Source organism: Ceratotherium simum, chromosome 33 (genome assembly GCF_057802395.1).
Source record: "Ceratotherium simum simum isolate JZ-2026a chromosome 33, ASM5780239v1, whole genome shotgun sequence".
Lineage (NCBI taxonomy): Eukaryota > Metazoa > Chordata > Mammalia > Perissodactyla > Rhinocerotidae > Ceratotherium > Ceratotherium simum.
In genome coordinates this window covers 9,244,754-9,305,701 of record NC_141932.1, presented here as the reverse complement: position 1 = coordinate 9,305,701, position 60,948 = coordinate 9,244,754, and the positions used below count along the sequence as shown (strand labels likewise).

At 39.5% G+C, this 60,948-nt stretch overlaps 3 protein-coding genes across 3 annotated transcripts; all 3 read right to left on the bottom strand.

The window, feature by feature from the left end:
- Positions 1 to 433: 433 nt before the first annotated feature.
- LOC101403257 (vomeronasal type-1 receptor 4-like) lies at positions 434 to 1,453 on the bottom strand. Its single transcript, XM_014794322.1, is given in 1 exon segment — positions 434 to 1,453. A coding segment is annotated over 1 exon segment (942 nt). The 5' UTR covers positions 1,376 to 1,453.
- A 19,858-nt stretch (positions 1,454 to 21,311) lies between these two features.
- LOC101402736 (vomeronasal type-1 receptor 4-like) lies at positions 21,312 to 22,331 on the bottom strand. Its single transcript, XM_014794314.2, has one exon. It carries the CDS (start codon positions 22,251 to 22,253, stop codon positions 21,312 to 21,314), a length of 942 nt encoding a protein of 313 aa, XP_014649800.2. The 5' UTR covers positions 22,254 to 22,331.
- Positions 22,332 to 43,910: 21,579 nt separating this feature from the next.
- On the bottom strand, positions 43,911 to 44,936 carry LOC101402997 (vomeronasal type-1 receptor 4-like). The gene has a single exon (XM_004439038.3). The coding sequence runs from the start codon at positions 44,934 to 44,936 to the stop codon at positions 43,911 to 43,913; it is 1,026 nt and encodes a 341-aa protein (XP_004439095.3).
- Positions 44,937 to 60,948: the final 16,012 nt, after the last annotated feature.

Sequence of the window (60,948 nt, the reverse complement as noted above, 5' to 3'; positions counted from 1 at the left end):
ACTGACTGAATTTCCCCTCCAGCCCTATTGTCCTCAGTTTCAGTGATGGCCTGCCACATGCTGTTCCATTTCCATGCACCTTTTCTAACAATGTTACACCTAGTTCAGGTCTGGAAATTTACTGTGATAGATTTAAGTTACACACTCGAAGACGTCTCCATAATATCCAGAACATTTCAGTATCTTGGTGTTTACTATTGTATGAATTCTGAACTTCTCAACTTTAAGGATTAGAAAAACTTCAATCACATAAGTATTTACAAGATAGTTATATAATATTACATTACAATTACTATTTTAACTTTTTGGCTACTCTCAAAAAGATGTTCTGCGTGTTCTGTTTACATTCTCTGAACAGCCATGCATAATGTTACTTAGAACTCTGAGGGAAATAAATGAATTACTAAATGAGCATTGTGTAAGTACATACAATTCACATATTCATGACAAGATTAGGGGATTTTTCATTCCTTATAAAGACAAAGCAGAGCCTGGATAAGCTGGAGTCACGGCTCATGAACAGAAAGGGATGGACAGTTGGGAAACACATACTGATTATTGCAGTGGTGTTCAAGAGAAACCAGTGAGGATTGTTAAAAAGAGCCACACACACGTGAACGATGGAGGAAAGGCTGTAAAAACAGACAAAGGTGCTCACCAGGAGAAGGATGGTTTTGGTAGCTCTGAACTCAAGGGACGACCTGGGGGAGATATTGGTCCTATGAATGTGTTGGACCCTCTGCTTATGCTGGTAAAGGATGAAAACCATGGAGACACTGGTCCAGATCATGAGCACCAAACAGAAAACATCAAGAAATGATAGCAATGCTGCATATAATGAGTCTCTGGTTTTGTCATACTGAACAGCAGAACAGTATCCAAAACGTTTTCTGCTTGTGATGTTTTTGTTGCTCCAATTGCTACTCATAAACATAGGATAAACGACATTCATCAGCATGTGCAGGATCCAGCACAGGAAAACTGAAGGGACAATGCACTTGAGAGCTTTCACTTTAAGCTCTGCCCACCTGCAGTTCCTGGGGCTGATCATGATGGCCTGGACCACACTCAAGAGGCAGGTGGTGTCAATGGACACCCCTCTGCCCACTCCATGAACATAAGGAAAAAATCTGCATCCAAAATCATTGAAGACCTGTTACCCCCCAAAACGTGACACCGTATCAGGGAATCGGCTAGAGAACAGGACCAAGGAGTTGGCTACACTCAGGTTCTTGACAATCAAATCTGTGGACCTTGTCCTACACCCAGTGAAATAAAGGAAGAGATAATGGTAAAGAAGAGAGAAATTCCCCAGGATTCCAAATATAGTCTGTAATAAGATGATCATTCCTACTGCCAAATCCTTGGTGGCCATCCCGTCAGTTCTCCATGACTGATATTTGTCTTCAGAGCTCGAGGATCCTGTCCGGGAATAGGAGGTGTGGGCCACATCTATTATGTCAACTAAAATCCAATACTCTCCACTTACCAACAGTTTCTACTTTGAAATAGCTAAAGTTTTTCTGTCTTTAGAGACTTTCAAAAGTTAAAAGTATAGCCATTAAAAAACACTTGCAACGTATGAATCACTGCTATAAAGTCCACACATGTGGTTACTTTATCCCTCACAAATTCGTGGGGCAGGCACTATTACATTCCTTATACAGATGATGACAAAACAAGGACGGAGAGGTTAAGTGTTTCCTCTACATTTACACACTGTTTAGGGGCAGAGTGGGGATTTGAACCTGGTGGGCCTGGTAACAAAGATGGTGCATTTAATCCTTAATACACTAAATGCCAGTTAGCTGTGTTCCTCAAGTACACTGGATCTAAATTTATTTTTGTTTTTACACCTTGTTATTTCAATTTAGATTGGTGGTATTTCATTTTAAAATTTTGGTAATAAGATTCTGCTTATTTATGAAGATTTATTCTATAGGCAAATATAAACTTTGAATAAAGCTTTAGAGATCTTAATATAGTGTTGATGCCTTGGTTGCAGTATAAAACTGCGAGATCCTGCCCCTGGATGAGTTGGTTTTAATGAATGCAAGAATGTCTCAACATTAGGATGGCAAGAAAAAGACTCATTTGCTTTTACCCCAGGAACAAATGTACAATGTCCTGAGTCACAGGAACTATGAGACAAAAACACTGATGCATGATAAAGTGTCTGAGAGAAACAAATTATGACTATTTTCACACCAAGTACATGTCTATTGATTAATACCTGAGTTAAATAAAATGATTAGCAGTCAGGCAAGATTTGAGAAAGATAATAAAATAGAAGACACACATGCAAGTTGCAATGTAAAGGCATAATCTTCTATATTATATTAATGACATACACTTTTTGGATTAATATAATATTTAAAAGCAGCAGAAATATCACAAGATTCGTTTGAGCCTAAAAACGTTGTCTGAAATTTACAAAGTTATATTTTTCTTAAATGCTGCTTCCCTAACTTTGAGTGGTAATAGTCTCTCTGTAATCAATAGAGACACAATTATTAAATCTCTCAAGCACTTCACACCCCCAGAGTTAGAGAAGACATTTCTCCTCCAGCAACTGCTACTAGACACACTGTTTCTGCACAGGATCAGAGGATTCCTGTAGGCTCATCCTATCCTCTTTATTACAAGCGTGGCGTTATTGTGAGTGAACCTCTAGAAACCTAAAAATTATGTCTACGATTCCTGTAAAGTAGGCAGAACAGCAGACTGACTCTGGAACTATAGTCCTTACGCACATTAACAATCAGATTTCATCATCACTTGGATTAAACCACAACACTCACTGTCAGTGAGGATTACATGACATCACACAAGGAGCCATCAGGGATTGGTGGAAGGTCGAGGACCTCATCTCTCTTTACTATCTCAGCTCATGCCTCAGGATTTATTCCACCCTCCTATGTGGCTTTGTAACTGGACCAGGTTCATAAGCAAAAGATTCCCTGTGTCCAATGTGCTCGCTCACCCAGACTCCTGATACATCTCCCTGTCTCACAGCTTCTGCCACTCAGGTGACTATAGAGAGAGCTCACCCACTTTTTCCTGCTGCCTGGATGGTGGGCTCAGTGTGAAGATCAAAGCAGTCAGTACATGTGTGAGAGGGTAGCTAGACCCAGAGATATGAGTTTGTGATTCTGTGACCTCACTTCCCCTCAGAACTGCAATTATCATTTCACCTGTAGCAGCATCGGCAGTAACAGGCTTGGGAGCTGAGAGTATTTTTGAAAACTTTGTTCCCAGTTGCTAATTGCCAAGAACAGCTACCAGTTTCTAGCTAGCAGGTCTTAAGAGACCATTGGAGTGTTTGTGAGAGACTTACTTTTCCATGATCCCTGGTGGCAGATACTGGCTCATATGGAGGAGAGAAGGAAATACTTAGGTCTGACATATGAGGGACTGTCACCTAGTGTGTGTGTCTCGCTAGATATTCTACGTCACCCAGAAGTTCTACCCAAAAGTGAGTTCTTTCCTCATTTTAGAAAACTGAGCTGCACCATCAAGTAAATTACGATCAAGAAAATGGAATAAGCCTAAATATCTCAGAAGGATTTAATAAGAGATAGAAGTGAAAAGAAGAACATGATGCCAATAATTTACATCAGATATCATTGCCTTCATTGGCACAACTAAATATCAATTAATATGTAAGTTTTTGGACACTATAGTTGATCATATTGAGTCTCACTAGTGTTGGGAAGCAGAAGCACACTAATATCAATAGGAAAAAAGAGAGAAAATTCTAGAATAGACCTTCACAAAGAAAGCACTAGGATCAGAGGGTTTAACAGGGAGATTCCACCATTCTTGTAAGTATCAGATAAGCCAGTGCTACCTGCTTAATTCAAGACAATCAAATGGTCAACACAGTCTTCCACACCTACTTTTTCAAAAACTTTTCAGGAAGGAAATAAGATTACTTTTTCAATCAAAAAATATTTTTCCTAGATCAGAATAAAATAAATATAAATTTCATGTTTAATTTAATTCTTTAGGTTTTCCTCTACTCAGATAAACCTTCACTATGTCATCGCACCCAATTTTCAGTTCAGTTGTTAGAGCCATAATTGTGGACAACATCCTACACACATGCAATTACTCATTTACACACAGATGCAAACAGTCATGTGCATGCACACTCACACACTCACGCAGATAGTCACACACATTCACATTCTTATACACAGACACAGTCACTGACGTGCTCACAAAATTTCTATTGCACACTCACAAACATTAATGTACACATTGAACACATGAAAATTTACATTCACATATGTAAATATTCATAAATACACACACTCACCCAAACTCACAATTACACTCTTTCATAAAATCACAGCCACCAATCATGTGTCCATTTCAATTACATGCTCTTACACAGAAGAATAGTTGTATCTCCAGACTTCTGGATAGCTAAAAATTGGGGCCTTCCTACATCTTCTAGTCCTCTTAAAACTGCAACAACCAAAACAGCAGTATTTCTTATAATTCACAACACTTCAAATGTGCTGTGAGCATTGCCATCTTATGTCAAGACACATGCTGGAAATCTTGGACTGTTTGAGGGAGGGACACTGTGGCTATGTGATAGAATGGAGTAAGAATAGGCCACAGGACAAAGGCAACATAGGATAATATGGGGGTGCAGAGAGCCTGGGAGCATGGGGTTATAGAGAGTACAGTGGAAGAGAGTGTTTAGAGAGAGAAAAGGCAAAGGGTTTTTAAAGTTGGTGAAGTATTAATGTAACATGACAGAGATGAAAATACATGTGGGGAAAGTGTGCAAGGAAGTGAAGATGGGGGGTGTTAGGATCTGGGATATAAAGGGGGAATAGAGTCAAGGGATCAAAAGTGCTAATGGGGATTGGAAGTTAATGGCAAAAGTGAGGAAAGGCCAGTGGTGGGTGCATTTAAACAACATGGTGTGGGGAGAAGGTGAATTCAGATGGGATAGGCCGATCTTGGAAGAAGATAATGATCCAAGTGGGATAGAGTGTGGGAAAAGGAGATGGCACTAGGGGAAACCATGGACATAGGCAGGAAAGTCAAACGGGCAGAGAACAGTGAGGCAGCTGGAGAGGACAGTAGCCTGAGTGAGTCAAAGGGCACAGGAGAATGTGTCAGGGATTGCATGCTTGGGCATAACGGGTGCAGTGTATGGTTTGGGTTCCTGGGGTCATTGATGACGCCTGAGAGTTAAGGGCTGGTAAAAATAAGAGTGAAGGGGCATAGAAATCACAGGTCATGGGATGAGATATTGGAATTGGGTGTAGATAGTAGGCAATAGGAAGGAGGGCATGGACAACAGGCTTTGCAGAGGTAGTGAAGGCTGAGGAGGGTTAGACTGAGGTCCCTAGAATACTGGTTGTAGAAGGTTGGAGGTCAAAAATGTCACAAGATGGGGATGGAGAGTACAATATTTGAAGTCAAAGGACTTGGAGGGAGGTGAGAGCATGTGGAGTTTTAGTGGATGTGTAAACATCACAGGTGGCCAGATGAAGATATAGAAGAGGGAATAGAGGTAGATTGAGAGGATGGATGGGTCTAGGGGTGATGGAGGTGGCAGAGGGCAGAATGGAGGCCACTGATTCATTCCATTATTCATCTATTCTCCCATTTATGATCAAATCACAACAGTCATATATGGGTTCCTTTTTTATTGAAATGTATTTGAGATATAACATTGTGTAAATTTGAAGTATACAACATGGTGATTTGATACATTTACATGTTGTAGTATGATTATTATGGTAACAATAGCACCTCTATCACATCACCTAATTGCCATTTCTTTATGTGGTTGGAATAATTCAGATCTAAACTCTTCGCAAATTTGATAACTAGAACGCAATGATGGTGTCTAAATTAACTATACTGTGCATTAGATCTCCAGGAGCTTTTTATCTACTAGTTGCAAGTTTGTTCCCTTGACCAACAACTCTCCTATTCTCCCAGCCCCCTGCCCTGGTAACCACAATTTTACTCTCTGTTTTTACGAGGTTGGCTTTTTTAGATTCCACATATAAGTGAGAACATACAGTATTTGTCTTTCTCTGTCTGACTTACCTCACTTAGCATAATGTCCTCAAGGTCCAACCACATTGTCACAAATGGCAGGATTTCTTTCTTTCTCATGACAGACTAATATTCCATTGTATATATGTACATATATATATATACACACATTGTATATATAATGTGATATTCCATTGTATACATATATACAATGTGTTGTATATATAACAACTTATGTATATAACCACGTTATATATTTATATATATATAACAACTTCTGTGTCCATTCATTGGTTGATGGACATTTAAGTTGTTTTCCATAACTTGACTATTGTAAACAATGTTGCAATGAAAGTTGATATCAGATATCTCTTCCATAACCTGTTTTCACATCATATGACTTCTAATTTTAGGTCAGGGGCAAAAATCTTACTCCTACAAGATGCCCCCGAATACCCTTAAATTGAATCTGCAGTAGACAAGAGCAGCTATAATCTGGGTGAACAACACTCAACAGTATTTTCTCTTTTCTTTTGTGGTATTGTGTACAGGATCAGACACAGCAGGTCTAGCAGGAGAGGCTATACACTAGTGTTCAGTGCTCAGTGTTGGAAAAAGGTGCCAGACCATCCCTTTGACAGGCCTGCTTATAGATTCAAAAACGTTAGTTCAACAAGAATTTTTATGTCCCAAGACTGACAGGATGAAAATATCTTTCTTTACTGTAGTATTTCTAAAATGTAACACTTTATTTTAACCTTTGTGTATTCTTACAAGGTTATATTTGTAAGTTTTACGAAAAAAAATAAAACATAGTAAGACAACCAAAGATTTTAAGGACATATTCCCCTTTGCTTCTTTTATATAAGAAACTATCACAGTGGATATACAGTGAAAATAGTTTCGTTGATATACTGATAGCTTAAAAATAATATTTTTATGGCAACAAAGTTCCTAATCTCCAGCCATGCATGTAATGTAACCCAAGTGGTTATGTTATGTTACATAGTAAAGGAATTTTGCACTTCAAATTAAGTTTATTAATCAGCTAGTCTAAAATAAGCAGAATGTTCCTGATTATCGGATGGACCAAACAGAATACAAGCACCCTAAAAGGAGAAAGAGAAGACAGAGTCATGGGGTACAAAAGGAGGTCAGAGATTTGAAACATGAGAGAGATTCATCATGCTGCTGCTGGCATTGAAGATGGGATCAAGGTGGGCTCATGAGGAAAATGTATGAAGGAAATGAATTCTGCCAAGAATTTAAGATCCTGGAAATGGATTCTTGCTCAGACTTTTGAGAATAAAACCTAGGCTGACTGATTAAGGCGTGTGACATCCTAATCAGAATACTCAACCAAATCTCCCAGATTTCCAATATAAAAAACCTAAGAAAATAAAACGAGTGTTGTGTTAGGCTGCTAAAGTTGTGGTAATTTCTTATGTTGGTAAAATTGAAGTTAAATGCATGGGAAAAAGTTTAATAGTAAAATATTTAAACAGCAAAATAAAGTCAAAGTCTTCTTCAGTTACCCATGACCAATACTATTTTGATCTCCAGATGTAACAATTTTCACCAATGAGCTGTATCCTACTTCTTATGCAGTTTGATAAGATCACTGAAATTGTACTATACACACACAAACATACACACATACAATCGACACATTCTGTTCTTGGCTCAATATCTCAAGATTGAAAAGGAAAGATATTCATGGCATTTCAGGAGCAAAAGATGACACAGCATATCACCTGGGACTCAACATTTGCCTGAGAAAGACATTTTCCCCTCTCCTCCTTTCTCTTTTCTTCTCTAGGTCTCTTTCACATTATCTGAAAAACCACATTTTGAGAATGCTTTTTTTATGGCATCAAAACACTCCTTTTTTTATGAATTGAATTGTGTCCCCTCAAAATATGTTGAAGTCTTCTTCAGAAGACTGCCACTGCCTCAGAATGTGTCCTTATTTGGAAATAGGGTCATTACAGATATAATTAGTTAAGATGACGTCCTACTGGAGTAGTGTGCACCCCTAATCCAAATTACGAGTGTCCTTAAAAAGAGTGGATATTTGGAGAGAGACATGCATACAGGGAGAATGTCATGTGAAGGTTGGAGTCACGTTGCCACAAGCACAGAAACCAGAACTGGGTGAGTGGCCTGGAATAGATTCTCTTTTAGGGATTTTAGGGGGAGCATGGCCCTGTTGACACCTTGATCTCAGACTTCCAGCCTCCAGAACTGTGAGACAATAAATTTCTGTTGTTTAAGCCTCTCAGTTCATGGTCCTTATTATGGCAGCCCTGGCAAACAAACACACCTTCCCTTACCACCTCCATACCCACAGGCAGAAGGACCATGAAATGCAGAGACGGCTGCCCTTCACTATGCTTTTCCACAGGAGGGATTCAAAGACAAACAGCTCTGCTCTGAAGGTCAGAAAGTGAGTTTCTTCTCCCTTGTCTTTGGGGACATTCCCTTCCTAGAAACATCCGAAATCCTGCCACAGTATTCGAGATGAGACTGACTGAAATTCCCCTACAAAACCCATGCAAAGTGAACCCCTGTTACCTAGCCATGGGCCAGAGCTTGGGCTCGACTCTCATAAATGCATCCTGAGGGCTTAACATGTGACATAACTGAAGTAGGGGAGATAGGATAGCACAGGTGTAGGTGTTTCTTGAAACTCTCCAAGTGGTCCTAAATGGGAAACCAACATCAAGGACCATTTAGTTACACATTATTTCTCAAATTGTAATGAGCATACCGATCATCTGAGGATCATGTTGAAGCAGATCCTTTGGAATATGCCAATCTAAGAAGTTAAGGTTCAGTACATCTGTGGTGGGGTCATGAATTTTCATTTTTAACATGGTCCATTTGGTGGGCTGGCAACTCTCCCCAAACTCGTCTTTCAGTAGAACTAATGAAGAAAAAGAAGCACAGAACAATTGAGCCCTGACACAGTACCATCACATCTCAACACAAATACTGTTGGTTCCGGGCATTTAGTAATATGGTCAGGAAGGGAGGGGACTCTGGATGTGTGATCTATGTGGGGAGGGATGGGGCTGCTATTAGTGAAAGCCTGAAGAACCCAGGGCACGATGCAGGTTTTGCAGTTAAAAGATTAGATCTGGGGAGAGGGGCATCTGCAGGCACCATCTCTGCAGGAACTAGCATAGGAGGGGGCCAGGTGGAGCAGGCAGGGTAGTATGGGGCTGACTCTGTTCACGTGTGTTCCTTCGGGTGCTGGAGAAGGTGCCTCTTGGTATTCTCAGCAGCATTTACCAGCTTAAGGATGCCCAGCAGGAATGAAATGCAAGTTTGGAGCTGTGGATTCTCCATCTAGGCAACTAATTTCGAGAGAATGATGATCTGTTAAGGCCTCTCGACACCAAAGAGATAGAGGACCATATACTGAATGCAGATTCTGGATGCAGCTCAGATCTATTAAGTTCAAGAGAAACAACAGGCCCCCAAATGGAGTCACTTGTGCTAAACCCAGGTTAATTTGAAATCTAACACCTAACCTTACTGCAGTTCCAAACTTTCTCAGGAATGGAATCTTGACCACTCAGTCTGGGATTTTCTGGTCAGCACCAAGGAGGTAATCTGCCACATAGACCCTTTCCATCCCCCAAAGAAAGATGAGATCTGTTCTTTCGTTGTCCTTCCCCCTTCTGCCTATAGAAGCCTTCCATTTTGTACAGCTCCTCAAAGCTCCTTTTTACTAGCTAGATGAGCTGCTGCTCAATTTATGCATCATTTCATAAAGCCAATGAAATCCTTGAAGTTTACTCAGGGAAATTTTTGGGATTTAACATATTTTGTGGCAGACATGAGATCTGAACCAAAGTTCTGATGGCATTTGGGAAGAACCAGAAACAGAGGCATGGTACTCTTAAACTGTTTTTGAGATCTCTGTCTTTTCCCCCATTTCTGGGGGCCATGTGTAAGTTCCTCTCAGTACGGAGCTCTGCTTTTTTTGCATCGAGCTCCCTATCTAATTGACTTTCCCGTCTGAAATTCCCATTTGTTTGGAAACCCAGTCCAGTCCTTAGTCCTTATTTTTGGAGCCTCCTAGCTTCAGTCATTTTCCCCAGTCCGCAGGTCCTGGTTGGGAATTGTGAGTGATACACCCAGGTACTTTTCTTGGCCAATTTGCAGTAACATCTTTTGGTTACTGATGGTGTGTTAAGGTTCTGAATGGCTGCAAGATTGCAAAATAGCTTCATTAAAAGATTTGTTACAAAATGAACAAAGTTATTGAGAAAATAAAGATACATAAAGCACCTAAAGCAAAAGACAGGTTAGATGTGACTCCCAATGCTCCCCTCTATCCTTCCTCACCTGAGCACTCATGTTTACTGATTCTCTCTCTGAATTGTCTTTCCACTCTGAAGAGACTATTAAGCAGTTATCTTTTAAAATAAAATTACCTGAGTTGCAGACAAACCTTTTCAGGTATCCTTCACCCCTTTGTCAAAGACCAGATTAAGGGCCACAGTTAAAACAATTCCTAAACCCAGGAAGGATCCCCAAAAGATTTTTTAAAAGAATTTGGAATCATTCATAGAGCCTATGACCCCGGGCGGCCAGATCTTTATCAGCTTGTGCACATGTTGGTAGGACCTGGCGAAGCCCAAAAGTGGAAGCAAGAAGCAAAATGGCAAAAACACGAGGATGATATTCAAGATCCTCGATCTTCACTCTGTTCCCCTGTGGGAGCAGAAGGGGCTCCAAAAAATAGCAACTTAACTTGTGCAAGCCATTCCACAAGTCTTCCCTGGCTGCACTCGTTGGTCTAATAGGCACACATGCGAACAAAAAAGAAGATGAATCTGTGGCAGACTTTAAAGCCCGTTTGGAAGACTTCTTCCTATGGCAACCCAGTTTTGTACAGTAAATAAGGTCACCCAACATGCTCTAGCTGCCTGCTTCTAAGTGGATTGTTACTTGAGATTATTAAATTGATAAAAAGGCAGAAAATAGGATGAGAAGCCATCAAACTGACTGAAATCATGACTCTATCTGAGCACTCTGAAAGGACCCTGGAGCAAGACCACAAACAAAAATGTGCCAAGCTGTTGACCTTACAGCTGCAACTGCTCCAAGGCTAGAGACCCACAACAACACATGGGCCTCTCCCATGGCAGCTTCTTAGGGGTCCAATATAAAAACACTGGACTAGAAGTCAATGTCTCCATTGCAGTCAACTGGGGCACTGGAAAAAAGCTTGCACTCAAAGATCCTATGCAAATTCTTCAATATCAAATTGAATACCCCCAAGGGAAAGCCCTCACATGGGCCCTGCCCAGAATTCACAGGACTCTCAGTGGTTCTCTGTTAAACTGCTACCAGGAATTCCCTTAAACAGCGAAGGGGAAGCTAAAACTACAATTAATGGGAAACGCTGCCAAATACTCATTGATACCAGAGTTATGCTTTTTCCATTAAATCCCACTGTCATAAGACAACAAATCCCTCAGAGTGAAAGAAAGGTTTCTATAGTAGAGAAATGTAATAAAGTTCAGAGATAATTTCTATTTCTACTGGTACAAATGACTCTGAAAATCTTCCTTTTTGTTAAGTGATACAGCTCCAGGCAAACTGTTAGGTAGAGATCTCCTTTCTAAATGAAAGTGGCTAATATGCTTTGCTTGCAATGGAGACCTCACCTTAGAGTCTTCTGACCAACCTGAACCTGATCTTTTATGCTCTTTATAATTTGCCTTCACTTGGAACAATCTACAATATACCTGGACAGCCAAGTACGAAGGATTCACTGAGGTCCCTTCTTATTTCTCCAAATTACTTCCTCCACCTAGTTTTAAGAACCAATCTGATCCCGGGGATATTAACCGTTTTAAAATATGTACGGTACTTCTTGCTGTGCTCAGTAATCAAAGAGGCATCCATAAAGTATTCCATTTATTTGCTGCCACAGTTAGCTGAAAAAGGACATAAAGTCTCTAAGGAAAAATTACAATTATCTCCAGACCCTGTTCATCACCTAGGTCATAATGGAAGTGCAGAAGGAATCCAGCTCTCTCCAAAAAAAATTAAGCTAATCAAAGAATTTCTTAGGCTTACAACTAAGTGACAGCTTAGTAGATTTCTAGGCTTGGCTGGTTATGGCAGACTACGGGTTCCTAATTTTTCTCTATTGGTTTCCTCACTTTACGAACTTACCAAATTTCAGCCCCTGAAACCCTTCCTTGGGAAAATAAATCCGAGCGGGCTTTTAGAAGACTAAAATAAATGCTGCAAGAACCACCCGCCTAGTGCTACCTAACTATTCCAATATTTTACTTCATTTGTGCAGGAAAGAGATAACCGGGCCCTGGGAATGCTCAGACAAGAAGATGGTAATAAACACAGGCCTGTTTTTTATTATGGCATACCACTTAATTCAGTTGCTCATGCCTATCCCTGCTGTCTTAAGGCCATACCTGCAGATGCAAAGTTAGTAGAAACCTCAGCATGTATAACCCTAAGAAATGACTCTTATTTACAAACACTACATATTGTCCAGTCTACTTAACTCTGAATTGACTCAACATTTCTGTGCAAGATGACTAACCTCCTATGAGATCCTTCTGCTTTCATCACGTAATCTACATCTTAAACCTTGCAAAGCCCTTACTCCTGCTAGATAACTATCTCTGTGGAAAGCAAGCCCCATGGCTCAGGTAATAATATCCCATTTTGTGACACTGTATCCCAACTTATGAGACACCTCTTAGGTAATAGTGATCTAACGTGCTTTGTTGATTGGTCATACGGTAGAAATGAAAAAGGGAATTTCCAAGATGGTTGTGCTATTACTACCCAATATGAACTACTTGAAAGGGGAAACCTCCCGCAAGCTAAATCAGCTGAACAAGCAGAGCTCCATGCCCTTACAGAACATGCCAGTTATTAGAAGGACGATCTGTTAATACTTATACTGACAGCTGGTGTGCCTTTCTGGTCATCCATGATTTGGGGATGTTATGGAAACAAAGGGACTTTCTTATGTCCTCTGAGACCCCAATCAATAATGGACAACAAGTAAACAATCTTCTCATGGCTATTCTCTTACCTTCTGAAATTGCTATAATCAAAACTGAGGCTCACACTAACAGGATTGAATCTGACTATCAGGAAAACTCCTGCCTGACTTGCATGCAAAGGCAGCAGCAACAGAATCTATACAGATTGTGACACATGTGGATGAAGTCCTTTTTGCTTCTGTGAAAAATAACTCCTGGTTTACAAACTTGCACCATCCTGATGGCCTTGAAACATGAAAATATTTTACTCCTGAATCAGAGAAATCAAGATGCACAAACAATGGTTATAAAGTAAATGAACATTCAGGCCTATGGGACCCAAATGCCTGCTTAGTTCTACCCTGCTCCCTGGCGTATCCATTTTTTAGTTTTTCATTCCTTCACCCAGCATGGTGCATTTAAGATGGCTCAAATTAGGCATAGACATTGGTAGGGAGACATCTATAAAATTGCAACAGCAATTTACCCCTAATATGTGACCTGTCAGGTTTGTAATCCTGGTCTAACTCTTTGTATCTGAGAAGGCTTCAGAGCTCCTCCTTCTGGACCATTTGAGCACCTGCAGCTGGATTTCACTCAACTGTCACCTGGTATGGCTTACCAATATGTTCTTGCTATCATATGCATGTCTTCAGGATGAGTTGAAACCTTCCCTTGCCACAAAGTTGATGCCTGCCCAGTGCAAAGAAGTTGTTTGAAAACTTGTTTCCAACTTGGAGTGTACCTTCCACAGTCTCCAGTGATTCAGGCACTCACTTCAGTGGACAAATCTTACAAGCCATAACAAAAACTTTGCAAAATTCTTGGAATTATCAATGCCACTATCACCCTGAATCATCAGAGAAAGCTGAAAGGCTCACACTAACAGGGGTCCCGAATGTTAAAATTACTAAACTTGCTGAAATCACTGGACTCCCTTGGCCTAAGGTATTGCTTTTGGTCTTGCTCTCTGTTCTCAGTACTCTCTTTGGGAAACAGAAGTTCACTCTACATGAGAGTGTCACTCGCAGACCAATCTCCATTTTTATACAACTTTCTGCTGATCCGTTGATATCTCATGCTAGCATGTCCAGCTACTGTAACTCTTTAATATCTTAGGCTAAACCCCATCATCAACAGGTTAAAGTAGAATTCTGGATCCCAGTTCAAAGGATCCTGTTGGAAATACCCTGAAGTCTGGTGACTGGGTATTCTGGACACATCATCAGAGGAACACAGCTCTCAAACCCTGTTGGAAGGGAACTTACCAAGTGCTCATGACCCTGACACTGCTGTGAAGTTAGAAGGCACTAAACCTGGTATAAACATCTCACAATTAAAGAAGGCTCCACCTGACATCTGGTCCTATACAGATCCTGGAGACCTCTGATCAAATTGACAAGGAAGGGAAGAAGCTGACATTGAGGTAGACTGCTTCCACCCAAGAAATCAGATCAATACTTCATACTTTTATTAAACATGTAATCCTTTCTTCTTTTCTTTATTTCTTTTACTTTCCCCTTGGCCTGGAAAGGTAATACACTCCTCTTATCTCCCATGCCATTGATAAGGGGGGTAAACTTTCAGAGGCTGGATAAAAGAGTAAATGCACCAATCCCTGCAAATGGATTCAATAACAATTAATGGGAATAGTTTGTTCCATGACAGGCTTTGTCTTTGCCTGTGGTTGTTCTCATTCTCCTTGGGCCTATGAATGCCAAGGCAGCTGGTGTATTGATGGATAATGCCTTTTAGGTTATCTAAATGTGACCCAAACTTTCCATAAAAAAAAAAAATAAGACACTTCACCAGCCAACTCCCCTGGATCTACATCACCAAGTTAGAATGGACCTTCCAGAAGGTGTTCATGACCCAGGATTCACTTCCTTCGGTCAGGCCACACTTCCCTGGTTAGGAGTAAATGTAAATGAGACTATGATCAGAAACCTCTCCTTAACTCTTGAGAATATACAGAATCTGCTGCTCAGATATAGGTGCCCAAAAGAGATCCTTAGACTTTCTGGTCAAAGTTGTTCTTGATAATAGATTGATTATTATTTATTATAATAAATAATTATTAATATATTGATTATTTTTGAGCTAAGCAAGGAGGTGTCTGTGCTGTGGCCAACATCACCTGCTGCACCTGGATTAACACATCTGGGGAAGTTGAAACTCAGAAATAAGATCACTGAGTAAGCTACTTGCTCAGAGGTGACTTTGTGAGTAGGTTCTTTCTTTGTCTTATTTGATTTTGATTTGTTTGAGTTGGGGACAGTGGCTCCAATGTGAACTCCACATATTGGAAACTATCCTGCTTATAGTAATCATAATAATCTCCATAGTGTATTGTATTCTCTCAAAAGAATGCATCGTTAAATGCATGTTTGTAGCTGCTAACCACCAAGCATATGATCTCCCTAAGAGTGGAACATTAGAAAAGGAACAAAGAGAAAGACCGACTCAAAGATTTTGAGCCTGAAGCCACGACCTGTGAAGATCACGGAGATTAAACAAAAATGTCATGACCTATCGACACCACACAAAGAATCAACAAAAGCTGTGAGTGGCAGTTGAGAGTGGTGCTGATACATTTAATTTTGATCACAACTGTCAGTAAATCGAAGAGTCTAAACAAAAGTGAAAAATTGTTAATAAGGAGAGACAGGCCCAAAATGGAGTCACTTGTACTAAGCTCCACATCAGCAAACCAAGACTTAATACCTAACCTCATTGCAGTTTCAACCTCTCTTGGAATGTGAACTTTGATCAGTCCAACTGGAACTATCTAGTCAATACTACTGAGGTAATCTGCTCCATAGACCACTTCACTCCCCTAAAAAGGGTCACCTTACTCAACACAAGGTGTTCTTTAGAAATAATTCCCTTTTCTCCACCCCCTCTCTGCCTTTAAAAGCTTTTGGTGTTCTGTAGCCCTTCAGAGCTCCTTTTCCTTTGCTAGGTGGGATGCAACCAGATTCATGAATCATTGAATGAAGCCAATCTGATCATTAAATTTACTTGATTTAATTTTTGTTATTTAACAAGCTGAAGAGTCACAAGGTTTCTAAAACTCAGGGTTCAGTTTGGAAGACAGCTCACTAGGAAGCTAATTACTGCTATCTAAAGAGAACACCTATTAATTGTGTCGGGTGGTCCTGAATTAATACGTCCTGCAGGTCTTCTAGATGGAGGCAGCCTGCCTTTGCCAGAGACTCTAAATGACAAGATCATCACTCACTGAGACTCATGCCATCTCCCATATGGCAGGAATCCAGTAAGGACTGGGCCTCCTTTTAGATGATGAGGAGCCAGAGAGACAACAGTTTTTCCATCCCCGCTGGAAGGGTTGAGGATTGTAACTCTACCCATAGACTCCCAATAAACACTCGTTGGAAAATCGACTCTGAAATTTGGTAAGGTTTTCTCAGCCACCTATCCTGACAGAGAGATGAGAATACGTTCTAACTTGGGCTATTTAGACGGAATCATCTAACTTACCAACAAAGAGAATATCATTTACTTCACAAAAGTTAGTACATCACAAGTTCGTGGCACTTGATCTTAATCCTTACCCAACCTCTTGGGGCAAGTGAAAGGGTGATTTGTCCCACTAACACTTATCTACTTGCAACTCCCCATGATTGGGATAAGTCCCTCTGACCCCTTTGGGGTTGGGGAATCAGAAGCATACAACAGAACAATTTCCATTACAGTCTAATGTAAAAACAAGAAGAGGATATTGAATTTTTTAAAGGGTCCTGCTATGGTGTAGTCGTGTCCCTCCACAACTTATATATAGAAATTTATTAGCCAAGATGAGGTACTAGGAAGTGGAGTCTTTGGGAGGTGAATAGGTCATGAGGACTGAGACCTCATAAATGGGACTTGTGCCCTTTAAAAGAGGCGTGAGATAGTTCTCTTGCATCCTTCTGCCTTGTGAAGATGCAAAAACAAGTCTGCAACCCAGAAGAGGGCCCACACCTGACCTTGCTGGCACCTTGATCCTAGCCTCCTAGCCTCCAGAACTGGGAGATAGAAATTGTTGTTAACAAGCGACCCAGTTTGCAGAATTTTGTTATAACTGCCCAAACACACTGAGTTAGGCCCCAACTACCTCATCAAGTTAGCTTCCTTTGATTCTGTGACAATGTACAAAGGCTATTGGTTGTACGGCTCACTCACTATCCCGTCCTCATTGTCAAGACTGCCAAGAAATGCAAAGTGTGTAAGATTTTACCCCACAGAGGACCAACAAGTGAGCCTGCCAGTTCCATGGATGCTAGCACAAGTCATGAGACTCCTGGAACTGAGACAAGACATTGTTATTTATTGCCCAACAGTCATCAAGAGCTTTGTATTCACATCTATTCCTGTTGCTCCCACAAGCTCAAAGGGGGCCATGCAAAGAGGTGCAGGAGGATGTGGCGCACATAGTAGGTTTGTGTCTCATCTGAAGAACATTAAGCTTAACAAATCCCAATCACTTAATGTGGGTTATAAGTATACAGGTCCAAGCTTTGCTTCTGAGGAAGGCATTATTTTTAATACGTTGGTCAGGTAATTAATCTGTCCTGGCCCCAAAGACAGACACTACTTCCATCTTCCAAAGCTATTACACAAAAACACTTGCAAGGTAATCCAGAATAGCATCTGATACAAGATGTGAAAAAAAATTGAGAAGCCTATTGAAAATTGTCTCCCAATATAGTGTGCTGTTCTCTAAAATTTGAACTTAAATGATTGAGTAAAAAGATCCATTGAAGATTTTTTTTTCCTTTTTTTTTTTTGTGAGGAAGATCAGCCCTGAGCTAACATCTGTGCTAATCCTCCTCTTTTTGCTGAGGAAGACCGGCTCTGAGCTAACATCTATTGCCAATCCTCCTCCTTTTTTTTTTCTCCCAAAGCCCCAGTAGATAGTTGTATGTCATAGTTGCACATCCTTCTAGTTGCTGTGTGTGGGGTGTGGCCTCATCATGGCCGGAGAAGCGGTGCATCTCTGCGCGCCCGGGATCCGAACCCAGGCCACCAGTAGCAGAGCGCGCGCACTTAACCGCTAAGTCACGGGGCTGGCCCCCATTGAAGATTTTTGATACCAAGACTGACCTTGGTTGTGTGGTGCTGTGGGGTTGTTAATGACTGAAGGAGGCAGGAAGAGGCACAGACTTACCGGCGGACTTCACAGGAGACGCAGATCCAAAGGGGTGTTGACGTTAAACTAGCTGAGCAATGAGAGGTGAGAGCAAATGAAGAGAAAGAATAATGTCACATATTCTTAATGAATTGAACTTTGTTAGCTTATCAGAAAAAAATATAATTTGCTATCCACACATATACAAGTCAGTTCTGGATGGATTGCTGATCTAAATTTTAAAGCTTGATAAAATGTCTAAAATAAAACAAAGGAGAACATCTCTGTAGTTTTAGAAGAGGAAAATATTTCTTAGAATAATAAACGTTATCCATGAAGGAGGAAATATCAAGTTATATGAAAACTAAGACTTTCTCTTCATCAAAAGGCGCACACACACACAGAAAGACAGATAGAGCATGAGAGAGAGAACCAAGAAAGGAAACATGCCCAGCAGATGTATAGAGCTACTAAAAATAAGTAAGAAAAAGATGACACGATAGAAAAAATGGACAAAAAAACCCTAACATATACTTCAAAAAGAGATTGTTCAATGTCTAATGAATATGCTCAACTTCCATGATAATCAAGGAAATGCAACTGCAATCATTGCTTGGTACCATCACATATCAACCAAAAGTCTAAAATAAAAGTGAAAAAAAAATTAAAATTGTTGACAAGGATGTGGACCAACCAAGAATCTTCTACATTGCTGGTGGGTGTGGAAATCAGTACAAATGTCTCCTAAACCTCTTTGGCACTGTCTCCTAAAGCAAAAGAAGTGGAAACCCATCACCCAACAATTCCACTACTACATATATAGACAACAGAAATTGGTGTGTCATCAAAACATGTCCTAAATCTAAATACCAACACCATGCCTAATAGTCTCAAACTGAAAACCACCCATATGCCTATTAACAGTAAAATGATTAAATTAATTCTTTTATATTCACACAATAGAAACCTACACAGCAATGGAAATGAATGATCACTAACAACATGCAGCAATAAATTCACAAACAACATAAGGAATGACAAAAGCCAAATACAAAAGAGTTAAGGTTCTATTATTTCTTCATAAAAATGGAAAACAAGCTAATGTGACTTTTGCTGTTACGTGTCAGAGCAGTGGTTCCCCTGAGGAGCAGCGACTGAGATGGAGCACAAGGGGCTCCTAGGGATCTGTTTGAGAATATTCTCTTAATTGATCTAGGTACCGAGTACAGAAATGTGTTCACTTTGTGAACTGCCACTGAGCTATGCACTTATAACCTGTGCATGTGTGTTTAAATTTTTAAAATACATATCACTGATCAGAAAGGTGGGATATGGTGACTAGATTAGGGTTGTAATGTCCTTATATTGTAAAGGAGGGGTTGAAGAGTATTAAATAAAGTGGCACTGTGATTAGCTTTTAAATATATGCTGAAACTTCTAAGCAAAAATTAACATATAACGAGTATACAACTTTCAAAGACAAGGGGTCAATTATAATGCAGAATTATAATGTAGACTCATATTTAAAAATTAATACAATAGAAGTTCACCTAGATAAAATCAGAAAATAAACTCTATTGACTCTGAAATATATCAATTATTATACAAAACAAATAGAACAATTACATGTTTTAACATCAAACAGTTTTTCTACTATATTCATTGGAATTTTTAAAGAGATATGGCCAAATAATAAAATTAGGGTAGGAAAGTGAAAAATTCATTCTATGGAATTTTAACAATTAAACAACTAGCATAGCAATATACACATCAAGTAACATACAGTTTAAGAATTGTCATTTGTAATTAGTACTATTTTAAAGATTTCTTAATGTACAGATTTCTAATGTATTCCATGATGGATAACAAAGAGAGTTGACTTTACATGTATATGAATATATACATGTATACACACATCACACTTATATACACACACAGACAGATATATGTATATAATCACCATTGTAGGTATGTGGATGTCTATATACATGCATTTTTTTTCCAATATTTGTTTTGTGGTGTAATTTGTGCTAAATATTTAAGTGTCTCATTTAAGCTAAAATATGCATTTCTCTTTGTGGCACAAGATTCGTTATATACTCTTGAGGTCAAAATATTTTTGTTTTTTCATTTAGTGAATTCTCAGTACTTTGCATCATCCTCAGAATGTAAATACAGAGAAAACTATATAAAAATCTCTCCTAAAATTAAAGAAATACTCATTTTGCTCCCTGAAATTCAAGGAGCCAAAAACTCCAGGTAAACAGAATGGATTCATGTCTTTCCCTTTCAAATGGCTCTCGCCACAATGCTCCAAATTTAATGGCCATCTATATACTTACTTCAGAGACAGGAGTGTGCACTTCCAAACCTCTTTGTTGCCAACATGCCCAAATCATCTTCACAAAAGAGGAAAATCTTCCTTCTATAGATCCCAATTCCATGCAATTCATGTCTTTTAAAATTGTCGCACTTACATGATGTTTAAAAATCAGCTAAAACATAATTTTATGCTCTCCTTAGCCCCTCTACAGATCAATCTGGCCAGTTCTACCTGAAAATGCTCAATGTTTAAACACACTTATCTCCCTCCCTAACATCATATTTCAAATGAGTGACTACAGCCTCTCTAAGGACGTAATGTACAAAACTCATAGCTCATTCTCAAAAGCTTACACATTGACTGAATTTCCCCTCCAGTACTATTGTCTTCAGTTTCCATTATGACCTGCAACATGCAGTTCTATGATTAGGTACATTTTTAAAAAGTTTTATGTCTAGTTCATGTCTGGGAAATTTACTGTGACAGTTTTAAGTGATGCACTCGAAGACTTTTCCATCATAACCGGATTATTTCAGGACCTGGTGTTTATTGTTGCATCAATTATGAAGTTCTCCACTGCCAGCATTAGTAACCAATCAATCACATGAGTGTATACATGAAAATTATATAGTATTACATTACAATTACTGTTATAACGTTTATTTTGAAGAAGATATTCAGCATGTCCTGTGAACATTCTCTAGTCAGCCAGACATAATTGCACTTAGGACACTAAAGGAGGATGAGTGAGATACCTAATGAACGTTGTAAATATACATACAATTTACACATTTCTCATTAGATTAGGGGATTTGGTATTTCTTATGCAGGCAAAGCACAGCCTGGATATACTGGATTCATGGTTCATGAGCAGAAAGGGACTGACACTTGGGAAAGACAGGGTGCTTACTGAGTTGGCGTTTAAGAGGAACCAGTTGGGATAGTTAAAAAGAGCCAAAACTGCCTCAAAAATGGAGGAAAGGGTGTTAAAAAAGACAAAGGTGCTCACCAGGAGAAGGATGGTTTTGGTAGCCCTGGACTCAGGGGAGGATCTGGAGGAGATGGTGGTACTAAGAATATGTTGGACCCTCTGCCTGTGCCTGTACAGGATGAAAACTATGCAGCCACTGGCAAAGATCATGAGCCCCAAACAGAAAACATCAGGCAATGACAGCAATGCTGCATATAATGAGTCTCTGGTTTTGTCATGACGAATGGCAGAACAGTATCCAAAACTTTTTCTGTTTGTGATGTTTTTGTGGTTCCCACTGCTAGTCAGAAACATTGGATAAATGACATTTATCAGCATTTGTAGGATCCAGCACAGGAAAATTGAAGGGACAATGCAGTTGAGAGCTTTCACTTTAAGCTCTGGCCACCTGGAGACTCTGGGGCTGATCATGATGGCCTGGACTACACTCAAGAGACAGGTGGTGCCAATGGACACACCCCTGCCCACTACACGAACATAGGGGAAAAATCTGCATCCAAAATCGTTATGGACATGATACCACCCAAAAGATGACATTGCCTCAGGGATTCCGCTGGAGAACAGGACCAATAAGTTGGCTACAATCAAGTTCTTGATAATCAAATCTGTGGACCTTAGCCTACACCCAGTGAAATAAAGGAAGAGATAATGGTAAAGAAGAAAGAAATTCCCCAGGGTTCCAAATAAAGTCTGTAATGAGAAGATCATTCCTACTGCCAAATCCCTGGTGGCCATCCTGTCAGTTATCCATGACTGATATTTGTCTTCTGAGCTAGAGGATCCTGCAGGGGAATAGGAGGTGTGGGCCACATGTATTATGTCGACAGAAATCTAATATTCTCAACTTACCAACAGCTCCTACTTTGAAATAATTACTTAAAGATGTTTTTTTCTGTCCTTTTTAGGCTTCCAAGCATTGAAAGTATAACATTTAAAGAATGCTTCAAATGTATGAATTATTGCCACGAAGGCCACAGATACAGTAATTTTTTTTTAATCACAAATTCATGAGGCAGTCACTATTACATTCCTTATAAAGGTGAGGACAACATAGCACAGAAGGTTAAGTGTTTCCTCTAAATTCACACACTGGTCAGGAGCACAGTGGGGATTTTAACCTGGTAACAAAGATGGTGCATTTAATCCATAATATACTAAAATACGCATTAGTCATGTTCTTCAAATAAACCAGATATAAATTCAGTTTTGTTTGTGCACCTTGTCATTTCAATTTAGATATTATTTAAAATTTGGTAATGATGAGTTGCCACTTACTCATGAAGACTTATTTTATAGGCAAATATAAACTTTGACTAAATCTTTACAGATCTTAATAAAATGTAGATGCCCTAGTTGCAGTTTAAAAATGCAAGATCCTGTCCCAGTACAAGTTGAGTTTACTGAATACAAAAATGTCTCAACATTAGGATGGCAACAGAAAGATTCATTTGCTTTTATCTCAGGAACAAAAGTACCATGGTCTGAGTCACAGGATGTATGAGACAGAAACACTGATGCCTGATGAACAGTGTATGGTAGAAAGAAATTATTACTACTTTCAGATCACATACATGCCCATTTAAGTCCTAAGTGAAATTAAATTATTAACAGTAATGCAAGATTTGAGGAAAATATTAAAATACAAGATACACATGTAACATGCAACGATGCAATGCTAACAAAAAACTTGTGTATTGTATAAATGCCTTATGTTTTTGTTGTTATAATATATAGTGTTCTAATATTCAAAAGCAGCAGAAATATCAAAAGATAGATTTGAGCCTAAAAATATTTTGTGAACTTATTAAGTTATATTTTTCTAAAATGCTGCTTCTCTAACTTTCAGTGGGAAAAGTCTCAGCATAATCAATAGAGACACAATTATTAAATCTATTAAGCACTTCATACACCCAGAGTTAGAGAAAACATTTCTACTCCAGCAACTGCTACTAGACACACTGTTTCTGCACAGGATCAGATGTTTCCTGTAGGTTCATCCTACTCTTTTTAGAAAAATGGAGGTACCATGGGTGCACCTCTAGAAACCTGAAAATTATGTCTGTGATTCTGTAAAGTAAGTTGAACAGCAGATTGACTCTGGAACTACAGTCCTTAAGTGCATTAAAAATCAGATTTTCTATTACTTAGATTAAACTACAATAATCACTGTCAGTGATTACTACATTACATTAGGAGCCATCCTGGATTGGGGAAGATCTAGGAACACATCTCTCTTTATATCTCAGCTCATGCCTCAGGATTTATTCCACCTTCGTATGTGACTTTGGCACCGGACCAGGTTCATACACAGACGATTTCCTTTGTCTAATGTATTCACTTTCCCAGACTCCTGATACATCTCCTTGTCTTACAGATTCTAAGTCTCAGATGAATATAGAGAACACTCACCCACTTTTTCCTGCTGCCTAGATGGTGGGCTCAGCATGAAGGTCAAAGCAGTCAGTACATGTGTGAGAGGGTAGCTAGACCCTGAGATATCAGTTCGTGATTCTGTGACCTCACCTCCCCTCAGAACTGCAATTATCATTTCACCTGTAGCAGCATTGGCAGTAACAGGCTTGAGAGCTGAGAATATTTTTTCAAAACTTTTTTCCCAGGTGCTAATTACCAAGAACAACTACAAGTTTGTAGCTAGCATCTCTTAAGAGACTATTGGAGTGTTTGTGGGAGACTCTTACTTTTCTATGAACCCTGGAGGCAGACAGTGTCTCACTTGGAGGAGAGAAAAAAATCCTTAGGTTTGACATGTGATTCACTGGAGGTGAGTATGTGAGTCTCAGTGGATATTCTATTTCACCCAGAAGTTCTACCTAAAAATTACTTCTTTCCTAATTTAACACAACTGAACTGCATCATCAAGTAAGCTATGATCAAAGAAAAGGAATAAGTCTAAATATCTCAGAAGGATTCAATAAGAGATAGAAGTGAAAAGAAGAACATGATGCTAATAATTTACATTAGATATCATTGCACTCATTTGCACAACTCAATATCAATGAATATGTAAACTGTTAGGGACTCTACTTTACCAATATTGACCCTCTCTAGTGATAGGAAGCAGAAGCAGACTAATATCCATAAAAGAATAAGAGATTTTAAAACAGTCCCTCAGAAGGAAAGAACGAGAATCAAATGGTTTAACAGGGAGATTCCACCATTCTTGTAACTATCAGATAAACCAATGCTACTTCCTTAATTCAAGACCATCAAATGGTCAATACAGTCCCCCATACTTTCTTTTTTCCCAACATTTTCAGTAAGGACCTATGACTGCTTTCTTAATTTAAGAAATACATTTTTGATGGGCCAGAAAAAGTATCATTATACATTACAAGTTGAATTTAATTATTTAGGTTTTCCTACACCCAGATCAACTCTTTGATGCAGGTTTACTATGCTCATCCCCACTTGTCAAGTCAGTTGTTAGAGCCATAATGGTGGACAACCCATCTTACACAAACACACAAACTCATCTACCCACAGAAGCAAAACACATGTGCATGCACATTTCCTCACACATTCAGACTTATAGTCACTCACATTCACTTTCTTATATACATACACAGTCACTCACATGCTCTCACATGTTTAATTGCACACTCACAAAAAATAATGCACACATTGAATGCCTATAAATGTACACACACATACGTAAGTACTTATAAATACATACACACACACATAAACTCATGATTACACTCTTTCGTATAACAACAGTCACCAAGCATGTGTGTATCTCAATTACATGATGTTATACAGAAGAAAAATTGCGTCTCCAGACTCCTGGATGTCTGCAAAGGGGGGCCCTGCTACCCTCTATAGTGTTTATTACCTCTGCAACAATCAGAAGGGCAATATTTGTTACAATGCACAGCACTTCAAATGTGCTGTGAGCATTGTCACCTTATGTAGAAACAAATGTTGGGAAACTTGGACTCTTTGGGGGAGTGACAGCATGTGGGTATATGACAGAGTGGAGTAAGAATAGGCCACAGGACAAAAGAGACATAAGGATTATATGAGGGTTCAGAGATCCTGGGGGCTTGAAGTTATCGAGAGTGTCAGGGAAGAGAAGGAACAGAAAAGATAAGGCAAATCACTTTTAATATGAAGTATGACAGTGCAATGCTGAGGATGAAAGTGCAAGTGGGCAAAATGTGCAAGGAAGCGAAGGTGGGGGGGATATTGGGATCTGAGGAGATATAGGGGGCATAGGATCAAGGGAACAGAAGTGCTAACGGGGATTGGAAGTTAATGGCAAAAGAGAGGAAAGGCCAGAGGTGGGTGCATTTAAACAACATGGTGTGGGGAGAAGGTGAATTCAGATGGGGAAGGCAGATCTTGGTAGATGATAGCCTAATTTGGGCAGAGTGTCGGAAAAGGAGCTGGCACTAGGGAAAACCATGGGTGTAGGGGTAAAGGCCAAATGGGCAGAGGACAATGAGACAGCTGGAAAGGACAGTGGGCATATGTGAGCTAAAGTGCCCAGTGGAAAGAGTCAGGAATCATAGGGTTAGATGTAATGGATGCAGGGTGTGTATTGGGTTCCTGGGGGACATTGATGATGCCTCTGAGTTCAGGGCTGGGATGAATGAGATTCAGGGGCATAGACAACCCAGGTAATAGGATGAGATCTTGGAATTGCGTGTAGACAGAAGGCAAGAGGAAGGACGGCACGGACAACAGGCTCTGCAGAGGTGATGAAGGCTGAGGAGAGTTTGACTGAGGTCCCTAGAACAGTAGTCACAGAAGGTTGGAAGTGAAAAAGATCACAGGATGGAGGTGGAGAGTGCAATATTTGAAGTCAAAGGGCTTGGAGGGAAGTGAGAGCACGTGGAGTTTTAGTGGATGTGTAAAGATTGCAGGTGGATAGATGAAGAATGTAGCAGAGACAATAGAGGTACAGTGAGAGGATGGATGGGTCTGGGGTGATGGAGGTGGCAGAGGGCAGAATTGAGGCCACTAATTGATTCCCCCCCATCCATTCTCTCATTTATGATCAAATCACTACAGTCGTGTATGGTTTCTTTTTTTACTGAAATATATTTGACATATAACATTGCATAAATTCAAATTGTACAACAAAACCCCCCCAAAAGTGTACAACATGGTGATTTGATACATTTATATGTTGTAATATCATTATTATTGTAGCAATAGCACCTCTACACATCACCTAACTATCATTTCTTTATATGGTTGGAATAATTAAGATCTAAACAATTAGCAAGTTTGATGACTATAATACAACTATGTTGTCTATGTTCGCTATACGGTGCCTTAGATCTCCAGGAACTTTTTGTGTGTTAGTTGCAAGTTGGTAGCCTTAAACAACTACTCCCCTATTCCCCCAGCCCCCTCCCACAGTAACCAGCACTTTACTCTTTGTTTTTATGAGTTTGGCTCTTTTAGATTCCACATATAAGTAAGATCCTAGAGTATTTGTCTTTCTCTGTCTGACTGACCTCACTTAGCGTAATGTTCTCAAGGTCCATCCACATTGTTGCAAATGGCAGGATTTCTTTCTTTCTCATGACTGAATAATATTCCATTTTGTATACATATATGTTGTGTGTATATATAACAATTCTTTTGTCCATTCATTGGTTGATGGGCACTTAGGCTGTTTCCATACCTTGGCTACTATAAAGAAAGCTGCAATGAATGTAGGATTACAGATATCTCTTTGGTAACGTGTTTTCACATCATATGATTTCTCATTTTAGCTCAAGAGCAAAATTCTTACTCATATAAGATGCCCTTGAATACTTCTTAAATTGAATCTACAGTAGAGAAGAGCAGCTATAATCATGGGTGAACAACACTCAACAGTATTTTCTCTTTTCTTTTGTGATACTGTGTACAGGATCAAACACAGCAGATCTAACAGGAAAGGCTGTTTACTAGTATCTGGTGTTCAGTGTTGAAAAAAGGTGCCAAATCATCCCTTCAAAAGGCCTGCTTACAGATTCAAACACTTTAGTGCCACAAGAATTTTTATGTCCCAAGACTGACATGATGAAAATATCTTTCTTTATTGTGGTATTTCTAAAATATAACACTTTATTTTAACCTTTATGTGCTCTTACAACCTTATATTTCTAAGCTTTACCATAAAAAACAACATACTAAGACAAATAAAATTTTTAAGGACAATATTCCCCTTTTCTTGTTTCATATAAGAAACCATGACAATGAGTAAATTGTGTAAATAGTTTTGTCCATATACTGAGAGTTTAAACATAATATTTTTATTGCAACAAATTTACTGGTCTCAATACGACAGGTAAATCTCCAACCATGAGTGTAATACAACCGAAAAGGTTATTTTACGGTACATGGTGAAGGAATTTTGAAGTTAAAAATGAGGTTATTAATAAGCTAAACTTAAGATACATAGATTATCCTCAATTGTCCGGTGGACCCAACAGAATACAAGAGCCCTTAAAGGAGAAAGAGAAGGCAGAGAGATAGAGTACAAGAGGAGGTCAGAGATTTGACATGAGAGTGATTTAACATGCTATGCTGGGCTGTGAAGATGGAGTGTAGCTGGGCATATGAAAAGACTGTAAGAAGGAAGTGGATTCTGCCAAGTTTTTAAAATCCTGGAAGTGGGTTTTTCCTCAGAGTTTTGAAAATAGAGCCCAGGCTGGCTGATTTAGGCTTGTGACACCCTAATCAGAATACTCAGCCAAATCTCACAGATTTCCAATTTAACATTTCATTCCAATTCAAACATAAGAAAACAAAGTGAGTGTTGTGTTAGTCTGCTAAAATTGTGGTAATTTGTTATGTTGGTAAAATTAAAATAATATACATGGGAACAAATTTAACAGTAAAATATTTCAACAACAATATGTAGTCAAAGTCTTCATGAATTTCCCATAACCAATACTATTTTGATCCGCAGATGTAACAATTTTCATCACTGAGCTGTATCTTACTTGTTACACGGTTTGAGAATATATCTGAAATTGTACCTGAATTTATACTAGACACACACAAACATATAGACACAAAACTAACACATTCTGTTCTTGGCTCACCATCTCAAAGATAGAAAAGAAAAGATTTTCATGGCATTTCAGGAGCAACAGAGGACACAGCATATGACCTGGGACTCGGTATTTGCCTGAGAAGGACAATTTCCCTTTTCTTCTCTTTTCTTCTCTAGGTCTTCTCATTATCTTGAAAAACCACATTTTGTGAATGCTTTCTTTATGGCACCAAAATACCACTTTTTATGAGTTGAATTATATTCCCTCAAAATTAATATGCTGAAGTCTTAACCCCTACTGCCTCAGAATGTGTCCTTATTTGGAAATGGGGTCATTGCAGATATAATTAGTTAAGATGAGGTCATACAGGGGTAGGGCGCACCCCTAATCCAAATTACAAGTGTGCTTATAAATAATGGATGTTGGGAGACAGACATGGACCCAGGGAGAACGCCATTTGAGGATTGGAGTTTTGTTGCCACAAGCACAGAAACTGGAAGCTGAGTGAGTGGCCTGGAACAGATTCTCCTTGAGGATTTTCGGAGGGAGCATGGCCCTGTTGACGCCTTGATCTCAGCCTTCTAGCCCCTAGAAGTGTGAGACGATATATTTCTGTTGTTTAAGCCTCTCAGTTCAAGGTCCTTGTTATGGCAGCCCTAGTAAATGAGTACACCTTACCTTGCCACTTCCATATCCATAGGCAGAAGGACCTTGAAATGCAGAAAAGACTGCCCTTCCCTTTCCTTCACCACAGGAGGGATTCAAAGACAAACAGCTCTGATCTGAAGGTCAGAAAGTGTGTTTCTTCTCCCCTGTCTTCAGGGACATTCCCCTCCTAGAAACATCCCAAATCCTGCTACAGCACTGGTGATGAGACTGGACTGAAATTCTCCTACAAACCCCACGCATGGTGGACCTGTGTTACCTGTCCATGGGGCAAAGCTTGGGCTCACATTCTCATAAATGCATCTTGAGGGCTTAACAACTGACAGAACCAAATTGTGGAGCTAGGAGAGCACAGGTGAAAGTGTTTCTTGAAACTCTCCAGGTGATCCTAAATGGGAAACCAACATCAAGGAACATTTAGTTAAACGTTACTTCCGGAATTGTAATAAGTTTATGGATCATCTGGGGATCCTGTTGAAGCAGATTCTTTGGAATATGCCCATCTAAGAAGTTTGGGTTCAGCAGGTTTGTGGTGGGGCCATGAATTTTCATTTTTAGCATCGTCCATTTGGTGGGCTGTCTACTCTCCACAGACCCATCTTTCAGTAGAACTAGTGAAGAGAAAGAAGTACAGCACAATTGAGCCACCACACATAGGCTTCACGTCTCAACACAAATATTGCTGGCTTCTGTCATTTAGCAAGGTCAGGAAGGGAAGGGAATCTGGATGTGTCATCTATGTGTGGAGGGAGAGGGCTAGTATTAGTGAAAGCCTGAGGACTCCATGACATGATGGAGGGTTTGCAGTTAAAAGGTTACGTTTTGGGAGAGAGGCATCGGCAAGCACATCTGTGCAGGAACTAGTGTGGGAGGGGCCAGGTGGAGCAGGCAGGGTAGGGCAGGGCTGACTCTGTTCACATGTGTTCCTTTGGGTGCTGGAGAAGGTGCCTCTGGGCATTCTCAGCAGCATTTAATAGTTTAAGGATGCCCAGCAGGAATGAAAGGCAGGGTGGAGCTGTGGATTCTCCATCTGGACAACTAATTTTGAGAGAATGATGATCTGTTAGGGCCTCCCAACCCCAAAGAGATAGAGAACCACGTACTGAATGCAGATTCTGGATGCAGCTCAAATTTGTGTGGTTGAAAAGAAACAGCAGCCCCAAAATAGAGTCATTTATGCTAAGCCCACATCAATTCAAAAATCTAATACCTCATGTCACTGCAGTTTCAACCTTTCTCAGGAATGGAATCTTATCCCCTCAGTCTGGAATTTTCTGGTTAGCACCAATGAGGTAATCTGCCACGTAGACCCTTTCCATCCCCCAAAGGAAAATGAGTTAATATGCTCTTTCTTTGTCCTTCCCCCTTCTGCCTATACAAGCCTTCCATTTTGTACAGCTCCTCAAAGCTTTTCCTACTAGCTAGATGAGCTGCTGCTCAATTCATGCATCATTTCATAAAGCCAATGAGATCTTTGAAGTTTACTCAGTGAAATTTTTATTTAACATATTTTGTGGCAGAGATGAGACATGAACCGAAGTTCTGAAGTCTTTTGGGAAGAACTAGAAACAGAGGCATAGTACCCACGAATTCTTTTTGAGATCTCTGTCTTTCTTGCCATTTCTGAGGGCCATGTGTAAGTTCCTCTCAGGACTGAGCTCTGCTTTCTTTGCATTGAGTTTCCTATCTAGTTGCCTTTCCAGTCTGCAATTCCCTTTTGTTTGGAAACCCAATCCAGTCTTTAGTCCTCATTTGTGGAGTCTGCTAGCTTCAGTCATTTTCCCCAGTCCCCACTTCCAGGATGGGAATTGTGAGTGATAAACCCAGTTACTTTTCTTGGCCAATTTGCAGTAACATCTTTTCTTTAATGATGGTGTGTTAAGGTTCATATGTTGGTTCATCTTGGTTTGTGAAAATAAAGGCTGGTGGAAACTTTTGGGGATCTCAGAATCCAAAAAGCCACAAAAATTGGGGTTCACTGGTCAAGCACTTAAACGCTGTTAGTGTGCTCACCACCTAAATCAAAGACTCCCATGTTAGGATAAGTTTGTCATGGAATGAGTTAGACTGACAGTAGGTTACCTGCCAAACTCAAGGAAATTTCTGTACAATGAAGTACATTGTAAAACACCACACAATCTCCAACCCTGCACCATGTCCCTTCTAGGTATTAATCTGGCTCCCAGAGACTCAAAGTCTACTTAAAAGAGATGGAGTCTGTAATTTCTAAAAGTCAAGTAGGCCCCCTTCTAGCACAACTGCTTATTTCATGTCTAAGAATTATAGTCCCAAAAGCTGTAGATGTCTAGCAAAATGAAAAATCTTACTAAAAACAACCTAGAATTACAATGGCCAGTACAGGGAATGTTCCAATTAGACAAGTTCATTTATTTAAGAAGTGCACTTGAAAACAAGGGTTTCTAAATTAAACAAACATAATTGGATATCTACTTTAATTGGAATGCAGAAGCTTCCAAATGGCTGCAAGGTTCCAAAATAGCTTCATTAAAAGACTTGTTACAAAATGAACAGATTTGTTTTTATTTTTTGTGAGGAAGATCAGGCATGAGCTAACATCTGATGCCAATCCTCTTCTTCTTCTTCTTCTTTTTTTTTTTGCTGAGGAAGATTGGCCCTGGGCTAACATCTGTGCCCATCTTCCTCTACTTTATATGGGACACTGCCACTGCATAGCTTGACAAGCAATGCGTCGGTGCGTGCCCGGGATCCGAACCTGCGTACCCTGGGCTGGTGAAGCAGAGCACACTCACTTAACCGCTGCACCCCTGGGCCAGCCCCAAATGAACAAATTTAGTGAGAAACTAGAGACACCAATAGCACCTAAAACCAAAGATGACAGCATGGATGTGACTCCCACTGCTCTCCTCTATCCTTCCTCACCTGAGCACTCATGTTTACTGATTCTCTGTCTGAATTGCCTTTCCACTCTGAAGAGACTATTAAGCAGATACCTTTTAAAATAAAACTGCCTAAGGTTGCAGACAAACCTTTTCAGGCATGTTTCACCCTTGGTCAAAGACCAAACTAAAAGCCACAGATAAAGAATTTCCTAAACCCAGGGAGGATCCCCAGAAGATTTTTTTAAGAATTTAGAGTCATTCCTAGAGCCTATGAGCCCGGGACACCAGATCTTTCTCAGCTTGTGCACATGTTGGTAGGGTCTGGTGAAGCTCAAAAGTGGAAGCAAGAAGCAGAATGGCAAGAACATGAGGATGCTATTCGAGATCCTTGATTTTCACTCTGTTTCCCTGTGGGAGCAGAAGGCGCTCCAAAAAACAGCAACTGAACTTTTGCAAGCTGTTCCAAGAGTTTTCCTTTCCTGCAATGTTCTGTCTAACATACAAACATGCAAACAAAAAAGAAGATGCATCTGTGGCAGACTTTAAAGCCCATCTGGAAGCCCTCTTCCTTTGGCATTCCAGTTGCCTACAATAAATAAGGCCCCCAACCTGCTCTAGCTGCCTGCTTCTAAGTGGATTAGCTCTTGAGATTATTAAATTGATAACAAGGCAGAAAATAGGATGAGAAGCCACCAAACTGACTGAAATTGTGACTATATCTGAGCATTTTGAAAGGACCCTGGAGCAAGATCACAAACAAAATGGTGCCAAGCTGTTGACCTTACAGCTACAACTCCTCCAAGGCCAGAGACCTAAAGCAACATGTGACCTCTTCCACTGCAGCCTCTTAGGGGTCAAATATAAAAACCCTGGCCTAGAAGTCAATGTCTCAGTTGTAGTCAACGGGGACACTGGAAAAAAGCTTGCCCTCAAAGATCCTATGCAAATTCTTTAACATCAAATCGAATACTCCCAAGGAAAGGCCCCCATATGGGCCCTTCTCAAAACTGACAGGACTCTGAGGGGTTCTCTGGTAAACTGCTACTAGGAATTCCCTTAAACAGCCAAGAGGAAACTAAAACTAAAATCGATGGGAAACCTTGCCAAATGCTAGTTGATACCAGAGCTATGTTTTCTCCATTAAATCTCATTCTCATAGGACAACAAATCCTTCAGAGTGAAAAAAAAGGTTTGTATTGTAGAGACATGTGATAAAGTTCAAAGATAGTTTCTATCTCAACCAGCACAAAAGACTCTGCAAAGATTCTTTTCTTGCTAAGTGATACAGTCAATCTATTAGGGAGAGCTCTCCTTTCCAAATTAAAATGGCTAATATATTTTGCTTCCAATGGAGAACTCACCTTAGAGTTTCCTGACAACCCAAACCTGATCTTTTATGCTCTTTATAATCTGTCCTTGACATAGAAGAGGGAGAATTCCAACAAAAGTTCTATAACATAACTGAGGTACTTGAACATCTGTGGGCAAATTTTAAAACTGACATTGGGAGATTAAGAAGTGCAGAGCCTATAAAGATCCAGATAGATATGACTAAACTTATTCTTAAATTGCCTCAATATCCATTAAAGCCTGAGCCATAAAAGGCCTCACACCCATAGTAGAAGACCTACTCACCCAGGGGTTGATCATTCCCTGTAAAACAGAGATCATGCCAGTTCAGAAATCAAATGAGAGAGGATGGTGAAGTGTCCAGGACTTTAGAGCTATTAACAAGATAGTTAATCCTTGCTTCCCAGTTGATCCAAACCTGAACACCCTGTTATCACAAGTTCCACCAAACTCAAAATGGATCACTGCTGTAGAACATTTTACAGCATCCCTGTAGACCTCAACAGCCAATATCTATTTTCCTTCACTTGGAACAATTGACAATATACCTGGAAAGTCAAGTATCAAGGGAGCCCTGAGGCGCCGCCTTCTCTCTCCAAATTATGTACTGCACAAAGTTTTAAGCACACTCCTGATCCCCAGGATATTGACCCTTTAATAACAGGTAGAGAACTTCTTGCTGTGCTCAGCAACCAAAGAGGTGTCCATAAAGGATTCCATTTATTTGCTGCCACAGTTAGCTGAAAAAGGACATAAAGTCTCTGAAGAGAAATTACAATTATCTCTAGACACTGTTCATTACCTAGGTCATAATCTGAGTGCTGAAGGAATCCAGCTGTCTCCAAAAAAAATTAAGCTAATCAAAGAATTTGTTAGGCTTACAACTAAGTGACAGCTTAGTAGATTTCTAGGCTTGGCTGGTCATGGCAGACTACTTTTTTCTCTATTGGCTTCCTCCCTTTATGAACTTATGATCCTAATTTTTCTCTATTGGCTTCTTCCCTTTATGAACTTACCAAATTTTAGTCTCTGAGTCCTTTTCTTGGGAAAATAAATATGAGCAGGCTTTTATAAGACAAAAGCAAGGGCTGCAAGAACCACCTGCCTTAGGGCTACCTAACTATTCCAATATTTTACTTCATTTGTGCAGGAAAGAGATAACCAGGCCCTGGGAAGGCTCAAACAAAAATATGGCAATAAACACAGGTCTGTTTTTTATTATGGCATACAACTTGATTCAGTTGTTCATGCCTATCCCTGCTGTCTTAAGGCTATAGCTGCAGGTACAAAGTTAGTAGAAATCTCAGCATATTTAACCCTAGGAAATGACTCTTATTTACAAACACTAGATGCTGTCCAAAGTCTTCTTAACTCTGAATTGACTCAACATGTCTCTACAGGAAGACTAACTTCCTATGAGATCCTTCTGCTTTCACCACATAATCTACATCTTGAACGTTGCAAAGTCCTTAACCCTGCTACATTAGTATCTCTGCCTATTGAAGGCAAGCCCCATGGCTCAGGTAATAACATCTCATTTTGTGACACTGTGTCCTGATTTATGAGACACCTCTTTACTAATCCTGATGTGTTCTGCTTTGTTGATTGGTCATACTGTAGAAACGAAAAAGGGAATTTCCAAGCTGGTTATGTTATTACTACCCAATACAAACTACTTGAAAGGGGAAACCTCCCACAAGCTAAATCAGCTGAACAAGCAGAGCTCCATGCCCTTACAGAACATGCCAGTTATTAGAAGGACAATCTGTTACTACTTATAATGATACCTGGCATGTGTTTGTGGTCATCTATGATTTGGGGATGTTATGGAAACAAAGGGGTTTTCTTATGTCCTCTGGGACCCCAATCAAAAATGGACAACAAGGAAATGTTCTTCTTACTGTTATCCTCTCACTTTCTGAAATTGCTATCATCAAAATTGAGGCTCACACGAAAAGGATTGAATCTGATCATCAGGAAAATCCCCTGTCCGACTTGCATGCCAAGTCAGCAGCAACAGAATCTTTAAAGATAGTGACACATGTGGATGAAGTCCATTCTGCTTCTGTGAAAATTAACTCCTGGTTGACAGACTGGCACCATCCTGAAGCCCTTGCAACATGGCAACCATTTGCTCCTGATTCAGAGAAATAAAGGTGGACAAACAATGGTTGTAAATTAAATGAACAATCAGGGCTATGGGAAACCCAAATGGTTGCATGGTTCTACCCTGCTGGCTGAAATACCCAATTTTAGTTTTTCATTCCTTCACCAAGCATGATGTATTCAACATGACTCAAATTAGGCATAGACATTGGTAGGGAGACATCTATAAAATTGCAACAGCAGTTACTCCTAATATCTGACCTGTCAGGTTTGTAATCCTGGAATAACTATTTTTATCCAGAAAGGCTTCCGTCTCCTCCCTCTGGACCCTTTGAGCACCTGCAGCTGGATTTCATTCAACTATCACCTTGTATGGCTTACCAATGTGTTCTTGTTGTTGTATGTATGTTTTCAGGATGAGTTGTACCCTTCTCTTGCCATGAAGTTGATGCCTGCATAGTAGCAAAGAAGTCGTTGGAAAACATGTTTCCCACTTGGATTATACCTTCCACAGTCTCCAGTGATTGAGGCACTCAAGTCGCTGGACAAATCATATGAGCCATAACAAAAACCTTGCAAACATCTTGGAATTATCAATGCCTCTATCACCCTCAATCATCACGCAAGGCTGAGAGAACTAATGGGATCCTGAAAGTTAAAATCTCTAAACTTGCTGAAATCACTGGACTCCCTTGGCCTAAGATATTGCCTTTTGTCTTGCTGACTGTTTGCAGTACTCTCTTTGGGAAACAGAAGTTCATCACACATATGATAGTGACTGGTAGAACAATGTCCCTTGGTATACAACTTTCTGCTGATCCATTGATATCACATGCTAGTATGTCCAGCTGCTATAACTGTTTAATGTCTTATGCTAAACTCCATCAGAAACATGCTAAAGTACCATTCCTGGATTCCAGTTCAAAGGATCCTGTTGGACATAGCCTGGAGTCTGGTGACTGGGTATTCTGGACACATCATCAGAGGAAGACAGCTCTCAAACCCTGTTGGAAGGGAATTTACCAAGTGTTCATGACCACTGGCACTGCTGTGAAATTAGAAGACATTAAGCCTGGGGTAGACATCTCACAGTTAAAGAAGGCTCCACCTGACATCTGGTCCTGTACAGATATTGGAGACATCTGATCAAATTGACAAGGAAGAGAAGAAGCTGACATTGAAGTAGACTGCTTCCACCCAAGGAATCAGATCAGCACTTCATACTTTTATTAAACATGAAACTCTTTCTTCTTGTCTGTCTTTCCTTTACTCTGGCATTGGCCTGGAAAGATAACAGACTCATCTGTATCTCCCATGAAATTGCCAAGGTGGGGTGACATTTCAGATGCTGGATTTGTCTTCAAAGATTCCAACCTATCCGTGATGGGGAGAGACCCAGTCTTTCCTATGATCAATTTTTTGTCTGTTCCCAATGTCAGAGTAAACACAATCAACCTCCCTTAGAAGTCACTTACTTAGTTCAACTTTTATGAGCAGAACATGATGTGCCTTGTTATTATCTTTCTCCAATTATTATTGTGCCAGTCCAATTAGACACAATTACCTAAATAAATCTTAGTACACATGCACCCTTACATTCCCATGATTATCTAGATCAGATCTGCCCCCACACTAAGAGACCTCACCAGCAGCACCTATCTTTGCAAGGTATATAGAACAACTCAATTTCAAACTAGGTTATTTTCTTTCTGCATGCAGAAAAACTAACTGACTCCTGGCTTGAACGAGTAAATGCACCAATCCCTGCAAATGGATTCAGTAACAACTAACAGGAATGGTTTGTGCCGTGACAGGCTTTGTCTTTTTCTGTGGTGGTTCTCATTTTCCTTGTGCCTATGAATGCCTAGGTAGCTGGTGTCTTGGTGATCAATGCCTCTTAGATTATCTAAATGTGCCCCAAACTTTTCACAAAAAAATAAGACACTTCATGTGTCAACTCCCCTGGATCTACATCATCAAGTTAGAAAGGACATACTAGAAGGAGTTCATGACCCAGGATTCACTTCCTTTGGCCAGGCCATACTTCCTTGTATAGGAGTAAATATAAATGAGAATATGATCAGAAACCTTTCCTTAACTCTTGAGAATTTACAGAATCTGTTCCTCAAACAATAGATGCCCAACAGAGATCCTTAGACTTTCTGGTCAAAGTTGTTCTTGATAACAGATTGATTATTAAGGATTGTAGTAATATAATCAATAATATATTGATTATCTTTGAGCTGAGCAAGGAGGTGTCTGTGCTGTGGGCAACACCACCTGCTACACCTGGATTAACACATCTGGGGAGGTTGAAACTCAGAAATAAGATCACTGAGTAAGCTACTTGCTCAGAGGTGACTTTGTCAGCAGGTTCTTTCTTTGACTTATTTGATTTTGCTTGTTGTGAGTTGGGGACAGTGGGTCCAATGTGAACTCCACACATTATCCTGTTTATAGTAATCATAATACTCTCCCTAGTGTGTTGTATTCTCTCAAAAGTTTTAAATGCATGTGTGTAGCTGCTAAAAACCAAGCATATGATCTCCCTAAGACTAGAACATCAGAAAAGGAACAAAGAGAATGACAGACCCAAAGATTTTGAGCCTGAAGCCATGACCTGTGAATATTACAGGGATTAAACAAAAATGTCGTGATCTATGGATACCACACAAAGAATCAACAAAAGCTGTGAGTGGTAGCTGAGAGTGGTGCTATTGCCTTTAATTTTGATCACATCTCTCAGTTAATCTAAGAGACTAAACAAAAGTGATAAATTGTTAAAAAGGAGACAGCAGCCAGGGCTGGCCTGGTGGCGCAAGCGGTTAGGTGTGCACGCTCCGCTGCGGCGGCCTGGGGTTCGCCAGTTTGGATCCCAGGCACGCACTGTCACACCCCATGGCAAGTCGTGCTGTGGTGGCGTCCCATGTAAAGTGGAGGAGGATGGGCACGGGACGTTGGCACAGGGCCAGTCTTCCTCAGCAAAAAAAAAAAAAAAAAAGGAGACAGCAGCCTCAAAATGGAGTCACTTGTGCTAAGCTCCACATCAGCAAACCAAGGTTAATACCTAACCTCATTGCAGGTTCAACCTCCCTTAGAATGTGCACTTTGACCAGTCAAACTGGAATTATCTGGTCAACACTAGTGAGGTAATCTGCCCCACAGACCCCTTCCATTCCACTAAAAAGGTTGACCTTACTCAAAGCAATGCATTCTCTAGAAATAATTCCCTTTTCTCTGCCCCCTCTCTGCCTTTAAAAACTTTCCTTTTCTGTAGCCCTTTGGAGCTCCCTTTTATTTGCTAGGTGGGATCCTCCCAGATTCATGAATCATTGAATAAAGCCAATTTGATCATTAAATTTACTTGGTTGAATTTTTGTTATTTAACAAGCTGAAGAGTCACAAGTTTTCTGAGACTCAGGCTTCAGTTTGGAAGATGGCTCACTAGGAGGCTAATTACTGCTATCTAAAGAGAATGCCTATTAATTGTGTCAGGGTGGCCCTGAGTTAATACATCAAGGGGGGCTTCTAGATGGAGGCTGCCTGCCTTTTCCAGAGACTCTAGATGACAAGATCATCACTCACTGAGACTCGTGCCATCTCCCATATGGCAGGAATCCAGTAACGGCTGGGCCTCCTTTTAGATGATGAGGAGCCAAAGAGACAACAGTTTTTCCTTCCCTGCTGGAAGGGTTGAGGACTGTAAGTCTGCCCATAGACTCCCAATAAACTTTCACTGGAAAATGGGACTCTGAATGTTGGTAAAGTTTTCTCAGCCACCTACACTGACAGAGAGATGATAATATGTTATAACTTGGGTTATTGAGACTGAATCCTCTAACTCGCCAAGAATGAGAATATCATTTACATAACAAAAGTTTGTATATCATATGTTAGTGGCACTTGATCTTAATCTTTACCCAACCTCTGGGGGCTAGTGAAAGGATAATTTGTTACATTAAAACTTATGTACCTTCAACTCCCCCTGATTGGGATAAGCCCTTCTGACACTTATGGGAAGTGGAATCTGAAGCATATAACAGAACAATTCCCATTACATTCTGATGGAAAAACAACAAGAAGATATTGAATTTTTTTAAAGAGTCCTGCTATTCTCTAGTCATGTCCCCTCAAAATTTATATGTTGAAATTTATTACCCAAGATGAGGTACTAGGAAGTGGAGTCTTGGGGAGGTGATTAGGTCACGAAGACTGAGCTCTCATAAATGGGATTGGTGCCCTTTAAAAGAGGCCTGAAAGAGCTCCCTTGCATCCTTCTGCCTTAGGAACATACAAAAACAAATCCGCAACCCAGAAGAGGGCCCTCACCTGACCATGCTGGCACTCTGATCCCTGACTTCCAGCCTCCAGAACTGGGAGATATAAATTGGTGTTTATAAGCCACCCACTTTGTGGAATTTTGTTATAACTGCCCAAACAGACTGAGATAGGCCCCAACTACTTCATCAAGTTAGCTTCCTTTGATTCTGTGACAATGCACAAAGGCTATTGGTTGCATGGCTCACTCACTATCCCATCCTCATCATCAAGCCTGCCAAGAAATGCAAAGTGTGTAAGATTTTACCCCATTTCAGACCAACAAGTTAGCCTGCCAGTTCCATGGATGCTGGCACAAGTCATGAGACTCCTGGGACTGAGACAAGACATTGTTATTTCTTGCCCAACAGGCATCAAAAACTTTGTGTTCACATCTGTTCCTGTTGCTCCCACAAGGTCAAAGGGGGCCATGCAAAGAGGTCCAAGAGGATGTTGCACACATAGTAGGTTTGTGTTACATCTGGAGAACACTAAGCTTAACAAACCACAATCATTTCACATGGGTTATAAGTACATCTGCCCAGTGTTTGCTTCTGAGGAAGGCATCATAATGTTATATTGGTCAGGCAATTAATCTGCCCTTGCCTCCAAAAAAGACACTATTGCCATCTTCCAAAGCTGTTACACAAAAACACTTGCAAGGTAGTCCTGAACAGCATCTGATACCAGATGTGAAAATAATTTGAGAGGCCCATGGAAAATTGTCTCCCAATAGAGTGCACCTTTCTCTTTAAAATTTGAGAATAATCAATTGAGTAAAAATATCCATCAAAGATTTTTGATACCAAGACTGACCTTGGTTGTGTGGTGCTATGGTGTTGTTAAAGACTGAAGGAGGCAGGAAGAGACACAGATTTACCAAGAGACTTCATGGGAAAGACAGATCCAAGGGAGAGGTGATGTTAACCTAGGTGAGCCATGAGAGGTGAGAGCAATGAAAAGAAACAATAATATCACATATTCTGAATGAATTTAAATTTGTTAGCTTAGAAAAAAATATAACTTGTTATCTACATGTACATCAAGTCAATTCTGAATGGATTGCCAATCTAAAATTTAAAGCTCTATAAAGTTTCTAAAATAAAAAACAGAGAATGACTCTGCAGTCTTAGAATAGGAAAATATTTCTTAAACAGAATAATAAAGATTACCTACAAAGGAGGAAATATCAAGTTATATTAAAATTAAGACATTTTCTTCATCCAGAGACACAAACACACAGAAAGACAGAGATCAAAAGAGCACGAGAGAGAGAGAGAGAGAATCAAGAAAGGAAACATGTCCGGCTGATGATGAGAGCCACTAAAAATCAATAAGAAAAAGACAACACAGTAGAAAAAATGGAAAAAAATAAACTAACACCTACTTCAAAAATAGGTTGCCCAATGGCCAATACATAAGTGAAAATATGCTCAACTTCCATAATAATCAAGAAAATGCTACTGAATTCACTGCTTGGTACCATCACACACGAACCAGAAGCCTAAAATGAAAATGAAGAAAATAAGAAAAGTCTTGATAAGGATATGGATAAACCAAGAATCTCCTACACGGCTGGTGGCTGTGGAAATCAGTATGAATGTCTCCCAAACCTCTTTGGCAGTATCCCCTAAAGTTGAAGAGAGGCAAACCCATCAACCAACAATTCCACTGTTACATATATGGCCAAGAGAAATTGGTATGAGTGTCATCAAAACATGTCTTAAATATACATACCAGTGCTATTCCTAATATTCTCAAACTGAAAACCACCCATATGCCTATTAACAGTAAAATGATTAAATTAATTCTTTTATATTCACACAATAGAAACCTACACAGCAATGCAAATGAATGATCACTATCAAGACGTGGTAATAAATTCACAAAGAACATAAGGAATGACAAAATCCAAACACAAAAGAGTTAAGGCTCTATTATTTTTTCGTATAAAATGCAAAACAGGCTAACGTGACCTGTGCCATTACATGTCAGAGCAGTGGTTCCCCTTAACAGTAATGACTGGGACAGAGCACAATGGGCTTCTGGGGATCTGTTTGACAATGTCTCTTGATTGATCTCAGTACTGAGTACAGAAACGTGTTCACTTTGTGAACTGTCATTGAGCTATGCACTTATGACCTGTGCATGTGTCTTTACATTTTTAAAATACATATCACCAATCAGAAAGGTGGGATATGGTGAATAGATTAGTGTTGTAATGTCCTATATTGTAAAGGTGGAATTTAATTGTATTGCATAAAGTGACACTGTGGTTAGCTTTTAAATGTAGGCTGAAACTTCTAGGCAAAAAAATAACAAAGAATGATAATTTGTTTTCCAAAGAAAAGAAATTTTCCAAAGAAAAGGGGTCAATTATAATGTAGAATTATAATGTGGACTCATATTTAAAAAGTAATACAATAGAAGTTAACATAGAGAAAATAACAAAATAAATGCTATTAAAACTGAAATGTATCAATTTTTATATAAAACTTCAATAGACCAATTACATACATTTTTTATGTATGTATGTATACAAAACATTTTTTACTATATTCATTGGAGTTTTTTAAAGAGATATGGCCTAATGATAAAATTAAAGTAGGAAAGTGAAAAATTCATTCTATGAAATTTTAACAATTAAACAACTAGATAGCAATATACATAACAAATAACACACAGTTTAAGATGTGTCGTTATTGTAATTGGTACTATTTTACATTTTTCTTAATGTACAAATTTCCGATATATTGAATGATGGATAACAAAGAGAGTCAACTTTACATGTTGTATTGTATATATATATACACACATATCACACATATACATACACACAAACAGATCACACACAGCCATATATATATATATATATATATATATATATATATATATATATATATATACACATATATAAAACCGTAATCACTGTTGTAGGTATGTGTGTGTCTCTATACATGCATTTAATCTAATATTTGTTTTGTGATATAATTTGTGCTAAATAATTGAGTGTCTGATGTGAGCTAAAAATATGGATTTCTCTTGTGGTATAAGATTCAATATATATCGTTTAGGTCAAAAGGCTGTGTTTTCTAAGTTAGTGAATTCTCAGTACTTTGCATCAGCTTCAGGAAGTAAATACAGAGAAAACTATATAAAAATTTCACCTAAAATTAAGGAAATACTCACTGTGTTCCTTGAAAATCAAGGAGCCACAAACTCCATGTAAACAGAATGGATTCATGTTTTTCTCTTTGAAATAGATCTCCCTACAGTGCTCCATATTTAATGCCCATCTATTCAATCATTTTAGAGACAGGAGTGTGACACTGAAAGCTCTTTGTTGCCAACATGCCCAAATCATCCTCACAAAAGGGAAAACACTGCCTCTATAGATGGCTATTCCATGCCATTCAAGTCTTTTAAAATTGTTCCACTCACCTGATGTTTAAAAATCAGCTAAAATGTCATTTTCTGCTCTCCTTTGCCCCTCTACAGATGCATCTGGCCATTTCTACCTGAAAATACTAAATGTTTAAACATACTCATCTCCCTCCATAAGATCATATTTCAAATAAATGACTACCACCTCTCCAAGGATGTAAGGTACAAAACTCATAGCTGGCTCCAAAAAGCTTTACTCATTGAATGAATTTCTCCTCCGGCACCATGGTCTTCAGTTTCAGTTATGACGCAACACGCTGTTCTATTTTTTGTAACTTTTCTAAAAGTTTTATGCCTAATTCACGTCTGAGAAATCTACTGTGATAGATTTAAGTTACACACTCAAAGAATTCTCTATAATATCCAGAATATTTTAGGACTTGGTGTTTATTGTTACATGAATTCTGAAGTTACGCACTGCAAACATTAGTAAAACCTCAATTACATGAGCTTATCCATGATAATTATATAATATTACCTCACAATTATTATTATAACCTATCATTTATTTTGATAAAGATATTCAGCATGTCCTGTTAACATTCTCTGGTCAGCCAGACATAATTGTACTTAGGACTCTGAGGAGGATGAGTGAGTTACTGAATGAACATTTTACAAATATATACAACTTACATATTTCTCATTAGATTAGGGGATTTTGTATTTTTTATCCAGACAAAGCACAGCCTGGATACACTGGATTCACGGCTCATGAGCAGAAAGGGACTGAGACTTGGGAAAGACAGAGTGCTTACTGAGTTGGCGTTTAAGAGGAACCAGGTGGGATTATTAAAAAGAGCCAAAACTGCCTGAAAAATGGAGGAAGGAATGTTAAAAAAGACAAAGGTGCTCACCAGGAGAAGGATGGTTTTGGTAGCTCTGGACTCAGGGGAGGTCCTGAGGGAGACGGTGGTCTTATGAAGGTATTGAACCCTCTGCTTGTGCCTGTACAGGATGAAAACGATGCAACCGCTGGACCAGAGCATGAACCCCAAACAGAAAACATCAGGGATTGATAGCAATGCTGCATATAATGAGTCTCTGGTTTTGTCATGACGAACAGCAGAACAGTATCCAAAACTTTTTCTATTGGTTATGTTTTTGTGGCTCCCACTGTTAGTCAGAAACATAGGATAAATGACATTCACCAGCATTTGCAGGATCCAGCACAGGAAAATTGAAGGGACAATGCACTTGAGAGCTTTCACTTTAACCTCTGCCCACCTGGAGTTCCTGGGGCTTATCATCACAGCCTGGACTACACTCAAGAGACAGGTGTTACCAATGGACACACCCCTGCCCACTGCACGAACATAGGGGAAAAATCTGCATTCAAAATCATTACTGACATGATACCACCCGAGAGATGATATTGTATAGTGGATTCCACTGGAGAACAGAACCAATAAGTTGGCTACAATCAAGTTCTTGATAATCAAATCTGTGGACCTTGTCTTACACCCAGTGAAATAAAGGAAGAGATAGTGGTAAAGAAGAAAGAAATTCCCCAGGATTCCAAATGAAGTCTGTAAGAAGAAGATCATTCCTACTGCCAAGTCCCTAGCAGCCATCCTGTCACTTCTCCATGACTGATATTTGTCTTCTGAGCTAGAGGATCCTGCAGGGGAATAGGAGGTATTGGCCACATGTATCATGTCGACAGAAATCTAATATTCTAACTTACCAACTGTTCCTACTTTGAAATAATTACTTACAGTTTTTTCTGTCGTTTATAGGCTTCCAAGAGTTGAAGGTATAATAATTAAAGAATGCTTGAGATGTATGAATTACTGCCATGAAGGCCACAGATGCAGTAATTTCTTTATTACTCACAAATTCATGAGGCAGTCACTATTACATTCCTTGTAAAGGTGAGGACGACATATGCACACAGAGGTTAAGTGTTTCCTCTAAATTCACACACTGGTTGGGAGCACAGTGGAGTTTTTAACCTGGTAACAAAGATGGTGCAATCAATCCATAAAATTCTGAAATACTAGTTAGCTCTGTTCTTCAAATAAACCAGACAAAGTCAGTTTTTTTTACACCTTGTCATTTAAATTTAGATTTTTTAAAAATCTGTAATGACAATTTTCCACGTACTTATGACAACTTATTTGATAGGCAAATATAAACTTTGACTAAAGCTTTAGAGATCTTAATAAAATGTAGATGCCCTAGTTGCGGTTTAAAACTGCAAGATCCTGTCCCAGTACAAGTTGAGTTTAATGAATGCAAGAACGCCTCAACATTAGGATGGCAAGAGAAAGATTCATTTGCTTTTATCTCAGGAACAAAAGTACAATGATCTCAGTCACAGGATGTATGAGACAGAATCACTGATGCCTGATAAACAGTGTATGGTAGAAACAAATTATTACTCATTTCAGATCATATACATGCCCATTTATTAATTCATAAGTAAAATGAAATTGTTAGCAGTAATTCAAGATTTGTGAAAAATATTAAAATACAAGATACACATGTAACATGCAATGAAGCAATGCTAAGGCAAAAAACTTGCGCATTGTATAAATGCCTTACTTTTTTGTTGTTATAATATATAGTGTTATAATATTTAAAAGCAGCAGAAACAGCAAAAGATAGATTTGAGCCTAAACATATTTTATGAACTTATTAAGTTTTATTTTTCTGAAATACTGCTTCCCTCACTTTAAGTGGGCAAAGTCTCTCCATAATCAATAGAGACACAATTATTAAATCTATTAAGCACTTCATACCCCCAGAGTTAGAGAAAACGTTTCTACTCCAGCAACTGCTACCAGACCCACTCTTTCTGTGCAGGATCCGATGATTCCTGTTGGTTCATCCAACTCTTTATGACCAAAAGGGAGGTACCTTGGGTCCACCTGTAGAAACCTGAAAATTATGTGCATGATTCCTGTAAAGTAAGCTGAACGGCAGATTGACTCCAGAGCTACCGTTCCAAAGCACATTAAAAATCAGATTTTATACTACTGGGATTAAAACACAGCAATCACTGTCAGTGATTGTCACATTACATTAGGAGCCATCCTCGGTTCGTGAAAGATCTAGGAACACATCTCTCTTTACTATCTCAGCTCATGCCTCAGGATTTATTCCACCTTCCTACGTGGCTTTGGCACTGGACCAGGTTCACACACAGGAGATTCCCTGTGTCCAATATATTTACTTACCCTGACTCCTGATACATCTCCTTTTCTTACAGATTCTGATCTCAGATGAATATAAAAAAAACTCACCCACTTTTTCCAGCTGCCAGAATGGTAGGCTCAACATGAAGGTCAAAGCATTCAGTACATGTGCAAGAATCCCATAGCTAGACCCTGAGTTATGATATTGTGTTTCCGTGACCTCGCCTCCCCTCAGAACTGCAATTATCATTTCACCTGTAGCAGCATTGGCAGTAACAGGCTTGGGAGCTGAGAATATTTTTGAACACTTTTTTCCAAGTTGCTAATTACCTAGAACAACTACAAGTTTCTAGCTCGTATCTCTTAAGAGACTATTACAGTGTTTGTTACTTTTCCACGATCTCTGGAGGCAGATAGGGGCTCACATGGAGGAGAGCAGGAAATACTTAGGTCTGACACATGAGGGACTGGTGGTGAGTATGTTTTTCTCACTGATGTTCTGCTTCAGTGAGAAGTTCTACCCAAAAGTGAATTCTATCCTAATTTCATATAACTGAGCTACACTATAAATTAAAATTTGATTAAAGAAGTAGAATGAGTCAAAATGTATGAGAAGAATTTGAAAAGAGATACAAGTAACAACAAGAATATGATTTACATAATAATTTACATTAGGTATTGTTGTCCTCAATTGCACAACTCGATATCAATTAATAAGTAAAGTGTTAGGAAACTGTACCTATATTGATCCTCACTAGTCATAGGAAGCAGAAGCAGACTAATATCCACAGAAGAAAGAGAAAAGATTCCATAAGAGACCCTCACAAAGAGAGCACCAGGATCAGATGGTTTAATAGGGAGATTCTTTCATTCTTATAACTATCAGATAAGCCAATGCTACTTAATTCAAGACCAGCAAATAGTCAACACAGTCCTCTACACTTTCTTTTTTTTTTTTTAATTTTTTGTTTATTGCTGTAACATTGGTTTATAACATATAAATTTCAGGTGTACATCATTATACTTCTATTTCTGCATAGATTACATCACGTTCACCACCCAAATACTAATTACAACCCATCACCAAACAAATGGGCCAAATTATCCCTTTTGCCCTCCTCCCTCCCCCCTTCCCTTCTGATAACCACCAATCCAATCTCTTTCTCTATGTGTTTGTTTATTGTTGTTATTATCTACTACTTAATGAAGGAAATCATACGGTATTTGACCTTCTCCTTCTGACATATTTCACTTTGCATAATGCCCTCAATGTCCATCCATGTTGTCAAAAATGGCTGGATTTCATCGTTTCTTATGGCTGAGTAGTATTCCATTGTGTATATATACCACAGCTTCTTTATCCATTCGTCCCTTGATGGGCACTTAGGTTGCTTCCAAGTCTCGGCTATTGTGAATAACGCTGCAATGAACACAGGGGTGCATGTATCTTTATGCATTAGTGTTTTCAAGTTCTTTGGGTAAATACCCAGCAGTGGAATAGCTGGATCATATGGTAGTTCTATCCTTGATTTTTTGAGGAATCTCCATACTGTTTTCCATAGTGGCTGCACAAGTTTGCACTCCCACCAGCAGTGTATGAGAGTTCCCTTCTCTCCACATCCTCTCCAACACATGTTGTTTCCTGACTTGTTAATTATGGCCATTCTGACGGGCGTGAGGTGATATCTCATTGTAGTTTTGATTTGCATTTCCCTGATAGTTAATGATTTTGAACATCTTTTCATGTGTCTGTTGGCCATCTGTATATCTTCTTTGGAGAAATGTCTGTTCAGGTCTTTTGCCCATTTTTTAATTGGGTTGGTAGTTTTTTTGTTGTTAAGATGCATGAGTTCTTTATATGTTTTGGAGATTAACCCCTTATCAGATGTATGGTTTGCAAATATCTTCTCCCAAGCGTTAGGTTGTCTTTTTGTTTTGTTGATGGTTTCCTTTGGTGTGCAGAAGCTTTTTAGTTTCATGTAGTCCCATTTGTTTATTTTTTCTATTGTTTTCTATTGAAAGAAGAGACTTTCTTTTCTCCATTGTATGCTCTTGGCTCCTTTGTCAAAGATTAGCTGTCCATAGATGTGTGGGTTTATTTCTGGGCTTTCGATTCTATTACATGGATCTGTGTGTCTGTTTTTGTGCCAGTACCATGCTGTTTTGGTTACTACAGCTTTGTAGTATATTATGAAATCAGGGAGTGTGATACCTCCAGCTTTGTTCTTTTTTCTCAGGCTTCTTTTAGCTATTCAGGGTCTTTTGTTGTTCCATATAAATTTTAGGATTCTTTGCTCTATTTCTGTGAAAAATGTTGTTGGAACTTTGATAGGGATTGCATTGAATCTATAGATTGCTTTAGGAAGTATGGACATCTTAACGATGTTAATTCTTCCAATCCAAGAGCATGGAATATCTTTCCATTTCTTTGTGACTTCTTCAATTTCTTTCAGCAATGTTTTATAGTTTTTGGTGTACAGATCTTTCACCTCTTTGGTTAAGTTCATTCCTAGGTATTTTATTCTTTTTGTTGCAATTGAAAATGGGATTGTATTCTTAATTTCTCTTTCTGTTACTTCGTTGTTAGTGTATAGAAATGCAACTGATTTTTGTATGTTAATTTTGTATCCTGCAACTTTACCATATTCGTTTATTACTTCTAAAAGTTTTCTGGTGGATTCTTTAGGGTTTTCTATATATAAAATCGTGTCATCTGCAAATAGTGAGAGTTTCACTTCTTCCTTTCCAATTTGGATCCCTTTTATTTCTTTTTCTTGGCTGATTCCTCTGGCTAGGACTTCCAGTACTATGTTAAATAGGAGTGGTGACAGTGGGCATCCTTGTCTGGTTCCTGTTCTTAGAGGGATAGCTTTCAGTTTTTCACCATTGAGGATATTAGCTGTGGGTTTGTCATATATGGCCTTTATTATGTTGAGGTACTTTCCTTCTATACCCATTTTATTCAGATTTTTTATCGTAAACGGATGCTGTATCTTGTCAAATGCTTTCTCTGCATCTATTGAGATGATCATGTGATTTTTATTCTTCATTTTATTAATGCGGTGTATTACATTGATTGATTTGTGAATGTTGAACCATCCCTGCATACCTGCAATAAATCCTACTTGATCGTAGTGTATAATCTTTTTAACGTATTGTTGTATGCGATTTGCTAGTATTTTGTTGAGGATTTTTGCATCGATGTTCATCAGTGATATTGGCCTGTAATTTTCTTTTTTTGTGTGTTGTCCTTGTCTGGTTTTGGTATCAGGGTAATGTCAGCTTCGTAGAATGAGTTAGGGAGCTTCCCCCCCTCCTCAATTTTTTGGAAGAGTTTGAGAAGGATAGGTATTAAGTCTTCTTTGACTGTTTGGTAGAATTCGCCAGGGAAGCCATCTGGGCCTGGACTTTTATTTTGGGGAGGTTTTTGATTACTGTTTCGATCTCCTTACTGGTGATTGATCTATTCAAATTCTCTACTTCTTCTTGATCCAGCTTTGGAAGGTTGTATGATTCTAACAATTTATCCATTTCTTCCAGATTATCGAATTGGTTGGCGTATAGCTTTTCATAGTATTCTCTTATAATCTTTTGTATTTCTGAGGTGTCTGTTGTAATTTCTCCTCTTTCATTTCTGATTTTACTTATTTGTGCCTTTTCTCTTTTTTTCTTGGTAAGTCTAGCTAAAGGTTTGTCAATTTTGTTTATCTTTTCAAAGAACCAGCTCTTGGTTTTATTAATTTTTTCTATTCTGTTTTTAGTCTCTATTTCATTTATTTCTGCTCTGATTTTTATTATTTCCCTTCTTCTACTGATTTTGGGCTTTGTTTGTTCTTCTTTTCCCAGTTCCTTTAGGTGCATTGTTAGATTGTTTATTTGAGATTTTTCTTGTTTGTTGAGATAGGCATGTATTGCTTTAAACGTCCCTCTTAGAACCGCTTTTGCTGTAGCCCATAACTCTGGCATGTCATATTTTCATTTTTATTTGTCTCCAGGTATTTTTTGATTTCTTCTTTGATTTCTTCATTGACCCAGTCGTTGTTCAGTAGCATTTTATTTAATCTCCATGTATTTGTGGCTTTTCTGATTTTCTTCCTATAGTTGATTTCTAGTTTCATACCGTTGTGGTCAGAAAAGATGCTTGGTATTATTTCAATCTTCTTAAATTTATGGAGACTTGTTTTGTGGCCTAATATGTGATCAATCCTGGAGAATGTTCCATGTGCATTTGAAAAGAACGTGTATTCTTTGGTTTTTGGATGGAATGCTCTGTATATATCTACTAGGTCCATCTGTTCTAGTGTGTCGTTTAATGCCAATGTTTCCTTATTGATCTTCTGTTTGGATGATCTATCCGTTGGTGTAAGTGGAGTGTTAAAGTCCCCTACTATTATAGTGTTACTGTCTATTTCTCTTTTTATGTCTGTTAATAATTGTTTTATATATTTAGGTGCACCTACATTGGGTGCGTAGATATTTACAAGTGTTATATCCTCTTATTGGATTGTTCCCTTGATAATTATGTAATGCCCTTCTTTGTCTCTTTATACAGTTTTTGTTTTAAAGTCTATTTTGTCTCATATGAGTACTGCTACCCCAGCTTTCTTTTCATTGCCATTAGTGTGGAGTATCTTTTTCCATCCCTTCACTTTCAGTTTGTGAGTGTCTTTAGGTCTGAAGTGTGTCTCTTGTATGCAGCATATATATAGGTCTTGTTGTTTTATCCAATCAGCCACCCTATGCCTTTTAATTGGAGCATTTAGTCCATTGACGTTTAAAGTAGCTATTGATAAGTATGTACTTACTGCCATTTTTTAACTTTTTTGTTTCTCAGTGTTCTAGTAGTCCTTCTCTGTTCCTTTCTCCTTCTATACAGAATTGATGGTCTCTTTAGTTTGACCTCTGTCTGAAAGCTCTTCTCTTTAACTCCCCTTCTCCCTCATTTTATGTTTTGATATCATATCTAACCTCTTTTTTGTGCATTTGTCTCCATTACCCTCTTATCATGGAAATAGATAATTTTTCCTATTTGTGGTCTTCTCTTGTCCCCTTAAATCAGTCCCTTTAACATTTCTTGTAGGACTGGTTTCTTGGTGACAAAATCCTTTAATTTTTGCTTATCTGGGAAATTTTCTATCTCTCCTTCCATTTTGAATGATAACCTTACTGGGTAGAGTATTCTTGGCTGTAAGTTTTTTCCTTTTAGCACTTTAAATATATCGTGCCATTCTCTTCTAGCCTGTAAGGTTTCTGCTGAGAAGTCAGCTGATAGCCTTATGGGGTTTCCTTTGTATGTAACTTGTCTTTCTCTTTCAGCTTTTAGGATTCTCTCTTTATCTTTAATTCTCGACATTTTGATTATGATGTGTCTTGGTGTGAGCCTCTTTGGGTTTATCTTGTTTGGGGCTCTCTGTGCTTCCTGTACCTGGATGTCTGTTTCCTTCCTTAGGTTAGGGAAGTTTTCATCTATTATTTCTTGAAATAGATTCTCTGCCCCTTTGTCTCCCTCTTCTCCTTCCGGGACACCTATAACACGGATGTTAGTGCGCTTGATGTTGTCCCAGAGGTCCCTCAGACTGTCCTCACTCTTTTTAATTCTTTTCTCTTTTACCTGTTCAGCTTGGGTATTTTCTTCTAGTCTTTTGTCCAGCTCTCAGATCTGTTCTTCTGTATCCTCTACTCTGCTTTTAGTCCCTCTAGTGAAATTTTCATTTCTGGTATTGTAGTCTTCATTTCTGATTGGTTCTTTTTTATATCTTCCATTTCTTTGTTGACATTCTCACTGAGTTCATCTATTCTTCTCCCCACATCAGTGAGCATCCTTAACAGTCTTAGTTTGAACTCTCTGTCAGGTAGGTTGCTCATTTCTGTTTCACTTAGTTCCTTTTCTGGGGTTTTGTCCTGTTCCCTTACTTGGAATGCATTCCTTTGCCTCATCATTTTGCCTCTTTCCCTGTGCTTGTGTCTACGAATTAGGTAGGTCAGCTACGTCTCCTGCTCTTGGATAGGTGACATTATATAAGTGATACCTTAAGATGCCTGCAGTGTGCTTCCTCAGTTCTCAATGTTCCAGGGGTGATCCCTATGTGGGCTACTTGTCTCCTTCTGTTGTGGCCTGTTTGCTCTCTCTGTAGGTGCCCAGGAAGACGAGTTATGCTCCTGGCCAGCTGTTGTAATGCTCAGCTGCTTGTAGTTGTTGTGGGCCCTTCAGTCTCTTTATCAGGTGTGGGGAGTCCCAGCACAGTTGGCTGCAAGTTCTAATACCACATGTGTTGCAGTATTTCTTTTAAGTGAGTAGGCCCCCAGCGTGGCAGGTTGTTAGGCTCAGGGGCTTACAATTGCTATAATCCTCCACCCTTTAGGTCTCTTGTCAGCTCTCTGAGGATTGCAGCTGGGTGGGGCTGGCCTCAGGCATGGGAGCACCCAATTGTTTCAGGTGGGGCAAACCCCCTATGTGGGTCTTTGAGAAGCAGAAGTCTTCTGCAGCTGACAAGCCCTGCCACCCACAGGTCCACACACACAGTCAACACAGTCCTGCCCCGTGTGCGCGTCCCGACCTCCTGAAGTGGACTCAGTCTCTTCACAGCAGGAGCCCCACACACTCCACCACCTGACCCACACTCTCCACCCGCTCCTTGTGCACACCCTGCCCCACCGAAGTGGGCTCAGTTGCCAGGCTGTAGAGAATCCAGTCACCAATCTATTCAGGCCCCCAAGTTGCCTGAGGGCTTGTTGTTGGGTGGGGCCAGTCTCTAGGGTGGGCTGCTTGCCCTGGCTAATCTGCATTAAATCAGTGCTCTAGTGGGTGGGGCAGACCTGGGCTAGCAGGCCCCAGGGAGAACTCCAATGGCGTCTGTGTCAGCACGCCCACACCAGGCCACAACAATGGCTGCCGCCAGTGTCCCCGTCCCTGGAGAGATCTCACCTCTCACTGAGATGCACTCAGGGCCTATCAGGTGAGTCTCTTTTCACCAAAGCACTGTGCACATTTCTTTCTGGTGATTTTAGGTTGCTCTCTGAAATGGGTGAGTTTGCATGTGGGCCCTCCAAGAGCTGGTTTTAATTTCTTTGTGAACCAGCTTTTCTGGGGGTACTCCCCAATGTTTTAGTAGCAGGCAAATTCAGATATTATGCCACTCGTCTCGATTGTGCTGGGTCCACAAAATGCCCACAGCAGGCGCGCTCCCTGGCTCAGGGCCCCGCTCCTCCAGGGAGGGCTGTGTACCTGTGGGCTGCTTCCGGCCAGCTGTGAAGCTGGTGGCTTGTGAAGGTGGCGGTTTTCCTCTCCAGAAGGGAATTTCTGCCTCTTCCACCGCAATTAGGATTGTCGTTTGTTGCAGGAGTTCCTCTTATCCAGTTTTCAGTTCTGTCTCAGGGGTAATTTTTCCACGAGTAGTTGTAAATTGGCTGTGTCTGCGGGAGGAGGTGAGTTCAGGGTCTGCTTATGCCACCATCTTTTTTTTTTTTTTTTAAAGATTTTATTTATTTATTTTTTCCCCCCAAAGCCCCAGTAGATAGTTGTGTGTCATAGCTGCACATCCTTCTAGTTGCTGTATGTGGGACACGGCCTCAGCATGGCCGGAGAAGCAGCGCGTCGGTGCGAGCCCGGGATCCGAACCTGGGTCGCCAGCAGTGGAGCGCACTCACTTAACCACCAAGCCACGGGGCCGGCCCTATGCCACCATCTTGACTTCTCTCTCTACACTTTCTTTTTGCAATATTTTCAGTAAGGAACTATGATTGCTTTTTGAATTAAGATGTATATTTTTAATGGGTCAGGAAAGGAAAGAAATACAAACTACAAGTTGAATTCAATTATTTAGGTTTTCCTGCACACAAATCAACTCTATGGTCCAGGTTCACTACTCTATCCCCCCCAATTTCATCAGTTGTTAGAGCCTCACGATGGACAACTCATCCTACACACACTGAAATCATTTACACACAGATGGAAACGCACACATGCATGCACACACACACTCACACATATAGTCACACACATTCACATACTTATACACTACACAGTCATTCATGTGCTCACACATTTTCAATTGCACACTCACAGACATTAACGCACACATGAAAATTGGGAGGGATTTCAGATTGCAAAGTCTGGTTCCATGAGAAGTGGAGTCATGCCAGTGGCCTGGGTGCAGGTCCTAGTGTTGGCTAGTTGTCCTAGCTGTTTACCGCTATGGATTCTGGGATGGGAGGGGATGACATGTGCAAGCAGACCTTAGGGCACAGGTGCGGGTTTGGGTAAAGGGGCACGTCTGGTAAAACAGGTGCTATTAGGAAGGATTCTTGGTTTTGGAGTCTGGTTCCCTGAGGTGTGGAGTCTCACCAGTGGCCGGGATGCAGGTCCCAGTGTGGGCTGAGACCGGGACGGGTCTGGAGCAAAGCACACAGCCTTCAGGACTCCTCTCTCATGAAGCAAGCCCCAGCGCTCAGGTCCAGCCACTACTGGAGGAGACACAGCTGACAGCCTGTGTGCAGATGCCAAAACCTCTGGTTCTTGTCCTGGGGCCAGCCTTGCTGATGCATGTCTTCACCTCTACCTGAGTTCATGTCACCAGGGACACTTGGTCTCAGTGTTGGAGGTCTTAGAACCAGGACTGCGCATTGCCCATGATTTTCTCATGGTTTGTCATCAGGGATTATTCCAGCACCCATTGAAGGTGTTTTCATCACAAATTTGAAAATAAACAAGTGAAAATGTTTTAAATGGTCAATGATAGAAGATTTTTGAAACATCTGTGAAGATAACAGACTGAACCCTTTGACGGTGTTGCCCTAAGTGCATATGTGGTGATATACAAAGGCATTTGTGACTCATGTTAAGCAATATGCATACATATATTGCATTTGTAGGTGTGTGAGGCATAGATTATAATGTGTGAAGAGCATATACATGCACATCAAAGGTTAAGCATCATTTTCACTGATATCACAGGCTGTTTTTTCTATTTATTTTTAGTTTCTGTTTTGTAAACTGTATTGGTTAAGATAAAGTTTAAAAATATAATCATTTCTGTTTTTCAGATATTTTTAGTAACAACGTAACCTCTTTAAGTTGTTACATCAAATAGTGTGTTTCATTCTCTATATATCATTGCAGTTGAAACATAACATTATAAGATTAAGGCAGGTGGACTGTTTAGGTTACAAAATTAACACAGTTTAATGCTTGTGTTATAACAATTTTCATCAAATGATTTTTAGAAATGTTTGGCCTAAGACAATGATTCTCCATTGGCAGTACCTCTGTCCCCAGAAACATTTGGCAAAGTTTGGAGATATTAATATTTTGTCAGGGTGTGGCATTGTGTAGGTTGCTACTGGAATCTAGTGAGTAGAGCCAGAGATGCTGGTAAACATCCTACTATGCACAGGACAGCCCCCACAACAAAGAACTCTCTGACCCAGAATGTCAATAATGCCACAATTGAGAAACACTGGTCTCAAGGGTCTGATGAGTTTTCTTTGTAAAATTCACATTCTCATTCACTCATACATTGATGGATTCAGCACATAAGTAAATGCATTTACTTTTTCTGTGTGAGAAGGAAGAATGAAATGTGGAACTGGGAAGGAAAGGAAGAAACCTGTGGGGTTGGATTGGAATTGGAAATATCGGGATGAGATCTTAGTTTTTCCTTTTTTCTCAAGACTTTCACTTTTAAAGCAGCTTTAGGTTTACAACAAAACTGAGAAGAAGGTACAGAGATGTCCCATATATCCCCTGCTCCCACAATGTATTTGCTCCTCCATTATCAACATGACTCACCGAAGTGGTACATTTTTTTTTACCAAGGATGAACCAACGTTGGCACATCATAGTCATCCAAAGTCCACAGTTAGCCTTAGGGTTCACATTTGATGTTGATCATGCTGTGGGTTCGGGCAAATGTATGATATATATCCATCATTCTAATGTCATACAGAGTGCTTTCACTGCCCTAAAAATCCTCTGAGCTCAGCCTATTCATCTCCCCCACTCCCACCCTTGGCAACCAGTGATCTTTTCACTATGTCCACAGTGAACACTATGTCCACCATGTTTTACCTTTTGCAGAATGGTATGTAGCTGAAATCATACAGTGTGTAGCCTTTGCAGATGGCTTTCATCTAGTAATAGTAATATGAGTTTAAGCTTCCTCCATGTCTTTTCTTGGTTTGATAGCTCATTTATTTTTAGCACTGAGTAATATTCCATTGTCTGTGTGCCATGGTTTATTTACCCATTCACCTACTGAAGGACATTTTGGTTGCTTCCAAGTTTTGACAATTGTGAATAAAACTGCTATAAACATTGTGTGCAAGTTTTTGTGTGGACACAAATTTTCAACTCATTTGGGTAAATACTGGAGAGTGTAATTGCTGAATCACATGGGAAGACTATGTTTAGTTTTGTAAGAAACTGCCAATCTGTCTTTCCAACGGGCTGTCCTCTTTGCATTCCCACCACTAAAGGTCCATCCCCACTAAAGGTCACCCCCATAGAGCCTATGTGATGAGCTCCAGAAAAACTCTGGGCACAGGCTTGCATGAACCTCCCTGGTTGTCAATATTCCATGAGTATTGGGATATTCCATGAGTACTGCCCTTTCCCTGCCTCCCTTCAGGCTTGGTTCTCTGGGTTCCCAGAGCCACAGACCCTCTCTCTCTCTCTTTCTTTCTCTCTCTCAAAATTCCCAGGGCTGGAGTATGAATATGTGTTGGAGTTTGTCTCCTGCCACACAGTGGGAGCAGGATTGTGTCTGACTAACCTCTGTTCCTAGCCTCACTCAACAGAGACACCCACCCACAATCTTAGGACCACCCTAACCGAGGGAGCTGTGGGATGGGGATGAGGAGGCCTGGCGTGCTCCCTCCACGTTTATTGCACCATGTGAAGGGGAAGGCTGAGCTAGGACTCCTGGACAGGTGTGAATATTCCCAGGTTTTTTCCAAAGACCCTGACCCACTCCAGTTAGGAAACTACCCCCCATAAAAGGAGGCAGTTGTGATTCAGTCCTTGCCCTCCATATTCTCAGGATCTCTCATCTACCACACCAGTCTGCCGAGCCTAGGGGTCTTCTTGGCTAAGGGTGCATGGGTTGGTGTCACACTGCTTGGGATCTTGAGCTAGGGACCTTTTAGGTGCTTGAGGAACTTTTAGGTGCCTAGGAATTTTCACCACCCTGTGAGGTTTTCTTAAATCTCAGAAACAAAATATAAAGAACAAATCATTGGCTCCAAAATGCCAAAAGAAAATTTCAAACTTCAATACGTATTTAAGAAATATCTCTACAATTATAGCATCAATGCCAATGGCAGTAAAGTGTACTCTATGAATTAATTCATTTAACCCTGACAACAACTCTAGGAGATAGGTAAAGTCCCAGTATTATCTTCCTTTTATGGATGATGAAACTGAGGCATAGAGAGGTTGAAGAATGTGTCCAGGGTCTCACAGATGGTAAACGTGGTGCTGGAGTTTGAACATAGGCAGTCTTGCTTGACTAAATGAACTTTTATATAATAATATAAAAATTATATTTAACATGGGACTTGGGATTACTTTACTACGGATGACTTCACGTGAGTGTGTGAGGATCAAGTGAGTGTAAAAGCAGGAGCTTCTGGGACTAGGAAACACTCCTGACTTGAAGTCTTGGCCTTTCCTGTCCTGATCCTCAGCTTCTACATGTGTAAAAGGGGAAGGTCCACTCTTTGAAGGGAGTGTTGAATGAAATGTGGGGCAAGTTAACTACAGACTAGTAAGCACCTATTCATAAGAACCAGTGAGATCTCTATGTATGGAAGAAGAAGAATGTTGAATATATATGTTAAATGAAAAATGTAAGTTGTAGCTAGAAATCTCCAGATAAGTTTGATCGGAAGGATTACGTATGTGTGTGTACATGTGCATGTCTGTATAATGATGAAAGAGCTCCAGAAGAACATAAATCAAACTATAGCATTGCTTACCTGAGGCTGATGGTGGGGATTGACAGGGGTAAGGGAAATTTAGGTATTGTTGTTTTACCCCATTTTGCTTTTATTTTGTCTATCTGAATGCTTATAACGAGCACAAAATGCTTTTGAAATTAAACCAAATTTAAACAAAGAGAATCTCCATAAAATCATGATCTGCATTAAAAACATTAATCACACTTTTGCTGCAAATACATTGAGTGCTTTTAATAATAGGTGTTTTCTCATTGTTCTGCACATAAATCTATTTTCCTCATTCAATTCCAGTTCACTTTCCCTTCTTTTATCTTCTGTTCCCTCTAAATTTAGAAATTCCTCTCTCACCTAGAGGTTTGATAAAATCCTTTTTTTCCGTCTTTTAGTTTCACTGTGGCTTTATGTTTTTGTTTATTTTCATCTCTTTAATACAGGTTGCATTTATTTATGGCTATAGTGTAGAGTGGAATTTAAAGAAATCCCAGAAACACCCCCACTACATATAATTTCATAAAGTATAAAGACAGAATCACAGATGAATGGGAGTGGAAAGAGCTATTCATGCAGTGGATCTGGATTGAGGGACTAACTTCTGGGAGAAAAAATGTCTATTTAGACCCTCCTCCCCTCCTTTGACTATCACACTTCCTGATATGTCACCTCTCTGTCATAATCTTATCACTCTGTACCTTCACCACCAGTAGAGGCCTCTTAAATGAGTAAAGTGATTCTTGTAGGAATTCCAATATGTGGGGGTTTTCCGGACATCACTAAGCAATTCTCTGACACCAGCTGAGATATCCTTAATTCAGTTCAATTCTGACACTAGCTACCTGGAGACAGACTCAGATCCCACAGGTTAAGAGCTCAGCCCTACAAGAGTGCTCTTCCCCTCACCTACTTCACATGCTAATCTCAAGTCCAGGTTGTGTCACCTATGCTTCTGACTGACCAGATATAGAATTGGAGGTTCTAACAGAGGTTTGATTAATTTGCTAGAGACCCTCACTGAACTCAAAGAAACATTTTACTTAGTAGATTAACAATTTTGTATAAAATGATATAACTCACGAACAGCCAGATGGAAGAGATACATAGGGCAAGGAACGAGAAAAGGGCGAGGAGCTTCCATGCCCACTCCAAGCCCACCACTCTCCAATTCTCCATGCATTCACCAACCCAGGAGCTCTCTAAACCAGTACTTTTGGGTCATAATGGGGGCTTCATTACTTAGGCAGGATTGATTAAATTATTGGCCATTGGTGATTGATTCAACCTCCAGCCACTCTTCTAATGGTCTAGGAGAAACAATAAGAGAATTTAGTTAATACTTTGAGATCAATGAAAATGAAAACACATCCAAAAATTTATAAGATACAGCAAAACAATACTTAGAGGGAAATTTATTGCTATAAATGCCTATATTTAAATACGAGAAAACTTCTAAATCTATAACCTAACTATTCATTTTAAAACACAGAAAAAAGAGGAATAAACTATACTTCATGCAAGCAAAAGGAAGGAAATAATAAATATTACAGTGGAAGCTAATGAAATAGGGAATAGAGAAATTAAATGAAATAAAGTTTGGTTCTTTGAAAAGATCAACAAAAAGGACAAACTTTTAGCTAGCTTGACCAAGAAAAAAAATGAGTCAAAATAATAAAATCACATAAAAGAAGAGACATTACTATCGACCATAAAGAAACAAAAAGGATATTAAAGGAAAGCTATGAACAATTGTATGCTAACAAACTAGATAACCCAGAAGCACTAGAAAAATTCCCAGAAGGACCTGAACTACCAAAATTGATACAAGAAGAAATAGACAATCTGAATAGTACTGAAACTGAATACAAGCAAAGAGATGGCATTAATAATCAAAGAACTACCTACACAGAAAAGTGCAGGCACAAATGGCTTCATTGGCAAATTCTACCAAACATTTAATGAAGAATTAATAGCATTTATTCTCAAACTCTTCCAAATAACAGAAGACAGAACACTTCCTAATTCATTTGATGAAGGCAGTATTACTCTGATACCAAAACCAGACAAAAACATCACAAGAAAAGAAAACTACTGATGACTATCTGTTATGAATAGAGATGCAAATTCCTCAACAAAATACTAGCAAATCAAATTCAGCCACATAAAATAAGGATTGTACACTATGATTAAGTAGGATTCATTCCAGGAAAGCAACATTGGATTAACAACTGAAAATCAATTATTGTAATATGCCCTATCAACAGAATAAAAAACAAAACCTCATCATCACTCAACAGACATCAAAACAGCATTTGGCAAAGTCCAACATTCTTTCATGATATACCAGGAATAGAATTGTAATCGCTGAATGATGCCCCCAAATACATCAATGTTTGCCAATCTCTGATCTAGGTAAGCAGGTTGTGAGTATAAAATGGAATTTTCTCCTCTCCTCGTCTCCATAAAATAATAGTTGCTATATGTTTCAAGTGATTTTTAGAAGAAAATTTTCTACTGATTTCTGCTATGGATTTCTAGCTTCATTGCATTATAATGAGAGACTATATCTGGTATTATTTTATTT

Coding starts and splice junctions, on each gene's coding strand:
- LOC101402736 (XM_014794314.2), bottom strand. CDS start 22,253: ATGGCCACCAGGGATTTGGCAGTAGGAATGATCTTCTCATTACAGACT.
- LOC101402997 (XM_004439038.3), bottom strand. CDS start 44,936: ATGATACATGTGGCCAATACCTCCTATTCCCCTGCAGGATCCTCTAGC.